Here is a 72,089-nt window from a genome sequence, read left to right on the forward strand (position 1 = left end):
GAAAATATTCAAATTCATGAACTTATCAAGAGAACCTCCCTGGTCATCCTTCTGATCTGGTGGACTCACTAAACACATGCTTCCTTTGGAAATGGTGTCTGAGCTTTGGAGTGTGCCTCTTCTTCTATGAGGTTTAACGGCAGTTGGCATCCAATTTGTTGCATTACCGCCACCTACTAGACTGGAGAATGCCCATAAGCTTGGCATCTGTAACATCGTAACGTATTCGGCACATACGCTCCTACAGGATAACTAGCTTCACTTTGTCTGGCAAAAACTAAACTTCACAACTCAAAAGAACAGACAATGCCTCTTCTGTTTCCCCACCGTCTAACGACGAGCATCACATACACCGGGATTCTTTCCCCTCAGCTGGTCAACTTTTATATTTACTGCAACCCCAGTTATCACTCCTTTTCTTGAGAGCGAAACAACTTTTCTTGCCCCCATTTGTTTTACTCCGAGCGCCTTCTCCCTCTGACCAACACAAACAATTATCACTAGACCACTTCTGGTTACCCTCACCGATTCCACATTACCCAACTCTTTCACCCACCGCGAAATCACAAATGGATCAGCCAAAATGCAAGAGTCCACTTTTTCCATAAACTTCACTCCTGTCACTCATCTCTATCCTGACCCTCGGTGCATACCTCGATGTCCGATAACTTCACCCTCATTCACTTCCATTTACTCAAGTTGTATTTTAACGGGCGAATTTCACTTTTACTTTAGTCATTTTCTATTAAAGGGAGCTTTACTTTTACTCAAGCATGATAATTGTGTACTTCTTCCACCACTTGAGGAATGTCCACTGCTTGGTAGCCTTGCAACTCCCTGTCCGCGCCCCTGGTCACACACAAGTCAGTAAATGTGCGCATCATTTGCATCCGGGCATTCTGTCGAGATGGTCATGGCGGAGGGTACTGCAGTTCTGAGGAGGAATCGGCCTGGAACCAAGGCGAAGGTATGTTTCCACAAAGCGGAATACGATTGCATATGGTAAAGAGACCAACGGTGACCACGGTGGTCTTACAGGAACAGTGAATTTCATTCAGATTTGGTGTTTTGAGTCGTTTCTCTGAACGGTTAGTTCGTAGTTGTCTTTCCGGAAAATAGGAAGAGTCGGGCTTGCAACTGGGTAGCGTTAGCTAACTAGGCTAGCTAAAAACGACCACACAGAATTTGAGACTTGCTAGGTAGTTAGACTTTAAAACAATGACATAAACACCATCTGAAAACCACTTTACTGTTGATAGTTAGCGAACTAGTAGCTAACATAGTTTAAGTTAGCTAGATATCTAAGTTAGATAACAGCTGTAATTGTTGACATATTAGCTAGCTACCGTTTGTAACTGTTAGCGAGCTATTTTGACATGGCTAACTGTTCATGAGCTGTAGTCTTCAGCTACTGTACTTTAGCTAGCTGGCTAACGTTATATTATTTTCCATCAACTAGCTATCAAGCCAAGTAACGGTAATTATTTGTTTAATTATACGTGTCCCCAATGTAGCTAAATGTAGCTAGCTAAATACTGTATATTGTTTATTTATTAGGATCAACATTACTACTCTTCCTGAGGTCCAAACAGGATTAAAACAATTAGCTACATCACAACAAAACGCAACAGCCTACATAATAAATAAAACAATATATCATGCGATAAATTATTACTTTATTATGCAAATATACAATAGTGACGAGTCGGTGTCGTTTTAAGATTAGGGAGGATTTTTAAAATGTTTTATGAGCATGTCCTTATTTATATTACAACATATTGGATATTCATATTCCATTCACCCAGCTCAATGTAACCTCGATAGTTTTAGCTAGGTTACTACACATTATACTTCATGTTTCCCTATACCCATCATCATGTTTCTACAATCTAGACTGCGAATGAAAGTTTACAACAGGTGCACAGGTCAAGAGAAAAATTAAGAGTAATCAAGGTGGCAGTGACACATTTAATACGGCCTTGCGTGACACATTTAATACCTCCTTTGCAGACACTTGCCTGCATCTAGCTGATCTAGGGTGTAGTCATTAGTGTAAACGAGAGATTCTATTGGACAAATATATTTATCCCCGTTCTGTTTGCTTCCATTTAAGAAATGTTTTTCAACAGAATCTGCAGAATAAATACACCCCTGAACACACGCGAACACAGTTAACATTCATAGTAGCCACATACAAACGGCATGATTACTTTTCTAGTTGTATTCCTTCTCGAATCTACGTGCTCTCTTCCTCTCGCATTTTCCCTTCGCTTGTGGACTTCAGTGCACAACATATCAGCTCTGTGACCAGGCGAAAAAACCTTTCCAAACCAAACCTTCATATCATAATCGCTAACTGCTACACACAGCCTACATCGTTGGCACCATATTAGGTAATGTCATAGTCAACAAAACTCTACAACTAACACGTTAGTAAATCCGCTACAATCATGCAGTACAGTGTACAGTCAGCAGGCAGTTTAGCAGTTACACCGGCAGGCCCTGGTGTCAATTCATAAACCAAAAGCTTACCTTGACTTAGTTCCAGTTTTGGATAGCCATAGCATCCCTCTTTGTTTGAGTAGGCTAAACCTAGCTAAGAAAGCGGAAAAAAATACAAGAAATATAGCTAGCTCTCGCTTCTCCTTCATTTTTGAAGGAATTAATTTGTTTTAAAACTTCAACTATTGTCTTTCTCTCTTTGAGTCACATCTACTCACCACATTTTATACACTGCAGTGCTAGCTAACTAGCTTGTGTTTTCAGTAATAAAGTCATTCTCAGATCCTTTGATTGGGTGGACAACATGTCAGTTAATGCTGCAAGAGCTCTGATAGGTTGGAGGACGTCCTCCGGAAGGGGGTGAGAACCATGAGCTTCCTAGGTTTTGTATTGAAGTAAATGTACCCAGAGGAGGACAGAAACTAGCTGTCCTTGTCGTGGAAATATTCAGTCAATAATATTTCCCAAATACTGGAGCTTGTGAGATCAAATAGACTTTATTACAAAGTAACAAAAGCCGAGCTGGTGCATGAAGCAACTGCCTTTCCAGCCTCGGCACACACTTTTTATTCCGTTTTCATCCTTACGTTACACACGCAGTCACTCCTCTTTATGTTAATGATTCATCCCCTTGGGCATTTAGCCACCATTATCTTTTTGCCTTGAACTTATTTCAGCTTGGTTTCCATTTTCTTGTTGGCACAGAGCTTAGGGAATATATTCTATTGGTGGCGTAGCCATAGCAATGATACAAAAAGAAACAGACACGCATACTCCTAATGCAGGCACATGTCTAATGGTGCTTTTAGTAATACACACCTATGCTCCTAATGCACATCTAATGAACCTCATGGGACTGGGTAATGGCTTCCCTTATCCTAATGACCTATTGATTATTGGTTTCCCTTAGCCTTATGACCCAGACACACATGCCTTCCCTTAACCTAATGACCTATTGATTAATGGCTTCAGAGTGCACGTCTAATGGCCCAGACACGTATGGCTTGTGCTGATTCTGCTTACTACTCTGAGATGTATAATGTGCACATATGTACTGGAAAATTCCCAATATCATCCACCTACCCCATGGTGCTAACCTACAGAGTGTTGTTGAGGATACTGTAGACCTTCATAGCTTTAATAAATTATTTGGTGACGTGAATATATATGTTTCTCAAGTTTTAATGTCACAAGTACAGTGAAATGCCTTTCTTGCAACTATTTAGCATTGTTTTATCAAATGTATCACAAAAAAAATATGAAATTCCCCCTCCACTGATATAAAATTATTTTTTACAGTGTGTGTGTCTCTTCACAGTCCGCGTTGTGAGGTGTTGTTTTCATGTTTTTTTTACATCTGATTTTACTGCACGCTTCAGTTTCTTGATGTGGAAGAGTTCCGTGAAGTTATCTCTCTTTGTAGTCTGAATTTCCCAGAGTCTTTTTCTGGACTTGGGAACTGTGAAGAGACCATCTGTCTAGTTAGATGAAATATGAAAGGCTGAGAGGTGACACTATTTTGCCCTTTGAGCCATAGCCACACATGCACTGAATATGATTATGGCTCCCTCTCTCACTGCAGGATTTCTACAACTGGCCAGATGAATCCTTTGAAGAGATGGACAGCACGCTGGCTGTACAACAGGTGTGGTTGAGTTAGCTAGTGTCGCATGACTGTGGAGTCCATTTTGAGCTTCAAATTAGCCCTAAGTGTCATAATTGCAGAATGCTGTTCGTAGCTGTCAAGTGCCAAGCCTGATGCTGACATGGTGTGCTTTATTTTAAGATGGCTGCCTGCTTCCCTATATGATGCTTCGTAGGTTATTAATGGTTGATTATTGTGATCATTGTCACCCATGTCAGAACCTATTTATTTTAGCTAGCTAGGAGGATGATGGCAAGATGTTTTGATCACTAACCTCGGCACTTCCCATCCCTCGTTCAGTACATTCAGCAGAACATCCGGTCAGACTGCTCCGGTATCGATAAGATCCTGGAGCCACCAGAGGGACAGGACGAAGGGGTGTGGAAGTACGAGCACCTCCGGTACAGTAGCTGCACGACACACTGAGATCAAAAACCTTACTCCGTGCGGGTGTGTTGACCCACTGTGTCTACCTTTCTCCCATCTGATACAGGCAATTTTGTCTGGAGCTGAATGGACTCGCTGTGAAACTGCAGAGCGAGTGCCACCCAGACACCTGCACCCAGATGACAGCCACAGAACAGTGGATATTCCTGTGTGCTGCACACAAGACCCCCAAAGAGGTGAGTGTTACTAAAATCAGGATGAAGAATGATTGTCCATGTACTCTTATAATCTCCACCCCTCAGAGCCTGGTTTCTCTCTAGGTTTCTTCCTAGAGAGGAGCCTTTCTAGGGAGTTTTTCCTACCCACTGTGCTTCTGCATTGCTTGCTCTTTGGGATTTTAGGCTGGTTTCTGTATAAGCACTTTAGGACAACTGCTGATGTAAAAAGAGCTTTATAAAATACATTTGATTTAATTCACTCAGGATTACATTTTTCAGCTCAGCCTGCAATGCACTATTCTGTATTTAGGATGCATGTACATTGCCTGTGCTTGGGTCCACAGTGCCCTGCCATTGACTACACCAGGCACACGCTGGACGGAGCTGCCTGCCTTCTCAACAGCAACAAGTATTTCCCCAGCCGGTGAGCACACACACACACACACACACACTCACTATGTAAAGGAGTGCTTTGGTTCCCCACTCATACGCTTTCAATCTCCCCTCCCCAGTGTGAGCATCAAGGAGTCCTCAGTGGCCAAGCTGGGCTCTGTGTGTCGCCGGATCTACAGGATATTCTCCCATGCTTACTTCCACCATCGGCAGATATTTGACAAGTATGAGGTAAGTTGAAGGTTCACACTTCCCAAATAGACTTGGCAGTGAAGTATGATTTGGGCTCTTCACACCAATTGAAAATGACAGTAAAGCTTCATTGGGACATTCATTACTTGTTTGAATTAGAACATATAATGCACTTATCCACACCATATGTGCAACCGATTGAGCAGGAAATGAGTGATTACCAACTCCTTTATTCTCCGTATGTGGCCAACCAGCTATGAACATATTCCATCTTGTAGTAGTCCCATGTTAAGCCAACAGGTGGCACTACAGACTTAGACAATAGGGAAACACTGGACTGATACTGTCTACCGGAGCTGAATAGAGTCTGGGACCTGTGCATGTCCATAATGGCCACTTCATGGTCTACTGTACTCATGCCCTGTGGAGTTCAGCCATGTAATAACTCCAAGCAGACCAAAGCTATGGCTCTACATACAAGTTCTGATTCTGGATGCTGATTAGCTGCGTTCCAGACATGATTTACTTCATGACAAATCACGACTGTGACAGTATGGCTTCATACTAAATGGTCAGTCAGCCTCTAAACTAGTGCATCAGACCTCAGATCGCATCAAGTCATCCTCTTGTTTAGGGGTTGAGGCTGTTTCTGGACAGGGCCCAACTCTCATCCTCTTTCCTTCCCTGTAGAACGAGACGTTTCTGTGCCATCGGTTCACACGCTTCGTGATGAAGTACAACCTGATGTCCAAGGACAACCTGATTGTTCCTATCCTGGAGGAGGAGGTCCAGAACACCTCAGCTGGGGAGAGCGAGGCCTGAGAGGAGAGCTGCACACAGGAGACCAGATGTGAGTTCAAATACTAGTATTCAAATACTGCTTGATTGAGCTTGCCTGTTGCAATGAAACCAATGAGAGTCCCACAAGGCAAATTCCACCCACCTGGTACTCCAGGCAGGCTAAAGCAAACACTCAAAGTATTTGAGATAGTATTTTAACCCAGGTCTGATGCAGCTACACACTAGCCAGACTCACTACTCTGTGGGGAATGTTACTTTAACCTATTGAGCAGCTAGATTTACAAAACCTACATTTAACCATAATGTGTTGATGGCAAAGGCACACCCTTATGGGCTCCCTGTATATAACCCCTGCTGCCCCCCCCCTCCTATCATGTGTTTGCTGGTGCTTTGCTTTCTCCGCGTTACTTTTGTTCTCTCTCATTGAATTCCAAATAGACTCCTTGCCACTCCTGTAGATCTGAGGCTTGGATAGCTGGAAGAATATGCAGACATTTCCAGGAAACCCATTTGGAGGCAAGATGAAGCTATGACCATAATGCTTCTCTGTATCCAATCTTCTCTAGTTTACAGGTGTACCTAGGGTTCAGAGGCTAGGGGTCCATTTGTGGTTCAGAAGCCCTCTATGCTTGTGTTGCTCTGAGTACACACCGCTCTCATCATTAAGTTATTTTGTGGGAGGAGTCTTGTCTATCCGCCCCACTTTTTATTTTCCTTTAAAATAATTACATTGTTACTGTCGACATTTGTCTTAATAAAAAAATACTATTACCCTGTTGTTGACTCCCAAAAAAATCAATTTATGTATAATTTGGCCCCATCTGTTATGACTTTATTTTTAAACGTCATGGGAACATTTGAGGTGTACACCTCAACACCTGGATGAAGGCAGATGTGAGTGTGGGGCCACTGCTGGAACCGTCAAGAATTAACTTGTCCTGTCCATGGCCTCTCCTATTTAGCCCAGTGCTTTAAAAGTAAATAATTGGTCAGTAAATGTGAGAATCATGGGCATGTGTTTTTCTAAAGTGGACACAGCTGAATAAGGAGAAATAAACACTGATGACAAAAGGAAGCAAAATATAAAAAATTCTCGTAACTGATTTGTTTCACCATCCCCAAAACAAGGGGGCTCATAAACCTGTGTTGTATAACTACAAATGTCCATCATTGTGGTCTCTTATACAAATGCCATCTCCCTTTAACACAATAGGGCCTTTGTCTGAAGAACTGAGGAAAGGAATCATCACCGGGCAGAATGAAAACAATTATGGTACTGGTTATCAGGCCTCAAAATAATAACTACCAGCTATTTCTAATGACAATGGGTGCAGGAATAGAATCTGATGCCAATGAATAAAAATGATGACATCCTGAACAGATCAGTGAACAATCAGACAACACATGTATAGCCCTAATGTACATATCTAGAGAAGGTTCTGTATGTTATCAATTCATTCCCAGGCAACCCTGTGGCTTGGCAGTCTGGTATGTGGAAATAAAACTCACCCATGCAATTACTGTACAAATAATCTTCTCCAGGCCTGAACTCAAACACCCCTAGTTTGACAACTATCACAGGAAGATGTCTGTTTGAATAATATTGCTAAATGCTGCAAGGCCCTAGACAGTAGCACCAACACACAGCGAGCGTGTGTTTGTCCGCCTGGTACGTTTCCATCCAGCTGGGTGTGTTTGAGACAACAGGGGAGAGGAGCTGGTGGCAGGAAAGGGAATACCTAGTCAGCTGCACTACAATGTATTCAACCCAATGGAGCTGTGCTTCTGGCCCGTGTCACCATGTGCCAGAGTAGGTGTGATGTTACACGTCAGAGGATGAGATAAAGTTGTATTGAACGGGGGTGTTGGCAGTTCTGGGGGAGGGGGTCCCAAAACATGGGGACACGTTCCAACAACCAGGTGTGTAGTTGGTCAGAGTTCAATCCAGGGGTCTGTATGGAAGCTTCTTCCTGGTTCCCCCGGTCATTGTGGAGATGTCCTGTGCTTTCTGCTGGTCACAGTTGTGTGAATGTGTGCGTGTTCTTTCTCATCATATGAAAAGGGTGCTGTGTGAATCTGGACTGTGTGAGGGTACGAACAAAGGTGTCTCGACAGCCTGCTTTTCCCAACAAAATGTATAAAAATAACACTTCAGAATTTAAAAAACACAGTGCCAAGTTTAGCTTTTCTAGTATTCTTGGTTAGGGAAGCGATTAGAGGAATAGATGGGGGGGTGTATATATGTGTCCATTTCAGGGGTCACATGCAGGTCACCTCTGCCGCCCCGTCATCATGCTCCAAGCCCCCCTCTAGGTGGGACAGGGTGCTGGGGTACCCCCCTCCGAAGACGGGGAACCCCCCGATACCCCCAGCGGTGGGGGACAACTCCACATTGGGGGGTGTTAGGGGGCTGTCCACACCTCGACTCACAGAGCGAGTGGACACGTCGCGCTGAATGGACCCGGCCTTGGAGAGGACAGAATAAGAGGAAGAGTCTTTCATGTGTCTGGTGGTGACATTACGCAAATAAGTCACCGGTCATTCAAATATCTAGTAAAAGCAACATGCAGATGTGTGTAACGGCAACTAGCTTTCAGTCTCACTTCAGAATTAGACATTTCCAAGTTGAGTGTTTAAGGTTAAATTCAGGCATTATAGTGTAGCAATTTAAAACCTCTTAAGGATCTCTACAGATCGGTGTCCCACCCTCGGGACGGTTGAGCTAAAGTGCGTTTATATGAATAGCATGACGTAAGTAACCAGGACATAAACTAATTAACTGCACTTTCCAATTTACAGTAGCTATTAGTGAAAGAATACCATGCTATTATTTGAGGAGAGTGCACAGTTATGAACTTAAGTTATTAATAAACCAATTAGGAACATTTGGGCAGTCTTGATACATTTTGAACAGAAATGCAATGGTTCATTGGATCAGTATGTTACTGGGTATGTTATTTTAGGCAAAAATTGAATAAAAAAGGGTCAGATCCTTATTAATACAATTAATTGATTTGTATGATACTGCTACATCTCACTTTGCTTTCATTTTCCACTTCCCTTTATCATATTAAAAAATCCACAGTGTTTTTGTTCTACAACAGGAAAGCTGCTAACTGAAACCAAGCCCTCACATGGTTCCTCTGTGGTATTGAAGAGGTCTTGATTGGTCTCTGTAGGAACACCACATGCTTGGTTGCCAGGTTACCATCACTAGACAAAACACACAACATTACAAACGTTTATGAAGGAAAACAGTCAAATTTGGCGTGATGACCCGGGCTACAAAATTGACGTGTTTGTTCTGGACCATCAGGCAGTGGTGTAAATTAAGTGAAAATATTTAAAGTACTACTGAAGTAGATTTCTGGGGAATCTGTACTTTACTATTTATATTTGACAACTTTTACTTCACTACATTCCTTAAGAAAATTACATACATTTTCCTTGACACCCAAATGTACTCGTTACATTTTGAATGCTTAGCAGGACAATTTTTTAAATAAAATTCACACACTTATCAAGAGAACATCCCTGGATCTCCCTACTGCCTCTGAAGGACTCACTAAACACATGCTAAGTTTGTAAATTATGTCGGAGTGTTGGAGTGTGCCTCTGGCTATCCCTAAATTAAAATAAACAAGACAATTATGCTGTCTGATTTGCTTAATATAAGGAATTTGAAATGATTTAGTATATTTCAAACCCAATACTTGTAGACTTTTACTCAAGTTCTATTTTACTGGGTGACTTACTTGAGTCATTTTCTATTAAGGTATCTTTACTTTTACTCAAGAATGAAAATTGTGTACTTTTCCCTCCACTGCCATCAGGCAACACACAAAACATTTAAGTGCAATGTCAGGTTCATCACTTGAGTACAGAGACTTGAGCCAAGACTGGTCCAACAACATTAATATCAAAATGTCCATCAATTATGTGTGTTACCTGTCATGGCGGATGATATGTGTGGGCAGGACACAGGTGAGCAGCCAGCCGAACTCAGCCAGTGTGTGAAGGAGTGGCCCGTAATCTGTCTTCACATCAGAACCCTACACAGCACAACAATGTTGTCAAACACTGGATAAAGGTAATTGTTGAATGTTTTCTACACTTGTTTATCCATCTTCTTGTGTTACCATTAGGGTTGCTGACACACAAACAATCTCCACCCCCCACAGACATGATGCTAATCTCCCCCAACACAGACACAAGCTAATCACCCCCCCCCCCCCCCACACACACACAGTGCTAATCTCTTCCTCCCACACACACACAATGCTAACCTCTCTCTCCCTACAGGATCTTCCCTAGGGAATACCTACTGCAACACATTCACCTGTCCTCACTGACTGACCCGCGCATGCACGCACACACACACACACACGGCCCTCTGACCTCGATGACGATCCACTGCTCCACTACGATAGTGTCATTGGCAGGAGGGGCAGTGCTTCTCTCCTCATAGACAAACAGCCCCTCTAGTGACCTGGGCACAGGCTCACCTGACAACAACACACACACACACACACACACACAGTAAACTATACTGAACAAAAATATAAACGCAACATGCAACAATTTCCAAGATTTTACCGAGTTACAGTTCATATAAGGAAATCAGTCAGGTTAAATAAATAAATCAATCTATGGATATCACATTACTGGGAATACAGATATACATCTGTTGCTCACAGATACCTTAAACAAAATAATTGTAGGGGTGTGGATCATAAAACCAGTCAGTATCTGGTGTGACTACCATTTGCCTCATGCAGCGCGACATCTCTTTCGCATAGAGTTGATCAGGCTGATGATTGTGTCATACACATCAATCAAGAGCATCACAAATATGCTCAAAGAGTGACATGTCTAGTTAGAATGCAGGCCATGGAAGAACTGGGTCATTTTCAGCTTCCAGGAATTGTTTACAGATCCTTGCGATATGGGGCTCTGCATTATGCTGAAACATGAAGTGATGACGCCGGATGAATGGCACGACAGGATCTCATCACGGTATCATTAAAATTTCCACCGATAAAATGCAATTTTGTTCGTTGTCCGTAGCTTATGCCTGCCCATACCATAACCCCACCATGGGGGCACTGTGTTCACAACGTTGACATCAGCAAACCGCTTGCCCAGACAACACCATTACAAGTGGTCTGCGGATGTGAAGCCGGTTGGACGTACTGCCAAATTCTCTAAAACGACGTTGGAGACGGCTTATGGTAGAGAAATTAACATGACATTTTCTGGCAACAGCTCTGGTGGACATTCGCACATTCAGATCAAATAAAAATGTTATTTGTCACATGCGCCGAATACAACAACCGTGAAATGCTTACTTTACACGCCCTTAACCAACAATGATGTTAAAAATATTTACTCAAATTAAAGTACAAAATAAAAATGAAAAGTAACACAATAAAATAACAATACCAAGGCTATATACAGGGGGTACCATTACCGAGTAGCCATTTGATTAATTGTTCATTGCCATTTGTCTTATGGCTTAGGGGTAGAAGCTGTTAAGGAGTCTTTTGGACAGATTTAGCGCTCTGGTACCATGCGGTAGCAGAGAGAACAGTCTTTGACTTGTGTGGCTGCAGTCTAACAATTTTTTGGGACTTCCTCTGACACGCCTAGTATAGAGGTCCTGGATGGCAGGAAGCACTACCCTCTGTAGCGCCTTATGGTCAGATGCTGAGTAGTTGCCATACCAGGCGGTGATGCAACCGGTCAGGATGCTCTCGATAGTGTAGCTGTAAAAACAATTGAGAATCTGGGACCCATGCCAAATCTTTTCATTCTCCTGAGGGGGAATAGGCATTGTCGTGCCCTCTTCATGACTGTATTAGTGTGTTTGGACCATGATAGTTTGTTGGTGTTGTGGACACCAAGGAACTTGAACCACCTGACCCGCTCCACAACAGCCCCATCAGGAAGTCCAGGCTCCAGTTGCATAGAGAGGTGTTTAGTCTCAGGGTCCTTAGCTTAGTGATGAGCTTTGTGGGCACTATGGTGTTGAACGCTGAGCTGTAGTCAATGAACAGCATTTTCACATAGGTGTTCCTTTTGTCCAGGTGGGAAAAGGCAGTGTGGAGTGCAATTGAGATTGCGTCATCTGTGGACTTGTTGGGGCGGTATGCGAATTGAAGTGGGTCTATGGTTTCCGGGATGATGGTGTTGATGTGAGCCATGACCAGCCTTTCAAAGCACTTCATGGCGGTAGTCATTTAAGCAGGTTACCTTGGCATTCTTGGGCTCAGAAATTACGGTGGTCTGCTTGAAATATATAGGTATTCCAGACTCGGTCAGGGAGAGGTTTAAAATGTCAGTGAAGACACTTGGTCCACGCATGCTTGGAGTACACGGCCTGGTAATCCGTCAGGCCCTGCGAATGTTGACCTGTTTAAAGGTCTAGCTCACATCGTCGACGGAGAGCGTGATCACACAGTAGTTCGGAACAGCTGGCGCTCTCATGCATGCTTCAGTGTTGCTCGCCTCGAAGCAAGCATAAAAGGCATTTGGCCAATCTGGTAGGCTCGTGTCTCTAGGCAGCTCGCGGCTGGGTTTCCCTTTTACAGACTACAGAGTTTGTAAGCCCTGCCACATCCGACGAGCCTCAGAGCCAGTGTAGTAGGATTCAATCTTAGTCCTGTATTAACGCTTTGCCTGTTTGATGGTTCGTCTGAGGGCATAGTGGAATTTCTGCCAATTGCACACTCCCTCAAAACTTGAGACATCTGTGGCATTGTGTTGTGTGACAAAACTGCACATTTTAGAGTGGGCTTTTATTGTCCTCAGCACAAGATGCAGCTGTGTAATGATCATGCTGTTTAATCAGCTTCTTGATATGCCACTCCTGTCACGTGGATGGATTATCTTGGCAAAGCAGAAATGCTCACTAACAGGGATGTAAACAAATTTGGGCACAAAATTTGAGCTAAATAAGCTTTTTGTGTGTATGAAACATGTCTGGGATCTTTTATTTCAGCTCATGAAACATGGGACCAACACTTTACATGTTGTGTTAATATTTTTGTTCAGTGTATCAACACACAACGCATATCAACCAGAAAACATAAAACTCATACATAAATCTGAGTTACATGAATGCAATCGGGGGACAGATGTGCGTCACCAGATACCTTGTGCGATGTATTGTTGTCTCTACCTTCTTGCCCTTTGTGCTGTTGTCTGTGCCCAATAATGTTTATACCATGTTTTGTGCTGCTACCATGTTGTCTTAGGTCTCTCTTTATGTAGTGTTGTGTTGTCTCGTTGTGATGCGTTTGGTCCTATATTTATATTGTATTTATTTAAATTTTTTAAATCCCAGGCCCCCGTCCCCACAGGAGGCCTTTTGATACGCCGTCATTGTAAATAAGAATTTGTTCTTAACTGACTTGCCTAGTTAAATAAAGGTTAAATAAAATACCTTAACAGTAGCTGTTGAACTGCAACGTGAACAATGCTCTGCGAGGCAGTGAATTCTAGTCAGTACTGAAAGTATGTCATTGGCATGACAATGAGCTAGTTAAAGACACGAAGAAGTAGGCTGTATGTGAGCGAGAGTCCCCCGTGTGCTATACTCTCAGGCCCCAGATGTCTACAAATGATGTGGATTTTATGCTGCCAGTCTATGGTGCAACAAGAAGCCAGGTTGGGAAGAGAGGTCCAAATATAGCCACAGTGGAAGAAGAGGGAGGGAGAGGGAGGGGAAAAGAGGAGGAGGGAGAGAGAAGGGAGTGAGGAGGAGAGAGCAGGAGGTGGAAAGGTGGGAGAGAGGAGGAGGAGGAGGGATAGAAGGGGGAGGAGAAGGAAGGAGGAGAGAGCAGGAAGAGCAAGAAGGAGGAGGGATAGAAGGGGAGGAGAAGGAAGGAGGAGAGAGCAGGAAGAGCAAGAAGGAGGAGGGATAGAAGGGGAGGAGAAGGAAGGAGGAGAGAGCAGGAAGAGCAAGAAGGAGGATAGAGCAGGAGGTGGAAAGGTGGGAGAGAGGAGGAGGAGGAGGGATAGAAGGGGGAGGAGAATGAAGGAGGAGAGAGCAGGAAGAGCAAGAAGGAGGATAGAGCAGGAGGAGGGATAGAAGGGTGGGGACAAGGGAGAGAAGGAGCAGGGACTGGGAAACAGAAAGTGACTGATCCGTGGGATGAAGGAAGCAGGGAGACAAAACACAACAGATTTCTGAAAAGACAATGGATAGAGTAGCAGAATGAGAGAAGGATGATTGAGAAAGATGTGGATTCACGAGAGATGGATGAGGACAAAGTGTTCTTAATTTCTCTTTAATCCCATCCTCTCTTCCAGAGAAGTAAACTGTAATAGGATGTTGGCCTATCATTGCTGGAGACCTTACAACTCCTAGGCAAGATGTCACAGCATCCATGTTGTTTTTGCTTTCTAAGCCTGATGTGGCTGTCACTACAGAAGAGTTATACATGCCACTACTACACAGTAATTCCTAGGCTCGTTTTCTCAGAGTACGATTGCTGATCTAAGTTTAGTTGTATGTTGTGAATCATAATGAATAAGATCACGTGTATGAGGGGGGCACAGATGTACATGCATCTTACATTCACCTTAGAAGTCTCTCTATATCTTAGTATTTGATAGTACCTTTGGGTGTGTCCCAGTACACAAACGAGTCCACCAATGACCAGCCTTTGCGGTAGTAGGCTGCAGTCAGCTCCAGCCAATCGGCCTCCAGCGAGCTCACCATCTGACCCTTCCTGGACACGCGCATGGACAGCGCCCCCTGGTGGTACTGGCAGGCCAGAGCTTCCAGAGGAGCACAGCCTGGTGCCCACGAGTGGAAAAACACCAGCAACCTCAGGTCTGAGAGATGGGGAGGAGGTAAGGATAGAGAGAGAGATGCTCAACATGCTCGGTGATGGTCCAGGCCTAAACCACACAAAAACAACACTAGACAATATGGAATACAAAGCTTTTACTATCTCATCCTGGAATATTCAAGGCCTGAGGTCATCTGCCTTTGACCTAAAGAGCAGGAACCAGACTTAATCAAATAAATTGGAAATACAGACATTGTCATACTACATGAAACATGGTATAAAGGAGACGGACCCACTGGTTGCCCTCTAGGTTACAGAGAGCTGGTAGTCCCATCCACCAAACTACCAGGTGTGGAACAGGGAAGAGACCCAGGGGGTATGCTAACGAGGTAAGAGCAGACCTAACCCACTCTATTAAATTAGTCAACACAGGAACGTTTTACATCTGTCGAGAAATGAAAAGGGAAATAATCTCAACAGAGAAAAATGTCCTCCTGTGTGCTACCTATATCCCCCCAATAGAATCCCCATACGTTATTGATGACAGCTTCTCCATCCTGGAGGTGGAGATCAACCATTTCCAGGCCCAGGAACATGTACTAGTCTGTGGTGACCTAAATGCCAGAACTGGACAAGAACCTGACACCCTCAGCACACAGTGGGACAAACACCTACCTGGAGGTGGCAGCATTCCCTCCCCCATATGCCCCCCTAGGACACAACTACAACAACATAATCAACAAAAATGGGTCACAACTCCTGCAGCTCTGTCAGACGTTTGGTATGTACATAGTCAATGGTAGGCATCGAGGAGACTCCTATGGTGGGTACACCTATAGCTCATCTCTTGGCAGTAGTACTGTAGAAAAGGCCCATGGAGTTGGTGGAATACTCCTTTAATTCATTGCCACTTACTCAGCTGGGCCAGGGGCGCTTTAATTAGGTCAGGTGGAAATGTCAGACAGATCTCAACTCCATAAAAGGAGGAAATTGCCATCGCCTGAGCTCACTGCTTTCTCTTCCTTAACTCCGTCTGATCCAGACGTTCTGTGCGTCCATGAATCCACGTAAGTCCACCGACCCTTACCTTTTCATCTGAATTATCTGTGGCGATCGGGGGAGTGGGCCATCAGTTATTGTTTATAGTTATTACCGCGGAGCGCGGCTTGGGGCGCACGCTTCAAACATATTGTGTAATGTGAATTGTCAATGATCACGGCCCTACGGATCCTCAGAGGCCAATTATGCAATCCATATGGTTAATACAGTGGGGCAAAAAAGTATTTAGTCAGCCACCAATTGTGCAAGTTCTCCCACTTAAAAAGATGAGAGAGGCCTGTAATTTTCATCATAGGTACACTTCAACTATGACAGACAAAATGAGAAAAAAAATTCCAGAAAATCACACATTGTGATTTTTTATGAATTTATTTGAAAATGATGGTGGAAAATAAGTATTTGGTCACCTACAAACAAGCAAGATATCTGTCTCTCACAGACCTCTTTAAGAGGCTCCTCTGTCCTCCACTCGTTACCTGTATTAATGGTGACTTACAAGACCACTGATAATCTCCCTCGATCTGGGGCTCCACGCAAGATCTCACCCCGTGGGGTCAAAATGATCACAAGAACGGTGAGCAAAAATCCCAGAACCACACGGGGGGACCTAGTGAATGACCTGCAGAGAGCTGGGACCAAAGTAACAAAGCCTACCATCAGTAACACACTACGCCGCCAGGAACTCAAATCCTGCAGTGCCAGACGTGTCCCCCTGCTTAAGCCAGTACATGTCCAGGCCCGTCTGAAGTTTGCTAGAGAACATTTGGATGATCTAGAAGAAGATTGAGAAATGTCATATGGTCAGATAAAACCAAAATATAACTTTTTGGTAAAAACTCAACTCGTCGTGTTTGGAGGACAAAGAATGCTGAGTTGCATCCAAAGAACACCATACCTACTGTGAAGCATGGGGGTGGAAACATCATGCTTTGGGGCTGTTTTTCTGCAAAGGGACCAGGAGGACTGATCCGTGTAAAGGAATGAATGTATGGGGCCATGTATTGTGAGATTTTGAGTGAAAACCTTCTTCCATCAGCAAGGGCATTGAAGATGAAACGTGGCTGTGTCTTTCAGCATGACAATAATCCCAAACACACCGCCCGGGCAACGAAGGAGTGGCCTAGCCAGTCTCCAGATCTCAACCCCATAGAAAATCTTTGGAGGGAGTTGAAAGTCCGTGTTGCCCAGCAACAGCCCCAAAACATCACTGCTCTAGAGGAGATCTGCATGGAGGAATGGGCCAAAATACCAGCATCAGTGTGTGAAAACCTTGTGAAGACTTACAGAAAACGTTTGACCTCTGTCATTGCCAACAAAGGGTATATAACAAAGTATTGAGATAAACTTTTGTTATTGACCAAATACTTATTTTCCAACATAATTTGCAAATAAATTCATTAAAAATCATACAATGTGATTTTCTGGATTTTTTTTCTCATTTTGTCTATCATAGTTGAAGTGTACCTATGATAAATTACAAGCCTCTCTCATATTTTTAAGTGGGAGAACTGCACAATTGGTGGCTGACTAAATACTTTTTCGCCCCACTGTATGTATGTGTATGTACACACGTACGTACGTACGTACGTACGTACATACATACATACATACATACACACACACACTGGGTGAAATACCATAGTGTGCAATCACAACAGCAAGATTTGTGACCTGTTACCACAAGAAAAGGTCAAACACCACTGTAAATACAACCCATATTTATGTTTATTTATTCGCACCTCATTACAACACTGTATTAAAGATATGACATTTGAAATGTCTTTATTCACTTGGAACTTTTGTGAGTGTAATGTTTACTGTAGATTTTGTATTGTTTATGATCTATTTCACTTGTTTGTCAAGGTAAACATATGTTTCCTATGCCAATAAAGCCCCTGAAATTGAATTGAAAAGTTGAATTTAGAGGGTGCAGGGAGGAGAGAGAGGCAGGGAGGGAGGGAGGAGAGAGAGGCAGGGAGGGAGGGAGAAGAGAGAGGCAGGGAGAAGAGAGAGGCAGGGAGAAGAGAGAGGCAGGGAGAAGAGAGAGGCATGGAAGGAGAAGAGAGAGGCATGGAGGGAGTCAGAAGAGAGAGGCAGGGAGGGAGTCAGAAGAGAGAGGCAGGGAGGGAGTCAGAAGAGAGAGGCAGGGAGGGAGGGAGGGAGAAGAGAGGCAGGGAGGGAGGCAGGGAGAAGAGAGAGGCAGGGAGAAGAGAGAGGGTAAAGGGAAAAGAGGATAGAGAGACAAAAGCGAGTCAGATCAATCTGCCAGTTCAAGCCATCACTGAGGAGAACAAGAAGGCTAGATAAAACACAGTCAATGAGGTTATGGGAATTATAATGTGAACTCCACTCGCTCTGCTAAGGACATGTCAATCTGTATGGTTGTCTCTGTGGTGAGGAGTTGTGCCCTGCTTGGTGGGTAAGAGTTGGTGCTGACTGATAGTCCTGGGGCAGGAAAGGCCACACAACACAGAGTTAAACTGAACTACACTGACAGACTGGAGGAGAGGGGGATAACAGGAAGATGAGTAGAGTGTTGAAGGGAGAAAATATCCAGGACTCCACAGTGTGGCTGATGTGTTCAGCATGTTGAGGGTTTGTGGAGAGCTGATATAACCAACATGTCAACATTGTTCAGGGGAGGAGACAGATGAGAGAACTAGTCTCGCAGTGCCATCCTTTCAACTCATGAGAAAGAGAGAAATAGAAAAGATTAGGAAAGGAAAGGAAAGACGAGAAGAGAAGACGAGACCCGGGACGAAAAGAGACAAGAAAAACAGAATCTCACCTGGGCTGTAGGTAGGGCTGTGCTCCTCCAGGTCTGTGTCTCCATCACCAGGAGGGGTACATGGAGGAGTGCGTGGGAGTGATCGGCAGCCCCTCCTGGGGCTAGGCATCCTATCGTTACTGGCCCCTCCTCCAGCCGGCTGGAGCACCGAGCCCACAAACCTCACGCCCCCCCGGGCACGACTGTTCACCCTGTCAATCAGTGCTCTAACACTGTCACCCGTCAGAGACTGTCCTGTGATAGGCCACTCCTCCACCCTCAACACCGGAACACTGTGACACATGGACACCGCCTGCTTGCTAGGAGACAGAAGAGAGAACATCAAATAAAATACATTTAAAAAGAGATTTCAGACCGGTTTAAACTGTGAATCACTAATTATCACAAGCAGAATACAGGTCATTCAATCCTTCCAAGTGACACCTTGGTATCGGCAGCAGCAGGCTCGTAAGCATTCATTCAAACAGCACTTTCCTGCGTTTTGCCAGCAGCTCTGCGGTTTATGAATACAAGCCTATCAACTCCCGAGATTAGGCTGGTGTAAACGATGTGAAATGGCTAGCTAGTTAGCGGGGTGCGCGCTAATAGCGTTTCAAACGTCACTCGCTCTGAGACTTGGAGTAGTTGTTCCCCTTGCTCTGCATGGGTAACGCTGCTTCGAGGGTGGCTGTTGTCGTTGTGTTGCTGGTTCGAGCCCAGGTAGGGGCGAGGAGAGGGACGGAAGCTATACTGTTACACTGGCAATACTAAAGTGCCTATAAGAACATCCAAGAGTCAAAGGTATATGAAATACAAATGGTATAGAGATAAATAGTCCTATAATTCCTATAATAACTACAACCTAAAACTTCTGACTTGGGAATATTGAAGACTCATGTTAAAAGGAACCACCAGCTTTCATATGTTCTCATGTTCTGAGCAAGGAACTTAAACGTTAGCTTTCTTACATGGCACATATTGCACTTTTACTTTCTTCTCCAACACTTTGTTTTTGCATTATTTAAACCAAATTGAACACGTTTCATTTATTTGAGGCTAAATATATTTTATTTATGTATTATATTAAGTTACAACAATACTGAATGAACACTTATTTTAATTGTCATCATTACAAATAAACAAAATTAAAAAATGAATTAATGTAAAAAAAAGTTATTTTTCATTTTAAAATAGTCAGATTAATCTGTATCGTTTTTTTTTTTGGTCCTCCAATCGGTATCGGCGTTGAAAAATCATAATCGGTCGACCTCTAGTTGTTACCCGTGGTCTGCCACTGAGGACAATCAGCTGTCCGTCCTGTCTCCCTGTAGCGCTTTCTTAGGCGTCTCACAGTACGGACATTGTAATTTATTTCCCTGGCCACATCTGCAGTCCTCATGCCTCCTTGCAGCATGCCTAAGGCACGTTCACGTAGATGAGCAGGGACCCTGGACATCTTTCTTTTGGTGATTTTCAGAATCAGTAGAAGGCCTCTTTAATGTCCTAAGTTTTCATAACTGTGACAATTGCCTACTGTCTGTAAGCTGTTAGTGGGAAACAGTGTTTAAACCCTTTAAAATGAAGATCTGAAGTTATTTGGATTTTTACGAATTACCTTTCAAAGACAGGGTCCTGAAAAACATTTATTTTTTTTGCTGAGTTTATTTCCCAGGTTGGTTGGGTGGCATGTTTAATACTGAACTCAGATACATTAAGGGTTGGGTGGGGGGGTTAAGGCATCAGCGTGCTTCAGTTCAGCTGGCACCTAGCCCAACTCGTCGAGCTGAACCGAACAAGTGTGCTCGTATTTTCCCTTAAAAGACTTCCGCTTGAAAAACGAGAAAAAACCGGCAATAGTACTGTTTGTCCATTTTGAGACCCCGTAACCAGTATACACTTCCTCAAAATAGTCCAAATTAAATAGGAGATAACTCAAGAAATCTGTCATACATTTTTGCGCTTTTGCCAAGATCTTAGTCATGCAATTTGACATTAACTAAGATGTTTGGTGCAGTATTTCTCAATGAAATAGTTTGCATGAAAACGAGTCGTTTATCACTGAATGACAACAGAATCCCTACTGTTGACCAATCACAGACGATGGGGCGTAGACTTCAGCTCCGAACATCAGCTTGTCTCCAGAAAAAAAAAAATGTGTGGGCCCGAACAGCTGAAAAACCCCTCACCAAAGTCCAAAACTAACAAAAATATGTCACAAAATGTTTCCATAATATATGCACCAACTCTTCTGAACTGTTTCAACCCCTTTAGGGGTTGTTATGACGGCTTAGGCATCGACTCAGATTTCAGGTCAGTTTGTGTGGGGCAATTTTCTACCATGAAAAGGCAGCCCTTGCGTGTGTATGTGTCTGGTACCTGGGTCGTGGGCGGGTGAGGATGGCTCGGTAGAGCAGGCTGAAGGGCAGGGAGCGTGTGCGTCCAACAGAGAGGATAATGGGATGCAGGGTGGTGAGGACATAGCCCTGGATGTAGTAGGGCTGCAGGGCCTGTGGCAGCTCACACAGAGAGGACATATACTGCACAGTGGGGCGACTACCTGGAGAGGAGAGAGATGAACAGAAATGATGACAAGTGGCAAGGAGAGGAGTAAAGAAGAAAGAGAAGGAGAAACAGAGAAGGAAAGAGAGAAGGAGAAAGAAGGAAAGAAGAAGAAACAGAGAAGGAAAGAGAAGGAGAAACAGAAGGAAAGAGAGAATGAGAAAAAGAAGGACAGAGAAGGAGAAACAGAGAAGGAAAGAGAGAAGGAGAAACAGAGGAGGAAAGAGAAGGAGAAACAGAGAAGGAAAGAGAAGGAGAAACAGAGGAGGAAAGAGAGAAGGAGAAACAGAGGAGGAAAGAGAAGGAGAAACAGAGGAGGAAAGAGAAGGAGAAACAGAGAAGGAAAGAGAGAAGGAGAAACAGAGGAGGAAAGAGAAAGCAGAACAGAGGAGAAACAGAGGAGGAAAGAGAAGGAGAAACAGAGGAGGAAAGAGAAGGAGAAACAGAGGAGGAAAGAGAAAGCGGAACAGAGGAGAAACAGAGGAGGAAAGAGAAGGAGAAACAGAGGAGGAAAGAGAAGGAGAAACAGAGGAGGAGGAAAGAGGAACAGAGTGAGTCAATAAAATGACAAGCAACAGAAACTAGAGGAAGGAGGAGTAGAGGTTAGCAGCATGACATCCTTTTTTGTCTGTCTGAAGATTAACACCAGGAGTCCCAGTCCCAAAATGACCTCACCACCAATCAGATCTTCTCCTATGTCAGTCTGTCTGTTTATCTCTTTAGCAGACCTACTGCGTTCCCTAGTCACTCCCAGCGGAGACCAGTCTGGAGACTCTGGACTGTCCAATAAGCATGCAGATGTTAATGGATAGAAATGGTTTACTGTATCAGACAGACACTTGTGCAGAGCGACTGAAATAATGCTGCCAGCAGCTATGTTTCCATCCAATTTGCAAAAGATTTTCATGCAAATATTCTCAAATCTGCATAAAACAATATGAGCATTTTCCCACCAGAGATGTATTTCCAGCAAATGGACTTTTTGCAAATAAAAGCCTGTGCGTGATGACATAGTGCACATAAAAATAACTTTTGCCATAAAATTCCCATGTACCGAGTGAAAAATACAAGTTAAATGGATTTCCATAGTATTTTCAACTCTTCTGATACCTTCGTCACAAAAAATGTTGCGTTATAAAGCAAATGTGCTCTAGCCAACAGCTCGCAGATACAATGTGGGTAGGCTACCTACATTATGAGGTTATTATGGATAACAGCGATATGATTTGTATTTGTCAAACGGCAGCCAAGCAACGATCATCATGTCACCAGAATAAGACCCTTGATATTTATTGGAAAGGAGGATCAAGCACATTCATCATCATAATTGATTTAATCTGCGTGCTGTCCTGAGTCATAGTGTGAGGACCACACAACATACCATCGCGTGACTCCAAGTTTACTTCAATAAGATGGTTATAGAAATATTTGCGCATAAAAGGCATTTCCACCGCCATTTTATCATTTTACAAACACAAAAAGATCCCACCATGTCTTACAAACAAATTGTCTGTCGGCATTTAGAAATTTGTACCAGCATTTCATGTTTCTATCAACCAGGTCGGGACTTTTTTAGTCAGGTAATTAAATCGGCATGAAATGGTTGGATGGAAATGTGGTTAGTCTCACACTTCTGCAACAAAACACATCACCAACTTCTCTCAGTTTATGGTTCCAAAACAAGACACATTCCCAGCTCTTCCTCTTGCTATACTGATCAGACAGAGAGACATCTGTTCCTCCAGTGCATTCCCTTCCACCTCTAACCCAGGGCAAGCCCCACCACCACGGAACCACCACACTATAAATACTGCATCTTACCAGCTCCTGTTCCAGCTGTGGTAGTGTGTTCAATGTGGTGGTGCTTCACTTACAGTTGAAGTCGGGAAGTTTACATACACTTAGGTTGGAGTCATTCAAACTTGTTGTTCAACCACTCCACAAAGTTATTGTTAACAAACTATAGTTTTGGTTAGTCGGTTAGGACATCTACTTTGTGCATGACACAAGTCATTTTTCCAACAATTGTTTGCAGACAGATTATTTCACTTAATCACAATTCCAGTGGGTCAGAAGTTTACATACACTAAGTTGACTGTGCCTTTAAACAGCTTAGAAAATTCCAGAAAATTAGGCTAATTGACATCATTTGAGTCAATTGGAGATGTACCTGTGGATGTATTTCAAGGCCTACATTCAAACTCAGTGCCTCTTTGCTTGACATCATGGGAAAATCCAAAGAAATCAGCCAAGACCTCAGAAGAAAATGTAGACCTCCACAAGTCTGGTTCATCCTTGGTAGCAATTTCCAAATGCCTGAAGGTACCACGTTCACCTGTACAAAAAATAGTACACAAGTATAAACACCATGGGACCACGCAGCCGTCATACTGCTCAGGAAGGAGACACGTTCTGTCTCCTAGAGATGAATGTACTTTGGTGTGAAAAGTGCAAATCAATCCCAGAACAACAGCAAAGAACCTTGTGAAGATACTGGAGGGAACAGGTACAAAAGTATCTAAATCCACAGTAAAACAAGTCCTGTATCGACATAACCTGAAAGGCCGCTCAGCAAGGAAGAAGCCACTGCTCCAAAACCAACATAAAAAAGCCAGACTACGGTTTGCAACTGCACATGGGGACAAAGATCGTACTTTTTGGAGAAATGTCCTCTGGTCTGATGAAACAAAAATAGAACTGTTTGGCCATAATGACCATTGTTATGTTTGGAGGAAAAAGGGGGATGCTTGAAGGCCGAAGAACACCATCCCAACTGTGAAGCACGGGGATGGCAGCATCATGTTGTGGGGTGCTTTGCTGCAGGAGGGACTGGTCCACTTCACAAAATAGATGGCATCATGAGGATGGAGAATTATGTGAAAATATTGAAGCAACATCTCAAGACATCAGTTAAAGCTTGGTTGCAAATGGGTCTTCCAAATGGACAATGACCCCAAGCATACTTCCAAAGTTGTGGCAAAATGGCTTAAGGACAACAAAGTTAAGGTATTGGAGTGGCCATCACAAAGCCCTGACCTCAATCCCATAGAAAATTTGTGGGCAGAACTGAAAAAGCGTATGCGAGCAAGGAGGCCTACAAACCTGACTCAGTTACACCTGCTCTGTCAGGAGGAATGGGCCAAAATTCACCCAACTTATTCTGGGAAGATCGTGGAAGGCTAACCGAAACATTTGACCCAAGTTAAACAATTTCAAGCAATGCTACCAAATACTAATTGAGTGTATGTAAACTTCTGACCCACTGGGAATGTGATGAAAGAAATACAAGCTGAAATAAATCACTCTTAATTCTGACATTTCACATTCTTAAAATAAAGTGGTGATCCTAACTGAGCTAAGACAGGGAATTGTTATTAGGATTAAATGTCAGAAATTGCAAAAAACTGACTTCAACTGTACATAGTTTTTTGAACAGCCATGTGTTGCTGATAAGCTAAGGCTGGCATGGCGCTTTGTTTTGATTGGTTTGCAGTGTTGTGGGGGAGTTGCATTGAGTTTGTCTCTTGCATTGATACTTTAGTGCTGGTTGTTTGTGCTGCTGGATTGTTGTTTATGTTGTTGTTGTTTAGAAGTTGGTTCTTGTCTGTGTTGAGGGGGCGTTGTGTTGGTAATATGTAAGGTGTAATCTAGTGGAGTCTCTGGAGAGTTATAGCACCCCCATCACTATACTTCTTGTGTCCACAAAGAAGGGCTGTTCACAGGGGCTGGCGCTGTGCCACACACACACACAATCACAGTCAAGCATGCATGCAAGCGCACAAAAACACAACACCAAATCAGACGGCCCATTCTTGGACATAAAAACACGCTCAACACATTCCAACAGACTGAACAAACACACAAAACACTCTCACTCAAAAACGCACACTCACACACTCCCACACAAACACCTCAGACTGAGATAAGAGCTTGTTACTGACATTTCTCCATGTGAATTTTGCAGGGCCTGGCTGAATTTGGCCATGGTTGAAACAGAAAGATCCTGGCAAGTCCAGATCACAGTGAAATCTCTAGACGAGTGGGTGGCCAGGGAAGCAGTGAAAGGGAAGCTTTTGACCTGGCAGTGTTTCTGTCATCTCACCGTGTGTGATGGGTCCCACCTGAGCTCTAGAGCAAGGAGAGTGACACACTTCGACCAATTGCTCCCTAGTGGAGCTCAATGCCGGGCTATTCATCCAGTCTCCAGTGTCACACACACACACGTATGTCTCTCTGGCCGGGTTGCTGTCGTCGCTCTCCATCTCCCTTCTTAAAGCCCCCTCACACCCACTCCCGTCCCTACAGCTCACCCCTGTCAACACACACACTGAGCCCTCTGTTCTCCCCATGTGTGAGAAAAAGCGTGGAGAGAAGAGGGGGAGCACAGGAGGGGGGGGAAGAGGGGGTGACTGAGGAAAGAAGGAGACAAGAAAATAGGGTGAAATGAGAGGGGGAAGGAGATGGACAGATACCAAGTGTGGAGCAAAAAAAGGTGGGTTTACAGAAAGATTTTATGAGCCAGAAAGCTGGTCTGTGAAAGGGAGAGCTTGTGTAAAAGTGAGAAAGAGGGAGAAGAAAGCTGGCAAAAGTAGAAGAGAAGGAATGAGGATAAACGGACACACCAACTGGCAAGTGTCTTCACTGACATTTTCAACATGTCCTTGATTGAGTCTGTAATACCAACATGTTTCAAGCAGACCACCATAGTCCCTGTGCCCAAGAACACAAAGGCAACCTGCCTAAATGACTACAGACCCGTAGCACTCATGTCCGTAGACGTGAAGTGCTTTGAAAGGCTGGTAATGGCTCACATTAACACCATTATCCCAAAATAAACCCACTCCAATTTGCATACCGCTCAAACAGATGATGCACTCTCTATTGCACTCCACACTGCCCTTTCCCACCTGGACAGAAGGAACACCTACGTGAGAATGCTATTCATTGACTACAGCTCAGCGTTTAACACCATAGTGCCCTCAAAGATCATCACTAAGCTAAGGACCCTGGGACTAAACACCTCCCTCTGCAACTGGATACTGAACTTCCTGAAAGGCCGCCCCCAGGTGGTGAGGCTAGGTAGCAACACATCTGCCACGCTGATCCTCAACACTGGAGCCCCTCAGGGGTGCGTGCTCAGTCCCCTCCTGTACTCCATGTTCACTCACAACTGTATGGCCAGGCATGACTCCAACACCATCATTAAGTTTGCAGACAACAACAGTGGTAGGCCTGATCCCCGATGAGACAGCATATAGGGAGGAGGTCAGAGACCTGGCCGGGTAGTGCCAGAATAACAACCTATCCCTCAACGTGAGCAAGACAAAAGGAGAGGATTGTGGACGACAGGAAAAGGATGACAGAGCGCGCCCTCATTCTCATCAACAGGGCTGTAGTAGAACAGGTTGAGAGCTTCAAGTTCCTTGGTGTCCACATCACCAACAAACTAGAATGGTCCAAACACACCAAGACAGTCGTGAAGAGGGCCCGACAAAACCTATTCCCCATCAGGAGACTGAAACGATTTGGCATGGGTCTTCAGATCCTCAAAAGGTTCTACAGCTGCAACATCAAGAGCATCCTGACTGGTTACATCACTGCCTGGTACGGAAATGGCTCGGCCTCCGACCGCAAGGCACTATAGAGCGTAGTGTGTGCGGCCCAGTACATCACTGGGGCTAAGCTGCCTGCCATTCAGGACCTCTACAGCAGGCGGTGTCAGAGGAAGGCCCTAAAAATTGTCAAAGACTCCAGCCACCCGAGTCATAGACTGTTCTTTCTGCTACCACGGCAAGCAGCACCGGAGCACCAAGTCTAGGACCATAAGGCAACCCCCGCCAACCCCTCTTTTACGCTGCTGATACTTTCTGTTTATCATCTATGCATAGTCACTTTAACTATACCTCCATCTACATATTACCTCAAATAGCCCAACTAACCAGTGCCCCCGTACATTGACTCTGTATCGGTACCACCTGTATTTAGCCTCGCTACTGTTATTTTCACTGTCATTTTACTGTTTTTTAAAATATTTTTTCCCCCCCTTCTCTATTGTTAACCGAATACCTATTTTTTACTTAAAAATTGCACTGAGAAAGTGATGCTCGATTGATTCCATATATACAGTGCCCTCGGAAGGTATTCACACCCCTGGACTTTTTCCATATTTTCCATTTTTTGGTCAATGATCTACACAAAATACTCTAATGTCAAAGTATAATATCATGAAAAAAAACAAATGTATTACAATACTTATGTAAATTAGATATTTCTGTATTTCATTTTCCAAAAATGTGCTAACATTTCTTAAAACATGTTTTCACTTTGTCATTGTGGGGTATTGTGTGTAGATGGGTGAGAAAATTCAGGTTGTAACAAAAGAAAATATGGAATAAGTCAAGGGTACTTTCTGAAGGCTCTGTAGCTGCATTGTTGCTTAAATGTGATTGGCTGTGGTCTTGGCGGTGGAATACAGCCTGGGAGACAGGGCTGCCTGTTAGGCATCGTTCAGGGCTGCCTGTTAGGCATCGTTCAGGGCTGACAGTGCCTTGCAAAAGTATTCATCCATCTTGGTGTTTTTCCTATTTTTTTTGCATTACAACCTGTAATTTAAATGCATTTTTATTTGGATTTCATGTAATGGACATACACAAAATATTCCAAATTGGTGAAGTGAAATGAAAAAAAAAAACTTTTCAAAAAATTCTATAAAATTAAAAACTGAAAAGTGGTGTGTGCATATGTATTCACCCCCTTTGCTATGAAGCTCATAAATAAGATCTGGTGCAACCAATTACCTTCAGAAGTCACATAATTAGTTAAATAAAGTACACCTGTGTGCAATCTAAGTGCCACGATCTCAGTATATATACAGTGGGGCAAAAAAGTATTTAGTCAGCCACCAATTGTGCAAGTTCTCCACAGAGCTGGGCTTTACGAAAGAGTGTCCAGAAAAAAAGCCATAGCTTAAAGAAAAAAATAAGCAAACACATTTGGTGCTCGCCAAAAGGCATGTGACAGACTCCCCAAACATATGGAAGAAGGTACTCTGGTCAGATGATACTAAAATGTAGCTTTTTGGCCATCAAACGCTATGTCTGGCGCGAACCCAACACCTCGCATCACCCCGAGAACACCATCCCCACAGTGAAGCGCGGTGGTGGCAGCATCATGCTGTGTGGATGTTTTCCATCGGCAGGGACTGGGAAACTGGTCAGAATTGAAGGAATGATGGATGGCGCTAAATACAAGGAAATTCGAGGGAAACCTGTTTCAGTCTTCCAGAGATTTGAGACTGGGGCGGAGGTTCACCTTCCAGCAGGATAATGACCCTAAGTATATTGCTAAAGCAACACTCATGGTTTAAGGGGAAACATTTAAATGTCTTGGAATTGGAATGGCCTAGTCAAAGCCCAGACCTCAATCCAATTGAGAATCTGTTGTAGCACTTAAAGACTGTTGTTCACCAGCGGAACCTGTCCAACTTGAAGGAGCTGGAGCAGTTTTGCCTTGAAGAATGGGCAAAATCCCAGTGGCTAGATGTGCCAAGCTTATAGAGACATACCCAAAGAGACTTGCAGCTGTAATTCCTGCAAAAGGTGGCTCTACAAAGTATTGACTTTGGGTGGGTGAATAGTTATGCATGCTCAAGTTCTCTGTTTTTGTCTTGTTTCTTGTTAGTTTCACAATAAAAAATATTTTGCATCTTCAAAGTGGTAGGCATGTTGCGTAAATCAAATTATACAAACCCCCCAAAAATCTATTTTAATTCCAAGTTGTAAGGCAACAAAATATGAAAAATGGCAAGTGGGGTGAATACTTTCGCAAGCCACTGTAAATACCCTACGAGGGCTTAGATGCCCCAAGAGCACTTAGCACAAGGGACATTTAGCTTTCTATCATTCTATTATAAACTGATAATGAGCTCCAAACAAATGAAAGCATAATGTTAGCATTAAAATGTACCATCCCTTAATGTAGCAATCAACAAAAACATATGTGCTGATCCACTGTGGGCTCTGCCGCCTCAGCCACACTGTCAATCTATCATCAATGCATCCACTCCTATTTATAGAGTTTCTTGTGGTCTCGGCTAAACAACTTTTGTAATGTCGTGATCATGAGATAAATAAGTTCTGATCGACTTAACAAGGGATTTCATATGTCATCTCTGGACTTCCATATGATGCAGCCACCACCATGCTTGAAAATATGGAGAGTGGTACTCAATAATGTGTCATGTTTGGAACAAATCCAATACAACACTTTGTATTCAGGACAATAAGTGAATTGCTTTGCCAAATCTTTTGCAGTATTACTTTAGTGCCTTGTTGCAAACAGGATGCATGTTTTGGAATATTTTTGTTATGTACAGGCTTCCTTCTTTTCACTCTGTCATTTAGGTTAGTATTGTGGAGTAACTACAATGTTGTTGATCCATCCTCAGTTTTTTCTTATCACAGCCAATAAACTCTGTTTTAATGTCACCATTGGCCTCATGGTGAAATCCCTGAGAGGTTTCCTTCCTCTCCGGCAACTGAGTTAGGAAGGATGCCTGTATCTGTAACAAAGGTAAATCAAGTTACTATTTAATCTCTTTCTCTGACTATCACTGAAGCGTACAAATTCCTCTTCTTCCTTGCTTAAGCAAGTTCTGTCTGACGCTGGCATCATAACTGAGAAGAATCAGAGAAGTGATGCTTTTAATCAAAATGTTATCTCGGCAGGCTTTTTATTTGAGAGAAACAGTGGTTTAAATTGACCCTGTGTATCGGTACACCATCCAAAGTGTAGTAAATAACTTCACCATACTCAAAAGGGATATTCAATCTGTTTTTTCTTTTTTCTTTACCCTTCATAAATCCACTTTTACATTATGGGGTATTGTGTGTAGGTCAGTGACAAAAAAAACTACAGTTAATCAATTTTAAATTCAAAAAAATCAAGAGGTGTGAATATTTTGAGAGCACTGTACTACAGGAGTTCAGGAGATAAACATGAAAGCGGAGAGCGAGTGTGATACTGTCGATCTCATAGCAAAGAGGAAAGGATCATCTTAATGTGATTATCAAGGCACTTAGCCTACTAATGTATCCATCTCTGCTAGCAGGTCATTACATTAGCTAAACAGTACACCGTTCTGCCAATCAGGGTCCCTCGAGTTCACTGGAAACTCAATTGAGCTGAGCAGAATTGATTCTTCACTGTGTGTTGAACCATATCACAACACCAGCCAGGTCGGCTGGTACCACTGACCTTGTAGTCTCTTCCAAATTTAAAGAGCAACTGCCCCTAAAAAAAACAACTTCTTGTTTAGAAAACAGCCTATGTGGCATCGATACGAGTCATTCTACTGTCAAAATTTACTACAAAGTGTAAATAGAATAATTTTGGTCGTAAAGTTAGTTTTGTCTAAAACTTTGTTTAGTGAGACTTGTAGTCGTGACTACATCACAACGTAAATTAAGGTTGGGTTTGTTTCAATCCTGCCAACAGCTGGCAGCACACAAATAATCAATTTGGAGTGCAGGTTCATGCGACCCAATCGTAATAGCCGTGGTAAAGTTGGGTTGACTTTGGATATCCCAATGGAACTCGTTAGGGACCATTGGTAAATTACACAATGTACATGTGACAATGTTACAATTCTAATAGCTCCAAATTTCAATGATTTAAAACCCTCCAACTATAAATTCATATACAAATATTGAAAGCATTTAATGCAAACTAAGAGGTATGCAACATGATTAGTCCCAATTAGATTGTATAATTTATTGATGGTCTCTAACTAGCCCCAGAGAGAGCCTATTCGAAGTCAAACCAACTTTGCCACTGTCACATACCAGCCGACTGAAGCTAAATAATGTGTGTAACTCATCCTACCTGTAAAAACACACACACACACACACTTGGGAAAAATGCAGTGTCTTAGACCGCTGCACCACTCGGGAGGCCCATCTTTCTCTTCCTCAACTCAACCAGCTCTTTCTGACACCAACCAATGAGCCCCCTCTCTTTGCATTTACTGTAGCCAGCATCCTCACCCACTGAGCACCGACAGACACCGGACAGCCATGGACGTTGGGTCAGTCCACCCTGGCCTTGATGTTAACGTCCGCAGACGGACCGGACCAAATCTGAACCTATTATAGATGTATGTTTGGATATCACAGTACAGTAGTGAGTAGGGCACAGTACAATACTGAGTACAGTACAGTATACTGTACCCTCTGTTGTATTGTACTGCACTGTGATGTCCAAACTTGTGAAACATGAGGAGAATGACATTCACATTTATAATGATTCATTTCCGTGTAGTACAGATTAGGAACCCATGATTTAATTCCGTTACTGGGTGTAAATCCACTTCAATCACCATGTCATAGCTGACACCCCATTCTTTCTGCAGACATCTTTGAATCTTGCATAAAAACCTGAGCAAGAACACCGTAATTACGTTATCAAAGTTGGCATCTGCGCAGTTCATTTTTTTAAATGTGTGGAAATTGGTAAAAGTCGCCCTTGTGCAAACCTTGAAATCAATGTTTTTTGTTTGGCATACATTTTAAAGTGAAAAAACTGAGCCAAAGCGTAATTCGGTGACAGTGGAATTGCCCATAGGTTATTGGTAATCCTAGATCTATTTGTACTGTCTTGCCAACTCATATGGTAATTTTCACACCAATTGTATTTACATTTTATCAAGGAGTCATACTGAGACCATGGTCTCCTTTACATATGAACCCTGAATTGCAGAAATACATACATCATAATACAAAATGGAAGCAGAATGAAAAACGCAGTCATAAAAAACAAACACATTGATCAGGAATAAGGTCCTCAATCAGCTTTCTGAATGGACCTAGAGGCACCAGAACATCACATTCATCAGTAATAAGGTCCTCAATCAGCTTTCTGAATGGACCTAGAGGCACCAGAACATCACATTCATCAGGAATAAGGTCCTCAATCAGCTTTCTGAATGTACCTAGAGGCACCAGAACATCACATTCATCAGTAATAAGGTCCTCGATCAGCTTTCTGAATGGACCTAGAGGCACCAGAACATCACATTCATCAGTAATAAGGTCCTCGATCAGCTTTCTGAATGGACCTAGAGGCACCAGAACATCACATTCATCAGTAATAAGGTCCTCGATCAGCTTTCTGAATGGACCTAGAGGCACCAGAACATCACATTCATCAGGAATAAGGTCCTCAATCAGCTTTCTGAATGGACCTAGAGGCACCAGAACATCACATTCATCAGGAATAAGGTCCTCAATCAGCTTTCTGAATGGACCTAGAGGCACCAGAACATCACATTCATCAGGAATAAGGTCCTCAATCAGCTTTCTGAATGGACCTAGAGGCACCAGAACATCACATTCATCAGGAATAAGGTCCTCAATCAGCTTTCTGAATGGACCTAGAGGCACCAGAACATCACATTCATCAGGAATAAGGTCCTCAATCAGCTTTCTGAATGGACCTAGAGGCACCAGAACATCACATTCATCAGTAATAAGGTCCTCAATCAGCTTTTTGAATGGACCTAGAGGCACCAGAACATCACATTCATCAGTAATAAGGTCCTCAATCAGCTTTCTGAATGGACCTAGAGGCACCAAAACATCACATTCATCAGGAATAAGGTCCTCAATCAGCTTTCTGAATGGACCTAGAGGCACCAGAACATCACATTCATCAGTAATAAGGTCCTCAATCAGCTTTCTGAATGGACCTAGAGGCACCAGAACATCACATTTAATAACATTTTGAAGATTGTTCTACAAATAAGGTGTAAGAAAATAAAAAAGATGACTTCTCTGACTCATTAAAGACCAAATACATTTCCAGAGCTAGCCATTCCTGAGACTGGGTGTGGTAAATCATACAGTGCCGTCTGAAAGTTTTCAGACCCCTTGACTTTTTACACATTGTTACGTTACAGCCTTATTCTAAAATGGATTAAATTAAAAAAAAACGCAATCTACACACAATAACCCATAATGAAAAAGCGAAAACAGGTTTAAAAATGTTTGCAAATGTATTATAAAAAATATATTTTTAAATTATGAGATGGGAGAATCTTCCAGAAGGACAACCATCTCTGCAGCACTCCACCAAATCAGGCCTTTATGGTAAAGTGGCCAGACGGAAGCCACTCCTCAGTAAAAAGCACAAGACAGCCCGCTTGGAGTTTGCCAAAAGCCATCTAAAGGACTCTCAGACCATGATGAAACCAAGATTGAACTCTTCGGCCTGAATGCCAAGTGTCATGTCTGGAGGAAACCTGGCACCATCCCTACGGTGAAGTATGGTGGTGGCAGCATCATGCTGTGGGGATGTTTTGTCATTATGGGGTATTGTGTGTAGATTGAGGGAAAAAACAATTGAATCCATTTTAGAATAAGGCAAAATGTGGACAAAGAGGTCTGAAAACTTTCAGAATGATCTGTATTTGCCCATTGTAGAAGTGCTCAGAAAGTTACTTTTTTAAACATTAATGACAAAACATTCAAGCAATAAACATGCTCAAAATTGACCCATTTTGCATACCCCACCATACCATGAGACATCCATGTCCGTCACTGGAAAACATAAACGGTTGAGATTGATATCATTGAAAAACTTACAAAACAGTTTTTATAAAACATACCTTAAAAACGTCAATGATCAAAAAAGGCATAAACTCCAATTGTCCCGTGTTTTGGTGTGCCCACCATCGGTTCAGACACAAATGCTCTTGAATAAAGGGTGCGTTTCATATTTTTGTTGATACAGTACATGTACTAAAATTGGAATACAATTGAAATAGTGACTATTCCACAAAGATGGTTGGAGGTCCACACAGAGAATGTTGACCTGAATGGGAATATCTGTCGTTTTAAATTATGCAGTCAATTCTCCCTAGGAAACCTTTTGAAATCATAGAAATATAGATAATAGAATAGACTCTGTCCGTTGAAGTTGACATTTGACGGTGGCAGCCATCTTTGTGTTAGTAAAAATGTAAATTCAATTTAAAACATCAATGGTGTAACAACTAAATTGCAGTGGTCTGAAGGATAGGTCCATTCTATAAATTATATTTCTATGATTGAAATGACACCCACCCTGTATTCAAGAGCATGTATCTCAGCTGATAGCGAGCACAAAAACAAAATACTGTGAAAATAGGGTCTAAGCTACAATATATGCAAATATGAAAAAAAAATGAGTTTACGCGTTTTTAGATATTTGATTTTAAAAAAGGTAAAGAAATATCAATTTCTATTCAAATATTTTTTCTAGAAATTATAAAATTGTTTGACAACCCTGTTTTTGATTGAATTCAAATGGATTTACTCTCCTATGAACTTCACGTTGGTGCTCATGAGTCCTTTTACACGGAAATCCAGGTTCAGCAGTCTGAGGTAACCAACCTCAGACAGACTACTTTAGTCATACTATTTTAGGATAACAGGGTGGGTGGATACACTCATTCTCAAATCCTTTCATGTGTCCTTCAATCCCATCAAACTGCAATATTTAATGAATACATCTGTCCATACACCTTCATCAACAAATCCTTCCCTGTGCATTTATCCATCTATCCATCCATCCAGCCATCCATCCAACCAGCTCCTTTCCATCCCCTTCCTTGTATTCCTTCATCCCCCACTCAGCCCAGTAGAGTCCCACTGGATCAGCAGTGTAATGCCCACTCTTCCCCTCTATGCTGCTGTCCAGCCTCTGTCCTGGGTCCAGCGGAGTGCTCCAGCTCTCCCCCATCCCTCCCTCCTTCCATCCACACTGACTGCAGGGCTGAACTAAATCAGCTTGTGAGGCTTTAGCCATTAGCCACTTTGATGTGCTGCCCCAGGCCTCTGCTTCCACCACAGGCAGGAGTAATGGAGCTTTAAAAGGAGGCCAAACTACTGGGGTGCAACTGGGCTGGGCTGCTGCTGGAGTGGACTGGAACTGGGCGGGGCTGAGCTGCTATGTCAATATAGGACTAATTTTACTGTGGATATAGATACTTTTGTACCTGTTTACTCCAGCATCTTCACAAGGTCCTTTGCTGTTGTTCTGGGATTGATTTGCACTTTTCACACCATAGTACGTTAATCTCTAGGAGACAGAACATGTCTCATTCCTAGTACTTGCATACTATTGTTTCTACAGATGAATGTGGTACCTCCAGACATTTGGAAATTGGACCTAAGGATGAACCAGACTTGTGGAGGTCTACAATTTGTTTTCTGAAGTCTTGGCTGATTTATTTTGATTTTCCCTTCATGTCAAGCAAAGAGGCACTGAGTTTGAAGGTCGGCCTTGAAATACATCCACAGGTACCCCTCCAATTGACTTAAATGATGTCAATTAGCCTATCAGAAGCTTCTAAAGCCATTACATAATTTTCTGGAATTTTCCAAGCTATTTAAAGTCACAGTCAACTTAGTGTATGCAAACTTCTGACCCACTGGAATTGTGATACAGTGAATTATAAGTGAAATAATCTGTCTGTAAACAATTGTTGGAAAAATGACTTGTGCCATGCACAAAGTAGATGTCCTAACCGACTTGCCAAAACTATAGTTTGTTAACAAGAAATGTGTGAAGTGGTTGAAAAACTAGTTTTAATGACTACAACCTAAGTGAATGTAAACTTCTGACTTCAACTGTACATATGAGTAATGTAAGGTATGTAAACATTATATAACGTGGCATTGTTTAAAGTGACACATTTATTACATCCAGTTTATTATTATTAAAGTGGCTAGAGATTGAGTCAGTATGCTGGCAGCAGCCAATCAATGTTAGTGATGGCTGTTTAACAGTTTGATGGCCTTGAGATAGAAGCTGTTTTTCAGTCTCTCGGTCCTAGCTTTGATGCACCTGTACTGACCTCACCTTCTGGATCGTAGCGGGCTGAACAGGCAGTGGCTCAGGCGGTTGTTGTCCTTGATGATATTTTTGGCCTTCCTGTGACATCAGGTGGTGTAGGTGTGCTGGAGGGCAGGTAGTTTGCCCCTGGTGATGAGTTGTGCAGACCTCACTAGCCTCTGTAGAGCCTTACGGTTGTGGGCGGAGCAGTTGCCGTACCAGGCAGTGATACAGCCCAACAGGATGCTCTCAATTGTGCATCTGTAAAGGTTTGTGAGTGTTTTCGGTGACAAGACAAATTTCTTCAGCCTCCTCAGGTTGAAGAGGCGCTGTTGCGCCTTCTTCACCACGCTGTCTGTGTGGGTGGACCATTTCAGTTTGTCTGTGATGTGTACGCCGAGGAACTTAAAAAACTTTCCACCTTCTCCACTACTGTCCCGTCGATGTGGATAGGGGGGTGCTCCCTCTGCTGTTTCCTGAAGTGCACGATCATCTCCTTTGTTTTGTTGACGTTGAGTGAGTTTTTTTTCCTGACACCACATTCCGAGAGCCCTCACCTCCTACCTGTAGGCCGTCTTGTCGTTGTTGGTAATCAAGCCTACCACTGTAGTGTCGTCTGCAAACTTGATGATTGAGTTGGAGGCGTGCATGGCCACTCAGTCATGGGTGAACAGGGAGAACAAGAGAGGGCTGAGAACGCACCCTTGTGGTGCCACAGTTTTGAGGATCAGCGAGGTGGAGATGTTGTTTCTTACCCTCACCACCTGGGGGTGGCCCGTCAGCAAGTCCAGGACCCAGTTGCACAGGGCGGGGTCGAGACCCAGGGTCTCAAGCTTAATGACAAGTTTGGTGGGGTACTATGGTGTTAAATGCTGAGCTGTAATCAATGAACAGCATTCTTACATAGGTATTCCTCTTGTCCAGATGGGATAGGGCAGTGTGCAGTGTGATTACAATTGGGGCAGTAAGCAAATTGGAGTGGGCCAATTGGAGTGGGTGTCTAGGGTGTCAGGTAGGGTGGAGGTGATATGATCCTTGACTATTCTCTCAAAGCACTTCATGATGACGGAAGTGAGTGCTACGGGGCGATAGTCAATTAGCTCAGTTACCTTAGCTTTCTTGGGAACAGGAACAATGGTGGCCCTCTTGAAGCATGTGGGAACAGCAGACTGTGATAGGGATTGATTGAATATATCCGTAAACACACCAGCCAGCTGGTCTGCACATGCTCTGAGGATGCGGCTAGGGATGGGAGCCTGGGCCGGCAGCCTTGCGAGGGTTAACACGTTTAAATGTTTTATTCACGTTGGCCGCAGTGAAGGAGAGCCCACAGGTTTTGTTAGCGGGCCATGTCAGTGGCCCTGTATTGTCCTCAAAACGAGCAAAGAAGTTTTTTAATTTGTCTGGGAGCAAGACGTTGGTATCCGTGACGGAGCTGGTTCTCTTTTTGTAATCCGTGATTGACTGTATTCCCTGCCACATACATCTCCTGTCTGAGCCGTTGAATTGTGACTCTACTTTGTCTCTATACTGACGCTTAGCTTGTTTGATTGCCTTGCGGAGGGAATAGTTACAATATTTGTATTTGGTCATGTTTCCGGTCGCCTTGTCATGATTAAAATCAGTTTTGCATGAATGCTGCCATCAATCCACGGTTTCTGGTTGGGGAAGGCTTTAATAGTCACCGTGGGTACAACATCACCGATGCACTTGCTAATAAACTCATTCACCGAATCAGCGTATACATCAATGTTGTTGTCTGAGGCTATCCGGAACATATCCCAGTCCAAGTGATTGAAGCAATCTTAAAGCGTGGAATCCGATTGTTCGGACCAGCGTTGAACAGACCTGAGCACCGGTGTTTCCTGTTTTAATTCATGTCTATAGGCTGGGAGCAACAAAATGGAGTCGTGGTCAGATTTGCCGAAAGGAGGGCGAGGGAGGACTTTGTATGCGTTGCGGAAGTGTAGCAATGATCCAGAATGCTGCCAGCCCAGGTCCATCATTCGATATGCTGATAAAATTTAGGAAGCCATGTTATCAGATTAGCTTTGTTAAAATCTCCAGCTACATTAAATGTAGCCTCAGGATGTATGGTTTCCAGTTTAATTAGAGTCCAATGAAGTTCTTTCAGGGCCCTCGAGGTGTCTGCTTGGGGGGGATATACACAGCTGTGATTATAATCGATGAGAATTCTCTTGGTAAATAATGTGGTTGGCATTTGATTGTAAGAAATTCTAGGTCAGGTGAACAAAAGGACTTGAGATCCTGTATGTTGTTATGATCACACCACAACTCGTTAATCATAAGGCATACAACCCCGCCCTTCTTCTTACCAGAGAGATATCTGTTTCTGTCGGCGCGATGCGTGAAGAAACCGAGTGGCTGTACCGACTCTGATAACATATCCCGAGTGAGCCATGTTTCCGTGAAACAGAGAATGTTACAATCTCTGATGTCTCTCTGGAAGGCAACCCTTGCTCGAATTTCGTCTACCTTTGTTTCAAGAGACTGGACATTGGCGAGTAGTATACTCGGGAGCGGTGAGCAATGTGCCCGTCTAGGGAGCCTGACCAGAAGACCGCTCTGTCTGCCCCTTCTGTGGCGCCGTTGTTGTTTTGGGTTGCCTACCGGGATCCGATCCATTGTCCTGGGTGGTGGTCCAAACAGAGGACCCGCTTCGGGAAAGTCGTATTCCTGGTTGTAATGTTGGTAAATTGACGTTGCTCTTATATCCAATAGTTCCTCCCGGCTGTATGTAATAAGACTTAAGATTTTTTTAGCTAACAATGTTAGAAATAATACATAAAAAAATAAAAAATACTGCAAAGTTTCCTAAGAACGTGAAACGAGGCGACCATCTCTGTCGGCGCCAAAAGCTTCCCTTTCTCTGCTTACGTGGCCACTCACTCATCTAGAGATTTCACAGTGATCTGGACTTGCCAGGGTCTTATTATCTGTTATCTCAGTCTAAGGTGTTTGTGTGCGTTTTGAGTGATAGTGTGTTTTGTGTGTGAATGTCTGTAAATATATGATATTTGTTCAGTCTGTTGGAATGTGGTGAGTGTGTTTTTATGTCAGCAAATTGGCCATCAGATTGAGCTTTTTTGTGCGTTTGCAAGCATGATTGACTGTGATGTTGTTTACTTGCACTTGTGTGTGTGTCAGAAATGTTTCTTTATTTCAAGGAGAACCGAGGGAGAGGAGAAGGAACGTGTTATGGGTTCTAACTAATCCCCAATCATCAGGCAGGTCCAGTGTTGATGTTAATACTAAAGCTAAAGCCCACAGATCATAGATGGGTGATTAAGGACATTAGTTCTAATCCTTAATAATCTGTTTAGCTCTACCTCACACTGAAACATCTTTCTCAGGGGCTCTGCAGCAGAGAGCATGGTAATCAGTCAGCCTGTCTATCTATCTATCTATCTATCTAGTGGAATGCACTGGTCCTGGAGGTTGTGGGAGTCACTTGGCCTGGTACTGGAGGTCGTGGGAGACACATGGCCTGATACTGGAGGTCGTGGGAGACACATGGCCTGATACTGGAGGTCGTGGGAGACACATGGCCTGATACTGGAGGTCGTAGGAGACACATGGCCTGATACTGGAGGTCGTGGGAGACACATGGCCTGATACTGGAGGTCGTGGGAGACACATGGCCTGATACTGGAGGTCGTGGGAGACACATGGCCTGATACTGGAGGTCGTGGGAGACACATGGCCTGGTACTGGAGGTTGTGGGAGACACATGGCTTGGTACTGGAGGTCGTGGGAGACACATGGCTTGGTACTGGAGGTCGTGGGAGACACATGGCTTGGTACTGGAGGTCGTGGGAGACACATGGCTTGGTACTGGAGGTCATGGGAGACACATGGCCTGGTACTGGAGGTTGTGGGAGACACATGGCCTGGTACTGGAGGTCGTGGGAGACACATGGCTTGGTACTGGAGGTTGTGGGAGAGACATGGCTTGGTACTGGAGGTCGTGGGAGACACATGGCTTGGTACTGGAGGTCGTGGGAGACACATGGCTTGGTACTGGAGGTCGTGGGAGAGACATGGCTTGGTACTGGAGGTTGTGGGAGGCACTTGGCCTGGTACTGGAGGTTGTGGGAGGCACTTGGCCTGGTACTGGAGGTTGTGGGAGACACTTGGCTTGGTACTGGAGGTTGTGGGAGACACTTGGCTTGGGAAAAAAAACAGTATCAACAGCAAGCATCAAATGTGGCTAAGATCCCCCACATAGAATAGAGATAACTCTGTGACACAGCCAGACAAGCAACACATAAAGGCATGAAAAGCAGTAGGCACTTCCTTTTAATTATTGACCAATGAGCATCAAATTAAAAACATATATTTGTTGTATTTCCAGACACTTTTTGGAGTATTCCTGTTATTCAACAGTGTGTGGATGTCTATCTATTCTACACAGGCCTAGAGCCAGACACGAGGCACTCTCACATAGCAGAGAGAGAGGTATTCCTGTGATGTCTCCGAGGCAAAGCAAAAAGCACATCTGCAGGCCAGGTGCTCCGCACTCGGGAATGGAGCTAAGTCACGTTCAGGGTTATGTACGCTCCAAAAAAAGACCCCGAGGACATCTATTATACAGCTTCTCTCTGTCTCCAGTCACCGCTCCTCATTTCAATAACATACTCAAGGTATTTAGGGTTGAACTTGACAACCTGTACCACAGTCTTATTATGTACATAGTAGTACTAGACATATCATTTGATATTTAAAATAAGTAGTACAGTATTTCAATAAGGTATACGAGGCCATGTTTTCTTCTTGACCAGGTTTCGGTTGGTATGGAAGTCACAACCAGCCTACACAGACTCCTATATCCAGTTGAACTGGTCTTGGTCATATTTGGCTGGTGTGGAGGAAACTCATGACTTTCTGCTGATCTCCCAAAAAAAGCAGTTTTGAACAAACACACACACACGCTTGTTGAGAATATACTCAAATGAATCCCGGCTATGTCCAGATACTAAATGGTCTGTGCTGTAGAATAAGAGTGACTGTATGAACTCTATCAACTAGTGGGCTTTAATCCTAACCCCTGTGCTGGGCGCCATGCCACTCTTTACTGTGTCAGCCCAAACCCAATAACCCATGCAGACCTATCTAATCACATCTAAAGATCATAGCCATGATGACACAGAGGTACCACAGTGAGCAAGAGAGTGGTGGCTCCCCAGGGAGTCCCAGTCTACAGACCAATATGTCATTTGTATTAGAGCAGGGTTTCCCAAACTGGGTCCCGGGGTGAGCGTTTAGGGGTTTTTGCACTAGCTCTACACAGCTGACCAACTCATCAAGCTTAGATCATTTGAATCAGATGTGTAGTGCTAGGGCAAAAAGACTAACCCCTGTATTAGGATGGCATTGATGACCATTATTTGATTTCAACACCATTGTTTCGATTCTACCAGACACTTTATAAACCAACACTCAATTCAAAAGGACACCAGCCACTGTTAACATGGCTTTACTTAATCATAATTTCCCTTCCAAATAGGCCACCATGGGTACAACATCAACCAGCCTGAGTCTCCAAAACTCTTCATGTCGGGATTACACTAAAAAAATATATTCTGTTTGACGAAGGCTGTTGTGGCAGTTCCAGATGATCATGAATCATATTCTAATGTGGTGGCAGGTGTCTGCAGTAGTAGGTAATGTATCGTTCATCCCACATGGATGCGCGCACGCACGCAAAAAAAAATCCTGACCTATTTCTCTGGATAATAAAATGACAGCGGTTGCTAAGAGAACAGAGTAGCCAGAGCACAGGAATCAGGATACACACATGTAGTTCGTTCCAATTAGGATCAGCCCAAAGAAAGACGCTTGTATTTGAAAAACAAATCTTCAATTTGTAAGACAATGTTTGAAAACGAAAAGCCATACATTGTAAAATGGGACTTCGAAGTAGCCCAGGCTATTTCATAAGAAAGTAGTAATTTGTTTTCTTGCATTCAGTTAGTGTAGCAGAGTCAATGTCTAAAGAAACATTGTTTAGAATAAATCCAGAGTAGCCCGTTTTGTTTTATCAATGAATGTGAGATGATATCCTAACGCATAACGTTACCTTCCAAACTGAAGTCCAGTAGCACATACTCGTAAACGGTGTCTGTTATGGTCTCCACTTGCGGTCTCTTCAGAGTGGAGTATATCTTCCCGGGGCTACTGTCCTCTGGGTCTTCCAGTTTCCTCAACCCGCAGCCCATAGTGCCGTAGCGGGATATCCAGCTCACACTAACCGGGCACGATGACAGTTAGCCGACAAAAAGAGCTTTGCTATTGCTATAAAGTTAACCGGATTGCTCCATCCAGGGTGGGTTGACGCTATAAAGCCGTTTGACGTTGCCCCCGGATAATCACTGTCATAGGCAACCAAAGAACGCACAATAAAACACTTAAAAATATGCAATTTTATATTTTTCTGTAAATAGTTAAAAGCGTGAAGCTCTCGTTCTTTGGAGAAAAAACCCCATTAAAAAAACATAAAAAGTTACAATAATTGAGAACTCCACCACTGCGCGCGAGCGGCTACTTTGTTGCTAACGTCGACTTATTGGCAACAAATCCACTTTTAGTTTTCTTTTCGCCTATCAAATTATATTATTCGTATCATCCACTTAAAAAAACGAGAGTGATTTTAGTAAAGCCGAATAATACATGTGTGAGTGATTCATGAAAGCCAAAGCGTGGCTGCTCGCAGGAGGGAGAAAACATGGGAGGACCGAAGGCGAGGAGGTGATTTGTGCAGCATGATATGGCCTGTATTTTAATGGCTGCTTGGTTTATTTACTAAATATAAATATTTCTGTAGGCTATAGATGTAGCACACTGGGCACAGACGTCAGTTTGTCTATTTTTGATATTATTTTTGATTAAATGGCATTGAAGCTCATTTGGAGCTTAGTTAACAGTGTCCAAGGAAGGGCCAGAGGTATGCCAAATGGTGTCGTCTGCATAGAGGTGGATCAAAGAATCACCAGCAGCGAGAGCGACATCATTGATGTATGCAGAGAAGAGAGTCGGCCTGAGAATTGAACCCTGTGGCACCCCCATAGAGACTGCCAGAGGTCCGGACAACAGGCCTTCCGATTTGACATACTGAACTCTATTGGAGAAGTAGTTGGTGAACCAAGCGTGGCAATCATTTGAGAAACCAAGGCTGTTGAGTCTGCCAATAAGAATGTTGTGTTTGACAGAGTCGAACATCTTAGCCAGGTCAATGAATACGGCTGTACAGTAATGTCTCTTATCGATGGCGGTTATGATATCGTTTAGGACCTTGAGCGTGGCTGAGGTACACCCATGACCAGCTCTGAAACCAGATTGCATAGCGGAGAAGGTACGGTGAAATTCGATATGGTCGGTAATCTGTTTGTTAACTTGGCTTTCAAAGACCTTAAAAGGGCAGGGTAGAGTAGATATAGGTCTGTAGCAGTTTGGGTCAAGAGTGTCCCCCTTTGAAGAGGGGGATGACCGCGGCAGCTATCCAATCTATGGGAATCTCAGACGACACGAAAGAGAGTTTGAACAGGCTAGTAATAGGGGTTGCAGATAATTTTAGAAAGAGAGGGTCCAGATTGTCTAGCCCGGCTGATTTGTAGGGGTCCAGATTTTTTGCAGCTCTTTCAGATCATCAGATATCTGGATTTGGGTGAAGGAGAAGTGGGGGAGGTTTGTGCAAGTTGCTGTGGGGAGCGCAGGGCTGTTGACCGGGGTAGGGGTAGCTAGGTGGAAAGCATGGCCAGCCGTAGAAAAATTATTCTATTATTGTGGATTTATCGGTAGTGACAGTATTTCCTAGCCTCAGTGCAGTGGGCAGCTGGGAGGAGGTGCTCTTATTCTCCATGGACTTTACAGTGTCACAGAACTTTTTTGAGTTTGTACTACAGGATGCAAACTTCTGTTTGAAAAAGCTAGCCTTAGCTTTCCTAACTGCCTGTGTATTGGTTCCTAACTTCCCTAAAAAGTTGCATATCACTGGGGATATTCGACGCTAATGCAGAACGCCACAGGATGTTTTTGTGCTGGTCAAGGGCAGATAGGTCTGGAGTGAACTAAGGGCTATATCTATTCATAGTTCTACATTTTTTGAATGGAGCATGCTTATTTAAGATGGTGAGGAAGGCACTTTAAAAAAAATAACCAGGCATCCTCTACTGACGGGATGAGGACAATGTCATTCCAGGATACCCCGGCCAGGTCAATTAGAAAGGCCTGCTTGCAAAAGTGTTTTAGGGAGCGTTTGACAGTGATGAGGGGTGGTCTTTTGACCGCAGACCCATTATGGATGCAGGCAATGAGGCAGTGATCGCTGAGATCTTGGTTGAAAACAGCAGAGGTGTATTTGGAGGCCAAGTTAGTTAGGATGCGAGCTAAAGTTTAGCCGACTGATAGCTGGTAGCTAGTTAGCTTCAGTTGAGGTAATCCAGTTCGGAGGTAAATAGAAATACTTTAGAGAGAAAAAACAAATCCACACCACATTGGGTGAGGCGGGTTGCAGGAGAGTATTTTGAAGTTGAGGTTTAGGAAAAATATTAAAAAGAATGCGAAGAAAAATACATAAAAATATATATAGAGACATGACAAAGACGTCTGACTGCTACGCCATCTTGGACATGATGTTGACTGGTTCATACTGATCATACTCTGATCCAAATCAGTGCACTCCTGATTACAACATCTGCGTCGCTAGAATGAGCCTCCAGGATAGTAATGACTTTTTTCCTGTAATATCTTAACATAGACCTGGTCAATCTGTATGTGTCTTCTGATTTCATTGCAGTCATAGGCACAAAAATGGAAACATTGATTTTTTTTTATTTTACCTTTATTTAACTAGGCAAGTCAGTTAAGAACAAATTCTTATTTTCAATGACGGCCTAGGAACAGTGGGTTAACTGCCTGTTCAGGGGCAGAACAACAGATTTGTACCTTGTCAGCTCGGGGGTTTGAAATTGCAACCTTCCGGTTACTAGTCCAACGCTCTAACCACTAGGCTGCATATGGTTATTGTTTTGTAGTATATTGGGAGCTCTTGGTAAGACTTTGCTTTCGCTTGACTCTCAACACTGAAAACATGAAAGCATGTCACGGAGACCTTGATGGAGTGGAAGGTTATTCTCCTTTTACAAGCACGCTGTCAGAATTAACAGATGGCAGGAAAGAAAGAAAGGATGTTGCCAAACGGAGGTAATAAGAGGAGGAAAGCTAAGAAATAACAACACAAATTATTGAACAGTAAATGTATATCCCTTTGTCTGGAAACTGTCAGAAAGATGTCTAACCAAACACTGAGCTGGACCGACCAGAATGACAGGAAACTGTCAGAAAGATGTCTAACCAGACACTGAGCTGGACCGACCAGAACGACAGGAAACTGTCAGAAAGACGACTAACCAGACACTGAACTGGACCGACCAGAAGGACAGGAAACTGTCAGAAAGACGACTAACCAGACACTGAGCTGGACCGACCAGAACGACAGGAAACTGTCAGAAAGACGACTAACCAGACACTGAGCTGGACCGACCAGAACGACAGGAAACTGTCAGAAAGATGTCTAACCAGACACTGAGCTGGACCGACCAGAACGACAGGAAACTGTCAGAAAGTCGGCTAACCAGACACTGAGCTGGACCGACCAGAATGACAGGAAACTGTCAGAAAGACGACTAACCAGACACCGAGCTGGACCGACCAGAACAACGAAGAAGAAGAAGACGAGCCAGCAAACTGGCTGCTTATCTACAGAGTATCCAATGGTCTCTACTACACAGTTACAGCAGAGTTAAAACAGTCATGAACAGAACTATATACAGTACAGTTGGAAATTGTAGCTCTTATGTACTTACTGTATCCAATTAAGGCCATCACAGGAGACTGTACTGTATTTGTCCAGAGAACAGTAGCCATTGATTCCCTAACTGGGGTGCCAGTCTGGTTTTGTAACAGCTAGATGACAACCCGGATACTTGGACAGAAGCAGACCGTCACCCCGGCTAGCCAGTAGTCATTTTCATTTATGTCTCAGTCAAATGATTTGGACACCACATGCTACATCTCTTTGTGGTCTGGAGGAATGTTCAAAAATAACCTCAGTGGAGAAAGGCTGAAGACTGGATGGGCATCCCAAATAGCATCCTATTCCCTATGTAGTGCATTACTTTTGACCAGAGCCTTTTATGGGCCCTTTGTCAAAAGTCGTGCACTACAATAGGAAATAGGGTGTCATTTGGGAATCAGACTGGGACTTTCAGACAGGAAACCACTGTGATTCTAGAGTCTCACACAGGCCAGGCCAGAGCAGAGGACAGCAAGAAGGAAGCCAGGGCCTTCTTTAAACACAGTATACATCAGTACATTAAACACCCAGGACCTAAACAATACGTTCCTCTCTTCCCCTGCCAGGCTGAAGGGCTGGTCGCTGGCATACATCATATGCACATAGCTGAGTGAAAATAAACTCCTCTGCTCCAAATGTGTGTTCTCTTTCACACACACCATACCGTATGACCTATCAGAGTTGTCCCTGACCATATGACCTAAAACTCAAAGAAAACTATGGGCCCTAGTTATAGGCTCCATAGGTTTTGTGGTCAGGGACAACTCTGGGCCCTTAACTTACTGAATACACCAAGTCGAGAACCAACAGGACCCCGAACAGCTTCCACCACCAAGCCATAAGACTGCTAAACAAGACTGCTAAATAGCTAATCAAATGGCTACCCAGACTACCTGCATTGACCCTTTTTTGCACTAACTCTCTTTCACCGACTCTATGCAAACACACTGTAATCTACCCACACACTCACACATACTGACACCCAACACACACACACACACACACACTACATATGCCCAGACACACATAACATGCACACACATGCATACAGATGCCACACACTCACACACACACTTTCACACTCACCACATACAATACGCTGCTGCTACTGTCTATTATCTATACTAGTCATTTTACCTACAGTATACTGCTGTTACTGTCTAGTATCTATCCTGTTGTCTAGTCACTTTACTCCTACCTACAGTATACTGCTGTTACTGTCTAGTATTTATCCTGTTGTCTAGTCACTTTACCCCTACCTACAGTATACTGCTGCTACTGCCTATTATCTATCCTTTACCCCTACCTACAGTATACTGCTGCTACTGTCTATTATCTATCCTGTTGTCTAGTCACTTTACTCCTACCTACAGTATACTGCTGTTACTGTCTAGTATTTATCCTGTTGTCTAGTCACTTTACCCCTACCTACAGTATACTGCTGCTACTGCCTATTATCTATCCTTTACCCCTACCTACAGTATACTGCTGCTACTGTCTATTATCTATCCTGTTGTCTAGTCACTTTATCCCTACCTACAGTATACTGCTGCTACTGTCTATTATCTATCCTGTTGTCTAGTCACTTTACCCCTACCTACAGTATACTGCTGTTACTGTCTATTATCTATCCTGTTGTCTAGTCACTTTACCCCTACCTACAGTATACTGCTGCTACTGCCTATTATCTATCCTTTACCCCTACCTACAGTATACTGCTGCTACTGTCTATTATCTATCCTGTTGTCTAGTCACTTTACTCCTACCTACAGTATACTGCTGTTACTGTCTAGTATTTATCCTGTTGTCTAGTCACTTTACCCCTACCTACAGTATACTGCTGCTACTGCCTATTATCTATCCTTTACCCCTACCTACAGTATACTGCTGCTACTGTCTATTATCTATCCTGTTGTCTAGTCACTTTATCCCTACCTACAGTATACTGCTGCTACTGTCTATTATCTATCCTGTTGTCTAGTCACTTTACCCCTACCTACAGTATACTGCTGCAACTGTCTATTATCTATCCTGTTGTCTAGTCACTTTACCCCTACCTATATGTACATAGCTACCTAAATTACCTCGTACTCCTGCTCATTGACTCAGTACTGGTACTCCCTGTATATAGCCATGTTATTACCTCGTACCCCTGCTCATCAACTCAGTACTGGTACTCCCTGTATATAGCCATGTTATTACCTCGTACTCCTGCTCATTGACTCAGTACTGGTTCTCCCTGTATGTAGCCATGTTATTACCTCGTACCCCTGCTCATCGACTCAGTACTGGTACTCCCTGTATATAGCCATGTTATTACTTCGTACTCCTGCTCATTGACTCAGTACTGGTACTACCTGTATATAGCCATGTTATTACCTCGTACCCCTGCTCATTGACTAAGTACTGGTACTACCTGTATATAGCCATGTTATTACCTCGTACTCCTGCTCATCGACTCAGTACTGGTACTCCCTGTATATAGCCATGTTATTACCTCGTACTCCTGCTTATCGACTCAGTACTGGTACTCCCTGTATATAGCCATGTTATTACCTCGTACTCCTGCTCATTGACTCAGTACTGGTACTCCCTGTATATAGCCATGTTATTACCTCGTACTCCTGCTCATTGACTCAGTACTGGTACTCCCTGTATATAGCCATGTTATTACCTCGTACTCCTGCTCATTGACTCAGTACTGGTTCTCCCTGTATATAGCCATGTTATTACCTCGTACTCCTGCTCATCGACTCAGTACTGGTTCTCCCTGTATATAGCCATGTTATTACCTCGTACTCCTGCTTATCGACTCAGTACTGGTACTCCCTGTATATAGCCATGTTATTACCTCGTACTCCTGCTCATTGACTCAGTACTGGTACTCCCTGTATATAGCCATGTTATTACCTCGTACTCCTGCTCATTGACTCAGTACTGGTACTCCCTGTATATAGCCATGTTGATTTTGCTCGTTATTGTTATTCACTGTGTATTTATTCCTCATGTTACTCTTTTTATTTTTGTATCTTTAACTTTGCATTGTTGGAAAAGGACCAGTAAGTACGCATTTAACAAATAAAAATGTATTTGATTTATAATGTTGAGTCTGTGTTTTAATTTGGTGTTTGATTGTGTGTGTGCGTGCGTGTGCGAAAGCATTAGTCTGAACCTGCTGTCTACGAAGCATGTGACAAATACGATTTGATTTGTAATGTTGTGTCTGTGTGTTAATTTGGTGTTTGTGTGTGACAGAAGGACATGTATTTATTTATTTAACCAGGTAGGCAAGTTGAGAACAAGTTCTCATTTACAACTGCCACCTGGCCAAGATAAAGCAAAGCAGTTCGACACATACAACGACACAGAGTTACACATGGAGTAAAACAAACATACAGTCAATAATACAGTAGAAACATCTATATACAGCCAATAATACAGTATAAACAAGTCTATATACAATGTGAGCAAATTAGGTCAGATAAGGGAGGTAAAGGCAAAAAAAAGGCCATGGTGGCAAAGTAAATACAATATAGCAAGTAAAACACTGGAATGGTAGATTTGCAGTGGAAGAATGTGCAAAGTAGAAATAAAAATAATGGGGTGCAAAGGAGCAAAATAAATAAATAAATAAAATAAATACAGTAGGGAAAGAGGTAGTTGTTTGGGCTAAATTATAGGTGGGCTATGTACAGGTGCAGTAATCTGTGAGCTGCTCTGACAGTTGGTGCTTAAAGCTAGTGAGGGAGATAAGTGTTTCCAGTTTCAGAGATTTTTGTAGTTCATTCCAGTAATTGGCAGCAGAGAACTGGAAGGAGAGGCGGCCAAAGAAAGAATTGGTTTTGGGGGTGACTAGAGAGATATACCTGCTGGAGCGTGTGCTACAGGTGGGAGATGCTATGGTGACCAGCGAGCTGAGATAAGGGGGGACTTTACCTAGCAGGGTCTTGCATGCAGGTGTGTCGGTGTGTGTCTTTCAAGGGAAACATGGGTTACTTGTTTGATTAGTTGGATTATGTTGCCACCTAGTGTCCGACAATGTTATAACTCACAGTTTGAGGAAGTAGTCATGAATGCGATTTACGTACACTGAGTGTACAAAACATTATGAACACCTGCGTTTTCCATGACATAGACTGACCAGATGAATCCAGGGGAAAGATATGATCCCTTATTGATTTAACTTGTAAATCCACTTCAAGCAGTATAGATGAAGGGGAGGAGACAGGATAAATAAGTATTTTTAAACATTGAGACAATTGAGACATGGATTGTGTATGTGTGCCATACAGAGGGTGAATGGGCAAGACAAAAGACTGAAGTGCATTTGAACAGGGAATGGTAGTAGGTGCCAGGTGCACCGGTTTGTGTCAAGAACTGCTGGGTTTTTCACGCTGAACTGTTTCCCGTGTGTATCCAGAATGGTCGACTACCAAAAATGAAATCCAGCCAACTTGACACAACTGTTGGAAGCATTGGAGTCAACATGGGCCAGCATCTGGAATGCTTTTCGGGGGGGGGGGGGGGGGGGGGTGCAACTCAATATTAGGAAGGTGTTCCTAATGTCTGGTATACTCAGTGTACTTAACACTATGGTGGTTGATCACAAGTCCATGTTCCAAATTAAACTTCTATGTGATTGTATCAATAAAAATGTCAGGATCCCAGTGCTATGCACTCTAACCCCATCCCAAACCTTAACCTTAACCCCATCCCAAACCTTAACCCTATCCCAAACCTTAACCCCATCCCAAACCTTAACCCTATCCCAAACCTTAACCATATCCCAAACCTTAACCATAACCCCATCCCAAACATTAATCCCTATCCCAAACCTTAACCCCATCCCAAACCTTAACCGTATCCCAAACCTTAACCCCATCCCAAACCTTAACCCTATCCCAAACCTTAACCCCATCCCAAACCTTAACCCCATCCCAAACCTTAACCTTAACCCCATCCCAAACATTAACCCCATCCCAAACCTTAACCCCATCCCAAACCTTAACCTTAACCCCATCCCAAACCTTAACCCCATCCCAAACCTTAACCCCATCCCAAACCTTAACCCCATCCCAAACCTTATCCCCATCCAAAACCTTAACCCTATCCAAAACCTTAACCCCATCCCAAACCTTAACCCCATCCCAAACCTTAACCCCATCCCAAACCTTAGCCCCATCCCAAACCTTAACCCTATCCCAAACCTTATCCCCATCCCAAACATGAATCCCTATCCCAAACATTAACCCTATCCCAAACCTTAACCTTAACCCTATCCCAAACCTTAACCCCATCCCAAACCTTAACCCTATTCCAAACCTTAACCCCATCCCAAACCTTAACCCCATCCCAAACCTTAACCCCATCCCAAACCTTAACCCTAACCCTAACCTTAACCCCATCCCAAACCTTAACCCCATCCCAAACCTTATCCCCATCCAAAACCTTAACCCTATCCAAAACCTTAACCCCATCCCAAACCTTAACCCCATCCCAAACCTTAACCCCATCCCAAACCTTAGCCCCATCCCAAACCTTAACCCTATCCCAAACCTTATCCCCATCCCAAACATGAATCCCTATCCCAAACATTAACCCTATCCCAAACCTTAACCTTAACCCTATCCTAAACCTTAACCCTATCCCAAACCTTAACCATATCCCAAACCTTAACCTTAACCCCATCCCAAACATTAATCCCTATCCCAAACATTAACCCTATCCCAAACCTTAACCTTAACCCTATCCCAAACCTTAACCCCATCCTAAACCTTAACCCCATCCCAAACCTTAACCCTATCCCAAACCTTAACCCTATCCCAAACCTTAACCCCATCCCAAACCTTAACCCCATCCCAAACCTTAACCCTATCCCAAACCTTAACCCCATCCTAAACCTTAACCCTATCCCAAACCTTAACCATATCCCAAACCTTAACCTTAACCCCATCCCAAACATTAATTCCTATCCCAAACATTAACCCTATCCCAAACCTTAACCTTAACCCTATCCCAAACCTTAACCCCATCCCAAACCTTAACCCCATCCCAAACCTTAACCCTATCCCAAACCTTAACCCCATCCTAAACCTTAACCCTATCCCAAACCTTAACCATATCCCAAACATTAATTCCTATCCCAAACATTAACCCTATCCCAAACCTTAACCCCATCCCAAACCTTAACCTTAACCCCATCCCAAACATTAATTCCTATCCCAAACATTAACCCTATCCCAAACCTTAACCCCATCCCAAACATTAATTCCTATCCCAAACATTAACCCTATCCCAAACCTTAACCCCATCCCAAACCTTAACCCCATCCCAAACCTTATCCCCATCCAAAACCTTAACCCTATCCAAAACCTTAACCCCATCCCAAATATTAACCCCTTCCAAAACCTTAACCCCATCCCAAACCTTAGCCCCATCCCAAACCTTAACCCTATCCCAAACCTTAACCTTAACCCCATCCCAAACCTTAACCCTATCCCAAACCTTAACCCCATCCCAAACCTTAACCCCAAACCTTAACCCTTCCCTACTTTCACTAGGGTTAAGGTGATACCTCCGACAAATGTGGAATACTGAAGTGAGAACGTGAGATCTTGTTGCAGAGGAACAAAACATGAATCCTCCAAAATATAGGCCACATTAGGCCTAAAAATAATGTATATCTGTGGTTAAGAATGAATGGGGGAAAAAACTGAGGCTTTTGTGGGAGAAACACATTCTGTACTACATGCAGGCATTAGAGTATAGTGAGTGGTTTGGAGAGCAGGTCTTCACGCCCTAGCACAGAATGGGTCAGAGAGATAGAAAGCGAAAGAGACGAGAGGGAGATGGAGTGAATAACAGAGGGACATCTTTCCTCCACTCCCTATTACAGTAAGAGAGTAGGAGGAGGAGGATGGAAAGAGCTATGGGAGAAATATAACAAGGTGATAGAGATATAAGGCAGGAAGTAGAGAAACAGCAGTCATCAGTTATAGCCTCCTGCTTGCTATGGACCCAATGACCTTACACATTTCAACACCTGCAGTACAGCCAGAAACTCCGCAAGACACTGCAGTACAGCCATGCACACAGATCCACACACTCACTCACGCACCTGCCCTGTCTCATGCACATACACACACACATGCACATACATACACACATACACACATACGTGTGTGTGCACGCACATAAACAGAAATGCAATAGGGGTGAAGGAGAGGTCAATTTTTAGAGCAGTGAATTATTTTTTTTTTTACTGTCCTCCTGACATTGAAAGATTTATACTGTTTTGAACAAGCATCTGCTAATGCCTAAATAGAATCAGGTAGCAGAACGAAACTCTTTCAATTGTGATTAATAACCTGGTTAATCTGAATAATCTGGGTTTACAGTAACAATCCTTCAAACTGCTGATCCTCTTAAACACCAGTAGGATCTGTCTATCAATAAGTAGGATCTGTCTATCAATAGGTTTGCATCTCACTCTTTACTCCATCCATAGATTACTCACATGATATCAAAGCGCCACTGAGGAGCCATCAAATATACACAAAGCACACAATCATATTTGTTTGTTTGTTTTCCTTTCATGTGGTGACAATACCAAATGGCTTTGAGTTAAAAAAAAAAAGTTTTTTAAAAATCCAATAAAACATTCACAATCATCTCAATAACTAATATTCAGAAGTTATCAAGTTACAAAAAGTGTGTGTACGTGTTGTTTAGCATTTATAAATATACAGTACTGAAATATAATATTTGTTTAACATGTTTGTATAAAGCCATTTGAATTGGCACGTGTGATATTGAATATCCAACTCTGGAATTTGCCCTAGCAGTGACAGTGATGGAAAACACCAGGACTGGCCACCCAGAAGAGAATATTTTTTTGTTGGCTGTCTTTGCCAAAACTCTCCGTTGAGTGTTCTCAGTCCTCCAAAATTACTCATGGCAACAAGAGAATGTTAAATAAACGTTTCCAAAATGTGGCTCTAACAGAATTGTCTGATTAGAACAAAGGGCCTTGGCCCTTACCAAAAGGAGTGTACTACATAGATAACAGGGTATTATTTGGGATGCAGCCATAGTCTACTACAGAGAAGTTAAGAGTATGAATAAATGAGTGTGTTAACAATATGTGACTGTATCTACTCAAATCTAGGCCTAGGTGTTTTAGTTATAAAGTGTTTATGTTTGTCTAGAACAGTGTGCACATCTCTGTTGGAGTGAGACACATGTAAGTGTATATTAGTGGTGTGTGTATATTAGTGGTGTGTGTGGGTATATTAGTGGTGTGTGTGTGTGCATGTGTATTTACGTGGTGTATGTGTATATTAGTGGCGTGTGTGTGCGTGTGTGTGTCGTCAGTCATGGGGCAGAGTGTGTTCAGGGTGAACTGTTCCTTGGCACCAGGGGCGCAACTGTCACTGGGGACAGGGGACATGTCTCCCCACATTCTGAAATTGTATTTTTGCTCCCCCCCAGTTTTATCATTGGAATGTGATATAAAACGAGGCAACGGTGTGCTTTAGGACCATGCGGACGCCTCCGAGAGGGCATGTAGGCTGTTTGTATTTATGAGTATTTATCCGACTGGATACATTTTTTTATAATAATAATGATGCCCCCCCCACCCCCCCACCTCTAAAACCAAAGTTGCGCCCCTGCTTGGCACCAACAAGTCTTTTTCAAGGCCTGATGAGGGAGACAGCAGACCAATTCACAGGCCCAGGCTGGCCATCCACACACACACACACAACCACACCACTAATACACACACACACACACACACACACACACACACACACACACACACACACACACACACAGCACTGAGCCTCCAGAATACTCATCTCTATCTCTTCTTTAACACCAGCATGACACATTACATGAAGGCACCAGTTTCACCATGGCTAGGCTATACAGAGAGTTGAATGTCAGTTGGACTTCTCTCAGTGCCCTCTGAAGCAATTCAATCTCTCTAACTTCATGGTGTCATCGGTGCCTTAGGGACCTGTAATATAGGCAATGTAAAATTAATGGGATTAAGGTAACATATTATAAGAATATATATTAATATAAGCACTATTTGGTTTTTCACACCGAAAAACATGTGCAATATCTTGTGTATATTGGTTTGACCCGTAAGGAGAGATGATAGACCTATGGAAAATAGTCCATATTTTTCCTCCAATGAATGGATTTCAGTCAAAAAGCCAACCACAACAAGAACGTCTATTTTCCAAGAATGGTCTCGTTCACTTGCAGTGTTTATGAAGCGTGGATATTAGCAGCGAGTTGCAAGGGGTGGACTCGAGCGCTAATTACCCGAACGGCCTTCATGCATGCCATAGCGCGCCCACGTGCCACATCTCAACTCCTGGCTAGACAATTTCAGTTGTTGCGAACACCTGCAATAAAGAATGAGAGGCAAGTGAGCTTTTAACGAACTCACACCTACCTGCAAACTATTCCACCTCAACGAAAGGGACACATGAACTTTTGTTCAAGTCAATAGGAGAGACCAATTGATGGGCATATACTTCTTCAATCTATGGAGGTGCTCAGTTCAATCATAACTCTCCATTTAAAATACAAAGACTACAAATATGCCTAAATGACTGTAGCCTATATACACTGAACAAAGATATAAACGCAACATGTAAAGTGTTTGTTTCTGATTCATGAGCTGAAATAAAAGATCCCAGAAATGTTCCATACTCACAAAAAGCTGATTTCTCTCAAATGTTTATGCACACATTTGTTTACATCCCTGTTAGTGAGCATTTTGTCCTTTGCCAAGATAATCCATCCACCTGACAGATGTGGCATATCAAGAAGCTGATTAAACAGCATGAGCATTACACAGGTGAACCTTGGTCTGGGGACAATTAAAGGCCACTCTAAAATGTGCAGTTTTGTCTTGTATTTGGTTATTATTGGTTGGCTTTAGGCTTATATATTTGACTTAGTTGAGATGGAAGTTAAAGGCCTACTGCTGCATTGGCCTATAAGCTATCTCTGAGTTCGATGCTCTCATTGCTTTAGCCGAAAATGGATCACAGTGTATCAATGTGTCCATATGGCAGAGGCTGGTGTTCTCCATTAGTTGAATTTAAATGTTTAGATTTGTTTTATTTTTATTCCGCTTTTTTTTAAATGATTAAGCAGGTGACATTGATTTTAAGAAACAAAAACGTTATTATTAAAATGAAACTGTTCCATGAAAATGCGCATTGGCTATGAAAATAATGATAACTGGCACTCAGATCGGTAGAAATGCTAGGATAAATTGTGAGCTTACCCAAACTTGAAACTCACCTGCTGCCTATGGTCAGCTCAGGGCCTGTTCTAGCCTTTTGGGGGCCCTTAGCAAGAGTTTTTCAGTTTTAAAGTTAATTTCCTGCAAGTCTAGGGGGCCCCTATTGATTTATGCCATGTTAATATGATATCTGAGTGAGAATGACTAACAAATCAATGGGGGCCCCCTGGAGGCCAGGGCCCCTGGGCACATGCCCTGTGTGCCTGATTGGTATTTGTCCATGATTGTTACAAGTTTAGATTGCTGTCTAGACTAACTACCAATCTAAAAATAGTTAGCTGAAATGGCTGATTAAGTGACTGTCAGTGACTGACATAACAAGAGAAAAACTCCTGATGCGCAACCATTTTGAAATTGCACCTGTATCCTATTCTTGCAGCTGTATCCTACTATTCTTACTCTCAATAGGTAGTTAAGACCTGACTGAGTTCCTTTTTTGGGGGGTCGGACCCCTTAGTGACCAGAGGGGCAGGAGCCCCTGGAAAAACCCTTAGCCCCCATTGGAATGAAAATCAAATGCCCATGCAACTGATTCGTTCTGGCGCCAGCCTGTGAATGTGTCCCTCTCTAGTGAGTCCCTCCTGCCTTTCCTTGGGGTCCGCTGACCCTAGCCCTCTCCTCGCGACCAGAACATGTGGTACGCTTCCAAAATGAGGCATTCCAGAGCCAGCGACATCTGACTCCACCCATCCAGCTTTGTTTTGTCAACTGCGTGCGTTTTGGAGCTACGAGTGCCAAATACCCATGTGTATTGGTTGCTTGGCGCGTCAATTATGATTTATAGAATAAGTGGGAGGAGCAACGCCAGAGAGAGGTGGGGAGGACTAGAGGCGGCGCAGCTGTCAGTTGTGTTCGTCCTTCTCGTCAAAATCTGTTGCAGACTCGACTAAAGTGTTTACCAGCTCAGTGTACTTTGAGAGCTTAACCAATGTACGGACCTATGGGAGATACATCTTGTTCTCCCCATAACAACATATCACAGCGTAAAGTTGACTGCCTTGCACTTTGGTAACTGTTGGATGGTAAGGTAGACTGAGTTGGCTTCTTTGAGCAGGAAGGTTAGGCTACCCTGGAAGACTACACCTAAATACGTGTGTTGTTTTAAGGATTTTTATGCGAAGTTTCTTCTTCCCAATGTTAATCTATCATTGAGTGTGAGGTAGCATCGCTGGAAGCATACAGGACTGCTGCCAATCTGTGAGGTTGGGACTTGTTGCGTGAAAAACACATCCCCCGGGAATAGTGTTTTCGGGTAAACCCCGTTTTTAAAACCAATTTGCATTCAAGTCGGTGCGTGTCCGTGGTGTTTTGATTTCACAACAGGGCAGATTTTCGAGTGTCTGTGGTGGGTGTTCCCCAATCCTCTAATTCTAGTCCTGACAGTATACAAGTCAGGTCGACTTTGTGGAGACTGGAGAGCGAACATGAGACTGGATGTGATGGACCTTAGGCGTGATTAAAGAAATTGAAGTAATTACCTAGGTCTACCCAACTGCCTGACCGGAGCGGCTCTAATGGTCTAACGGAACAGCCCTCGCCAGATGTGCGCTGGAGTCCAGTTCCGTGGTTCATATTTTTGGAAAGGCGCAGCAGACCCCTCCATAGCCTACCCGTGCACTTATATGTAAATAAATGGCACCCATAATACGTCGAATTTAGTAATTTCCTATAGCCTGTAACTGCTGAGAAGATGTCGGAGCAAGAGCGCTATGGGGACGGACTGTGCGACGATGGAGCTCCGGAGATCATCCCGCCGAGAGCGTCCAGGACGGGAAGGCGGAGCGGAGTCATCCTCCCTGGCCAGGACAACGATACCATCGTCCTGGAGGCAGTGAGGGCAGCCCCACGCAGGAGCAGCATCATCAAGGTAAGATATATGAGTTACTTAAAGGGATGGTTGAGGCTACATGTAATGATAACACTGGCAAAATCTATCTGAACGATTTAGGTTAACAGATCTGTTTCACACAATCACCTGCTTTTACCTGAGCCATTTATTTACCTTAGTTCACCCGCATAAAATAGCCAGGCTTCAAATTAAAAAGCCATCGGCTAACGCAGTAGTTCCCCACCTATTTTGGTTACTGTACACCAACTGAATTTCGTTCTGCCTGGAGTACCCCTGAAGTATCCCCTCGTGCATTTTACCAGTAGGCATATGGTCTCATGAGTCTTCTCAAGTATCCCCTGTGGATTGGCCAAGTACCCCCAGGGGTTATATTACTCCTGGTCGGGAACCACCGGGCTAATATAATAGCACTGGAGCTTTCCATTGCACTGTTCATAATGTGTATTCATCCACTTAAAATGTCTCTGCAACAGACACTAGACATGGAGCCGCCGGATAAAGGACGGTGGGTAATGAATAGAAGTAGGATAGGCTACAGTGGGTTGTGATTACATTAGCGTGTGAACATGAACAAGCACCAGACAAATGCCAATACTCTTTAGAGACTGTCTCAATTTGGGTCTCTGACATATTAATTCCTCACACTGCACAGCAAAATCAGTTGTGTACATTTAACTCTGAAAGTGTGTTTTCAGTGAACATATGAGTCCCACTGAACTGGTGATAAAATAACACTTTGGAGATTGTTAAAGATTTAACTCTGTTGCGGTGTTCCCCATTCAACATTTAAAGTGTTCAAATTAACTTAACTGTGGTGTTTGCCAGTGGTGTAAAAATATTTTAGTAGTAGTTTTTTGGGATATCTGTACTTCACTTTACTATTTATATTTTTGTCAACTTTTACTAAACTACATTCCTAAAGAAAATAATATACTTTTTACTCCATACATTTCCCTGACACCCAAAATACTTGTTACATTTTGACGGGAAAATGGTCCAATTCACACATTTATCAAGATAACATCCCTGGTCCTCCCTACTGCCTCTGATCTGAAGGACTCACTAAACACCTACTTCGTTTGTAAATTATGTCTGAGTGTTGGAGTATGTCTCTGGCTAGCTGGCAATTTAAAAATGCTTAATATAAGGAATTTGAAATGGTTTATATTGTTACTTTTGATACTTAAGTCAATTTGAGTAATTCCATTTACTTTTGATACTTAAGTATATTTAAAACCAAATACTTTTAGACTTTTACTCAAGTTGTTTGCTGGGTGACTTTTACTTGAGTCATTTTCTATTAAGGTATCTTTACTTTTACTCAAGTATGACACTTGAGTACTTTTTCCACCACTGCCGTTTGCATAGCCCTCCTGTAGATTAATATGCAATACCTATAGTGTAAAACATGATTTAGAGTAAACTGGACTATCTTTGCTCTATGACAATATTTCTATCATTAGGCCTTACTTTGATTGCCTAGTTTAATCTTAACACAGTGGTGTTAAACTCCTGGTTTACAGGCCACATCAGGCCTGCAAGTCACATTAAGATGGCTTGCAAAGTGATGTATAATTTCTTTTGGAATTCAGAGTTAGGATATCCAACAGTTGAAATTTTTGTTCACCAGCATTCAGAATGACTGTCAGCGTTAGGAAAGTTTATAAGAAGATTACCTAAACCAATTGAACTGGAACAACCATTTCAGTAACGGGTGCAAAAAATGTATTATATTTATCCTTGTGTAGCATAAGATTAATCAATCAATCAATGTACATGCAAAAACAGATATTAATTTTTTTTTTTTGTCATCTTTTTTTCTACAGTAGAGAATGCTGGGAAATATGATAAGGATGGGCATGGTTTTGATGGGACTGTTTTACACTCCAAAGTAAAACAGGCTTTTAACACCAAAACTGGGGGTTAATTTACACTCTTGCAGAGTGAATTTAACTCCTGAATCAACACTAGAAATGTTACACTGAAAAATCAACACTGGCCATTTTTCTGTGTGGATGACAATCTTATTGAAGACTTATAAGAACTGTTTCTCATTTTCGAGGAGAGAAACTTGCAGGGCGCCATGGTTAGGCTATAATGGTGTTCTGAAACTGAAATGATGTCAGCCTTTTGGTCTCAGTTCGTTTGGATATATACTGTAGGCAACAGCAGGTGCCACTCGTGGTATCGTTTTGATTTTAACTGTCACGCAATGCATTTTTTTCTGCAATGAATTTGCCAAAGAATGTAGGCTACACATTGAGTGAACAACCTGTGACGCCCGCCCGCACCTACTCCTGACAACAGCGCACATTCCACACGCCGAGTGATCTCAATTCAGGCCCACACAGAGCATCACACATGTGTATTCACATGCCAAACCTGTGCCTAACCTGTACCATTATGCTCACTTTATTTCCATTTCATAATGGAATTATGATTAACCTGAATATGCCAAAAACACACCCTCTTAGAAGTTGTCTTCCAAAAGAAGCTCTCACCAGCACAGATTTAAATTCCAATATCTGATCATCAACAATGTTTGAATAGTTGTTGTCAACTTAGATAACCTGTTTATAAAACAATACCAATTCAGAGCATCCAATGAAGAATGATCCTGCCCTCTACAGTGAGGGGAAAAAAGTATTTGATCCCCTGCTGATTTTGTACGTTTGCACACTGACAAAGAAATGATCAGTCTATAATTTTAATGGTAGGTTTATTTGAACAGTGAGACAGAATAACAACAAAAACATCCAGAAAAATGCATGTCAAAAATGTTATAAATTGATTAGCATTTTAATGAGGGAAATAAGTAATTGACCCCTCTGCAAAACATGAATTAGTACTTGGTGGCAAAACCCACATTTCTTGTAGTTTGACACCAGGTTTGCACACATCTTAGGAGGGATTTTGTCCCACTCCTCTTTGCAGATCTTCTCCAAGTCATTAAGGTTTCGAGGCTGACGTTTGGCAACTCGAACCTTCAGCTCCCTCCACAGATTTTCTATGGGATTAAGGTCTGGAGACTGGTTAAGCTACTCCAGGACCTTAATGTGCTTCTTCTTGATCCACTCCTTTGTTGCCTTGGCCGTGTGTTTTGGGTCATTGTCATGCTGGAATACCCATCCACGACCCATTTTCAATGCCCTGGCTGAGGGAAGGAGGTTCTCACCCAAGATTTGACGGTACATCGCCCCGTCCATCGTCCCTTTGATGCGGTGAAGTTGTCCTATCCCCTTAGCAGAAAAACACCCCCAAAGCATAATGTTTCCAGCTCCATGTTTGACGTTGGGGATGGTGTTCTTGGGGTCATAGGCAGCATTGCTCCTCTTCCAAACATGGCGAGTTGAGTTGATGCCAAAGAGCTCCATTTTGGTGTCATCTGACCACAACAGTTTCACCCAGTTGTCCTTTGAATCATTCATATGTTCATTGGCAAACTTAAGACGGGCATGTATTTGTACTTTCTTGAGCAGGGGGACCTTGCGGGTGCTGCAGGATTTCAGTCCTTCACGGCGTAGTGTGTTACCAATTGTTTTCTTGGTGACTACGGTCCCAGCTGCCTTGAGATCATTGACAAGATCCTCCCGTGCAGTTCTGGGGTGATTCCTCACCGTTCTCATGATCATTGCAACTCCACGAGGTGAGATCTTGCATGAAGCCCCAGGCCGAGGGAGATTGACAGTTCTTTTGTGCTTCTTCCATTTGTGAATAATCGCACCAACTGTTGTCACCTTCTCATCAAGCTGCTTGGCGATGGTCTTGTAGCCCATTCCAGCCTTGTGTAGGTCTACAATCTTGTCCCTGACATCCTTGGAGAGCTCTTTGGTCTTGGTCATGGTGGAGGGTTTGGAATCTGATTGATTGATTGCTTCTGTGGACAGGTGTCTTTTATACAGGTAACAAACTGAGATTAGGAGCACCCCCTTTAAGAGTGTGCTCCTAATCTCAGCTCGTTACCTGTATAAAAGACACCTGGGAGCCAGAAATCTTTCTGATTGAGAGGGGGTCAAATACTTGTTTCCCTCATTAAAATGCAAATAAATGTACAACACTTTTAACATGCGTTTTTCTGGATTTTTTAAATTGTTATTCTGTCTCACTGTTCAAATGAATTTACCATTCAAATTATAGACTGATCATTTCTTTGTCAGTGGGCAAACGTACAAAATCAGCAGGGGATCAAATACTTTATTCCCTCACTGTATCTATGAGCTCAGTTCGTGTCTGCATCCAGGATGGACTGTGGTCAAATATGGTCTACAGTATATACTGACAAGATACCTGGAGTCTTCACTATAAAAATGGAAGTAAAAGTTTGTCGGGAACATTCTAGCTGTCGGGAAAGTCTGGAACATTCTAGCTGAATAAGAGCGGGCAGATACGCATGTGAACAACAAAAAAATCAGCTTCCTCTGCTTCACGCTTTATTTTCAAGCTGACATATTTTGGGGCGGAGTCAGCCGTCTCGCTTTGCCTCTTCCTCTCTGTTGTGGTTGACCCTGTGGTTGACAACTGACCAGCAGCTACAAGCCAGTCTAGGGTGACATCATAGCTTTCCATGGTCGCTAGCGGTGATATGATGTCAGTTGACTTTACCAGAGGAGGATCATGTTATTGATAGATCACTGTTAAAGACGTCCTCCAGCGATACTATAAATTAGGTAAAAGACACAAACTGAAGGGTCAAAACGTGTGTGTGGAGCAAGATAGTGTTTTTTTTTTTTTTACTTCAAGGAGTTGGTCTGGTGGTCAGATGGGACGTCATCAGCCTTCCCCCTAGCTTGAGGAGCAATAGAGAACAGAAGGGGCAAGACCCCCTCCCACCACCCCACCCCTTGTGCCATGTTATGTCATACCGGGACCACCTATTGAGATGTGCCTTTTGTTAAATAAATCAGATGTTGAATGAGGTGACAAGGAGACTGGAGGAGGACTTTCAATAGATGTCCACCCTTAGAGGACATCTATGGAGGCTCCATACTCCTGTGTGTGTGTGTACTCCCAGCTGAGAGGCTCTGATGTGGTGATTGTGTTAACTGAGCCCTCTCTCTGTCCTAGTAGCAGGAAGTGTCACGGGTGATGCAAAGATAGAGGAATGTCAGTGACAGACACGGAGGGACGGGAACAGAGGGAGGGGAAGAGAGGGAGGGATGGAAGGGAGGGAGGATAGAGGGATGAATGCAGAGGAGCACAGAGGAAGGACAAGGATGGAGACTGAGGGAGAAAGAGATTAGACAGGGGGCTTGTGACTTGGCCCAGCCTCATGATGGCAGTGCTCATATTAGGTCCCATGTGTGAGTAACTGTGTCCTCCTCAACCAAAGATGCCCAGACACAGAAACCCTGATAGGAACCTGGCTAGTCAACAGGACTTTGTTGTTAAGGGAAACCGATGGAGACCCACCCCTCAGAAATGAAGGGAAAGACGAGGTTGGCGGTGCCCATCTCTGAACATCCCCCTCTGGCTCTGAACAACACTGATTGATGCATCGCCTCTGCTTGTCAAGTCTGTACATAGGAAGTTTTTTTTGAGTCATTGTCTCACTGTAAATTATAAAAAGAACAACAAGTCATTCAGTCACACGATCAGACATTAGATGCCCAGACCAGAAAGTTACACGGGTCACCCGGTGTCTCTGTCTGCCATTCCACTAATACCCATTAAAGTCCATGGGCCAGACCCTGAAATTCAGGCTCACTTGGGTGACGATGTCTCATAGTGATTTTCTTGAAGGTTTATGTTCCCAGAGTTGGAAAATGTGTGATATCAGTGCAGCAATGGGAGATTCCTCTACATTATTACTCTTTATTTCATCCCTCCATCACATCCATTTTACCCATAGGGATTTTACCTTTATAGAATAAAATAAAACTTTATCGTCCATCTAGGATGGACATTTTTCTTTGGCATCAGCTTAAATTAAAAATGATCGCACACACTCACATTCTCACATCAGATTTAAACCATCATCCATCATACTGCATACGCTATCAACATAGAGGACATCAATACATTCACTCACAACCGGCCGCTGTCCCAACTGCACTGGATAGATACGTACATATACTTATACAATTTACTTTGCATTTAGTAGACCAACAGCACAAGCAACAAATTTAATGTTTGAAAACGTTCTTCTTGGCCTTGGGCATTCTGAAGCGCCGGCCAGAGGGAAGCCTCTCCAATTGAGGGTGTAGATGGTGGGAGGGGTCTCCAACTGAGGGTGTAGAGAGTGGGAGGGGTCGCCAACAACAGCAAGTGCCTTCTATTTGGTTGCCTTGTGGAACAGACTGGGCAAATGTGCCTGCGGTCGACCAATTACTTTCCTGGCTATGTTTACTATTCTGTTCAGTTTGCTTTTGCGCCTCACGCTCAGATTACCAGACGGTCATATTGAACGTGAGGATGCTCTCCACCAAGCTGCTGTACACCCTCTCCAGAACACCCTGGCTGACCCCAAACCCCTTCAATTTCCTCATTAAAAACAGGCGTTGGCTTGCTTTAAAAAAAATACATTCTTCATTCTCTGTAAAACTCAGTTTGTTATCAATTTGTGTGCCTAGGTATTTGAAACACTTGACCGGCACCATTCTTGAAGGTTGTTTAAAATATCTGTCCCCATCTGACGTAGAATCTTTTTTTTTTAAAGACTCCCACCAGAACCATGTCTTCAGCGGACGTGAAAAGGCTCACATTGTTTCCTTGGATCTTCATCTTGTTAGTGTAGATGGAGAACAACAACAGTGAAAGGACACACCCCTGGGGTGCCCCTGTGTTCAGGGCCAGTTCATCAGAGAGGGCCCCATTCACGAGGACCCTCTGTGGGCAGTCAGTTAATAATAAGTCCTTGATCCAACCTGCCAGGCCTCCGTTGACGTTCAGGTCCAGTAGTTTCAGCAGTAAGTGTATTTGCATTGTATTGAAAGATGAACTAAAGTAAAATAAATGAAAGGTGTGCATATGATTTAGCATGTTGAAGGGGACTAGCCACCATGTTCATCAAGATCAGGGTAGCATCCTCAATCCCTCTCTGTGCCTTATAGGCAAACTGGAATGGGTCCAGTTGATCTGCTATGGACAGTTCTTCAGTACTTTGCTCCGTACTCCGTCTGGGCACGGCACTTTGTGTGGCTTAATATGTGACCAGCATGAGACCACCTCGTTATCTGGACAGGAGAGGATTTGGGTCAAATCTTCCATAAAAACAGTTAAGGTCGTTTACAAAGGATGAACAGTCTGCAATTTTATTGTTCTCTTTTCTCTTCCCATCATTCATTGCATTAAGCCCTTCCCATGTTTGTCTTGGATTGGCTGGACAGAACCTCTGCTCCACTTTATCCTTTCAGTCCTTTTTATCTTTCCACATTTTTGACCTGAATTCATTTTCTTGCTCCTTTACAGCACCAGCATCTCCTTTACAGCTTCAGCATCTCCTTTACAGCTTCAGCATCTCCTTTACAGCACCAGCATCTCCTTTACAGCTTCAGCATCTCCTTTACAGCTTCTGTATCTCCTTTACCGCACCAGCATCTCCTTTACAGCACCAGCATCTCCTTTACAGCACCAGCATCTCTTTCACAGCACCAGCATCTCCTTTACAGCACCAGCATCTCCTTTACAGCTTCAGCATCTCCTTTACAGCACCAGCATCTCCTTTACAGCACCAGCATCTCCTTTACAACACCAGCATCTCCTTTACAGCACCAGCATCTCCTTTACAGCACCAGCATCTCCTATACAGCAACAGCATCTCATTTACAGCTTCAGCATCTCCTTTACAGCTTCAGCATCTCCTTTCAGCAATGCAAACTTCTTTAAGTGAGGCACATTTTCAATGCCTTAGACACCCAGGGCTTGTTGTTGGGAAATACTCTGACAATTTCTGTGTTAATGACAGTATACTCACAAAACTGGATGTATGATGTAATGCTGTCTGTAAACTCTTGGGGATCCCTGCACAAGTCGAAGTACACCTCCCAGTCTGTGATGTCAAAGCAGTCCTTGAGCTCCTCCCTACTCTCCTCTGTCCGTACCTGAATGGATTTCTCTGCAGGTTTTCTGCATTTCACCTGCTGCTTGTATCTCGGGTAGGAGATGGATAACGTTACGATCTGATTTCCCGATGGGTGCTCCGGACACTGCCGTGTATGCGTCATCTCCGTTGCCATAACACTGGTCCAGGATGCGAGTTGGACAGGTGACGTACTGTTTGGATCAGCTGATCGGGAAAGCCAAGAGTGGGGTGGTGCTCGGAGAGGGAGAGCGCATTAAAATCCCCAAGAAAAAATACTGTCTGGTCAGTTGATCGTGAAAGCGCAGCATTGAAACAGTCTATAATCCTGTCAGCAGCTTCCTTATTGTTAGGTCCAGGCACATAGACCAGAATAATGCTAATCTGTCCAAACTCACTTGGTAGATTGAATGGCCTGAATGATACAATGAGAGTCTCATAGTCTCTGGTGCACATTTGTTCTATCACATTACACTGCGTGGCCAAAGTATTATCTACGAAGATACATAGCCCCTCGTCTATTGATTTATGTAATGTTGTTTAGTCTCCGTCTGCTCTAATAACAGTGTATCCATCAATGTCCACATCAATAACAGTGTATCAATCAATATCCTGTAATGTAATCCCAGCCCTCGTTCCCGCAGAAGGCCTTTTGCCTTCTGGTAGGCCGTCATTGTAAATAAGAATTTGTTCTTAACTGACTTGCCTAGTTAAAAATAAAGGTCAAATAAATACTGTCCTGCTTGAGCCACGTTTCTGTAAAGCAGATTGAATTACTTCTACTGTGAAAAACAATGTCAGTATACAAAGTTATTGCTCACATATACCTTTTAATCATATATCACTGGAATGCTTACCTTCACAGCTATCCATCAGACACATTTTTGGAATGTTCAGATCAAGAGAACTTTGACCTTTTGACCTCTAGGGTACATTTCAGAATTACTTGTATAAATTGCAAAAAATACAAAAGGAAACCCGTATACAGTTTCAACTTTGTTAGACAAGTGGTTCTGAAAGGTCATGAAATTATCTTTCAAATGTATATACTATAACCAACTTTGAAAGCACCACCTACAACCATTGTTTCAAAATAGCACATATTGTGCAACTGTTGGAAGCTTAGCCATTGATTCCCATGTAGTGGGACACCTATGTGTTTGGATTGTAACTTCGGTGATGATGCGTCAAATTGCACACACACTGCTAGAACAGGGTTTTAAAAAGATTTGTAGATACAGGGCATTCACAGGATTCACACACTAACCCCACAGAAGTATTTTTCCAATATGGCCACCAAACAACTCAGTGGGATCTAATTGGATCAATTTTGCATGATCATACCTGTATGAAATATAATTGTAGTATTCCCAGTAATATCTTAAAATGTTCATGGTGATGTAGAATACACAACCACATGAGCCAGGTGTGCCAGATATATATACATTATTCACAGAATTGTTGTAAGAATGTGCCCAAAAACTTTCCCTAATGAAAAATATATGAACCCCTACAAAAAAATTGCCATTAATTATAATCCACATAATAATTCACATTTCCTGTTGCTACAGGATTATATTCCTGCTGTAGCAAACTGGCTAAAATGAAGATCCTACATCTGTAGGATAACATGGAAAAAAAATATCCATGTTAAGTGTTTGAAGATGAAATATTACAATTAAGGATTGAAACATTTTCATAAACAATGATTCAGACAGTTTTTCCAACAATTCTGTGAAAAAATGTATATATCTGGCACACCTGGCTCATGTTTGTGTATTCTACATCACCATGAACATGTTAAGATAATATTGGGCACACTACAATTTCATACAGGTATGGTCATGCAAAATTTATCCATTAAGACCCCCACTGAGTTGGCTGGTGGCCATATTGGAAAAAGGATTCTGTGGGGTTTCATGCTTCTATCACAGAAGTTACAATCCCAAAACATAGCTGTCCCACTACATGGAAATCAATGGCTAAGCTTCCAACAGTTTAATGTCAGTTGCACAATATGGGCTATTTTGAAACAATAGTTGTAGGTGGTGCTTTTAAAGTTGGTTTAACTAAACTCAGGAAAAAAAAGAAACGTCCCTTTTTCAGGACCCCATCATCGGACTGAGCTTGTTGTCATTGCAGGCCATCTCAATGATGTGCGTTACAGGGAAGACATCCTCCTCCCTCATGTGATACCCTTCCTGCAGGCTCAGGAAGGGTATCACATACTGCTTGCAGGCCATACTGCTCGTTCTGTGCATGATTTCCTGCAAGACAGGAATGTAAGTTTTTCTGCCATGGCCAGCGAAGAGCCCGGATCTCAATCCCATTGAGCACATTTGGGACTTGTTGGATCGGAGGGTGAGGGCTAGGGCCTTTCCTCCCAGAAATGTCCAGGAACATGCAGGTGCCTTTGTGGAAGAGTCGGGTAACATCTCACAGCAAGAACTGGCAAATCTGGTGCAGTCCATGAGGAGGAGATGCACTGCAGTACTTAATGCAGCTGGTGGCCACACCAGATACTGAGTGTTACTTTTGCCCCCCCTCCTCCCTTTGTTCAGGGACACATTATTCAATTTCTGTTAGTCACATGTCTGGGGAACTTGTTTAGTTTATGTCTCAGTTGTTGAATCTTGTTATGTTCATACAAATATTTACACATGTTAAGTTGACTGAAAATAGGGTGGCGCAGTGGTTAAGGGCACCTGTGCCACCAGAGACTCTGGGTTCGCGCCCAGGCTCTGTCGCAACCGGCCGCGACCGGGAGGTTAGCAGTGCATGCTAACCAAGGTTGCCAGGTGCATGGTGTTTCCTCCGACACATTGGTGCGGCTGGCTTCCGGGTTGGATGCGCGCTGTGTTAAGAAGCAGTGCGGCTTGGTTGGGTTGTGTATCGGAGGACGCATGACTTTCGACCTTCGTCTCTCCCGAGCCCGTATGGGAGTTGTAGCGATGAGACAAGATGGTAGCTACTAACAATTGGATACCATGAAATGTTGGAGAAAAAGGGGGTAAAAATTAAAATAACATTTTTTTAAATATTTTTTTTACTGAAAATAAACGCAGCTGACAGTGAGAGAATGTTTCTTTTTTGCTGAGTTTATATATAATTTGAAAGGTAATTTCATGACCTTTCAGAGTCTTACAAAGCTGAGAACATATCAGGCTTTTCCTTTTTTAAGCAATGTATACAGGTCAATCTGATATGTACCCTAGAGGTCAAAGTTCTGTTGACCTGAACATTCTGAGAATGTGTCTGACAACGATGAGACAGAATATAGGGAAGAGGTCAGAGAACTGGACAACAACCTCTCCCTCAATGTGAGCAAGATAAAGGAGCTGATCGTGGACTACAGGAAAAGGCGGGCCGAACAGGTCCCCATTGACATCATCGGGGCTGTAGTGGAGAGGGTCGAGAGTTTCAAGTTCCACATCACCGACTATCTATCATGGTCCAAACACACAAAGACAGTTGTGAACACTCAGATCCTAAAAAAGTTTTACAGCTGCACCATCAAGAGCATCCTGCATAACCGCCTGGTATGGCAATTGCTCGGCGTCTGACCACAAGGTGCTACAGAGGGTAGTGCGTACGGCCCAGTACATCACTGGGACCAAGCTTCCTGCCATCCAGGACCTACAGTTGAAGTCGGAAGTTTACATACACTTAGGTTGGAGTCATTAAAACTTGTTGTTCAACCACTTCACAAATGTATTTTTAACAAACTATAGTTTTGGCAAGTCTGTTAGGACATCTGCTTTGTGCATGACACAAGATTATTTTACTTCATCACAATTCCAGTGGGTCAGAAGTTTAAATACACTAAGTTGACTGTGCCTTTAAACAGTTTGGAAAATACCATTAAATTATGTCATGGCTAAAAAAAAATAGATGGCATCAAAATTATGTGGATATATTGAAGTAATATCTCAAGACATCATTCAGGAAGTTAAAGCTTGGTCGCAAATGGGTCTTCCAAATGGACAATGACCCCAAGCATACTTCCAAAGTTGTGGCAAAATGGCTTAAGGACAACAAAGTCAAGGTATTGGAGTGGCCATCACAAAGCTCTGTCCTCAATCCTATAGAACATTTGTGGGCTGAACTGAAAAAGCGTGTGCGAGCAAGGAGGCCTGAAAACCGGACTCAGTCACACCAGCTCTGTCAGGATGAGTGGGCCAAAATTCACCCAACTTATTGTGGGAAGCTTGTGGAAGGCTACCTGAAAACGTTTGACCCAAGTTAAACAATTTAAAGGCAATGCTACCAAATACTAATTGTGTGTATGTAAACTTCTTACCCACTGGGAATGTGATGAAAGAAATAAAAGCTGAAATATATCATTCTCTCTACTATTATTCTGACATTTCACATTCTTAAAATGAAGTGGTGATCCTAACTGACCTAAAACAGAGAATTGTTAATTGGATTTAAATGTCAGGAATTGTGAAAAACTGAGTTTAAATATTTTTGACTAATGTGTATGTAAACTTTCGACTTCAACTGTATATAATAGGCGGTGTCAGAGGAAAGCCCATAAAATTGTCAGAGACCAAGTCACCCAAGTCATGTTTTCTCTGCTACCGCACGGCAAGCGGTACCGGAGCGCCAAGTCTTGGACCAAAAGGCACCTTAACAGCTTCTACCCCCAAGCCATAAGACTGCTGAACAATTAGTCAAATGGCCACCGGACTATTTACATTGACTCCCTCCCCTCCATTTGTTTTGTACACTGCTGCTACTTGCTGTTTATTATCTATGCATAGTCACTTCACCCCTACCTACATTTTCCAATGACCTCTAACCTGTACTCCCGCACACTGACTCGGTACCGGTACCCCCTGTATATAGCCTCCACACTGACTCGGTACCGGTACCCCCTGTATATAGCCTCCACACTGACTCGTACCGGTACCCCCTGTATATAGTCTCCACACTGACACGGTACCCCCTGTATATAGCCTCCACACTGACTCGGTAACCCCTGTATATAGCCTCCACACTGACTCGGTAACCCCTGTATATAGCCTCCACACTGACTCGTACCGGTACCCCCTGTATATAGTCTCCACACTGACACGGTACCCCCTGTATATAGCCTCCACACTGACTCGGTAACCCCTGTATATAGCCTCCACACTGACTCGGTAACCCCTGTATATAGTCTCCACACTGACACGGTACCCCCTGTATATAGCCTCCACACTGACTCGGTACCCCCTGTATATAGCCTCCACACTGACTCGGTAACCCCTGTATATAGCCTCCACACTGACTCGGTAACCCCTGTATATAGTCTCCACACTGACACGGTACCCCCTGTATATAGCCTCCACACTGACTCGGTACCCCCTGTATATAGCCTCCACACTGACTCGGTAACCCCTGTATATAGCCTCCACACTGACTCGGTAACCCCTGTATATAGCCTCCACACTGACTCGGTACCGGTACCCCCTGTATATAGCCTCCACACTGACTCGTACCGGTACCCCCTGTATATAGTCTCCACACTGACACGGTACCCCCTGTATATAGCCTCCACACTGACTCGGTAACCCCTGTATATAGCCTCCACACTGACTCGGTAACCCCTGTATATAGCCTCCACACTGACTCGTACCGGTACCCCCTGTATATAGTCTCCACACTGACACGGTACCCCCTGTATATAGCCTCCACACTGACTCGGTAACCCCTGTATATAGCCTCCACACTGACTCGGTAACCCCTGTATATAGTCTCCACACTGACACGGTACCCCCTGTATATAGCCTCCACACTGACTCGGTACCCCCTGTATATAGCCTCCACACTGACTCGGTAACCC

The 72,089-nt window shown here is 43.3% G+C and overlaps 3 protein-coding genes across 5 annotated transcripts in view; 2 read left to right on the forward strand and 1 right to left on the reverse strand.

The window, feature by feature from the left end:
• The first annotated feature begins 688 nt into the window (after positions 1 to 688).
• Positions 689 to 6,914, forward strand: mob3 (Preimplantation protein 3). Of its 2 annotated transcripts, NM_001160540.2 has the most exon segments (8): positions 893 to 967; positions 4,085 to 4,147; positions 4,448 to 4,548; positions 4,641 to 4,770; positions 5,097 to 5,176; positions 5,265 to 5,376; positions 6,028 to 6,187; positions 6,597 to 6,910. In NM_001160540.2, coding segments are annotated over 7 exon segments (678 nt in total). In that variant the 5' UTR covers positions 893 to 907; the 3' UTR covers positions 6,160 to 6,187; positions 6,597 to 6,910.
• Positions 5,548 to 42,971, reverse strand: LOC110501839 (raftlin-2). Of its 2 annotated transcripts, XM_036959265.2 has the most exons (8): positions 42,293 to 42,971; positions 21,139 to 21,319; positions 18,784 to 19,082; positions 14,761 to 14,979; positions 10,537 to 10,643; positions 10,087 to 10,190; positions 9,273 to 9,351; positions 5,548 to 8,604 (listed from the first exon to the last, which is right to left on the reverse strand). In XM_036959265.2, exons 1-8 carry the CDS (start codon positions 42,429 to 42,431, stop codon positions 8,398 to 8,400), a joined length of 1,335 nt encoding a protein of 444 aa, XP_036815160.2. In that variant the 5' UTR covers positions 42,432 to 42,971; the 3' UTR covers positions 5,548 to 8,397. The 2 variants fall into 2 exon arrangements, with proteins under 2 accessions (XP_036815160.2, XP_036815161.2); XM_036959266.2 differs by lacking the exon at positions 9,273 to 9,351 and having other exon boundaries at positions 6,947 to 8,604; positions 42,293 to 42,945.
• A 14,235-nt stretch (positions 42,972 to 57,206) lies between these two features.
• Positions 57,207 to 72,089, forward strand: part of LOC110501842 (inactive phospholipase C-like protein 1) — a 162,187-nt gene continuing 147,304 nt past the window's right edge. The window contains exon 1 of the mRNA XM_036959268.2: positions 57,207 to 58,260. Within this exon, the coding sequence (XP_036815163.2) occupies positions 58,084 to 58,260 (177 nt within the window). The 5' untranslated portion in view covers positions 57,207 to 58,083. The remainder of the gene's footprint in view (positions 58,261 to 72,089) is intronic.

This window comes from Oncorhynchus mykiss, chromosome 22, assembly GCF_057628025.1.
Source record: "Oncorhynchus mykiss isolate SJ-2025 chromosome 22, ASM5762802v1, whole genome shotgun sequence".
NCBI classification, from domain to species: Eukaryota; Metazoa; Chordata; class Actinopteri; order Salmoniformes; family Salmonidae; genus Oncorhynchus; species Oncorhynchus mykiss.

What these genes read in the sequence shown, in the direction of transcription:
- mob3 (XM_021578579.3), top strand. Translation starts at nt 872, where the DNA reads ATGTGCGCATCATTTGCATCCGGGCATTCTGTCGAGATGGTCATGGCG. An exon ending in GGCCTGGAACCAAGGCGAAG is followed by an intron (nt 968 to 4,084) that starts GTATGTTTCCAC and finishes CTCTCACTGCAG; the next exon opens with GATTTCTACAACTGGCCAGA. An exon ending in AACAAGTATTTCCCCAGCCG is followed by an intron (nt 5,177 to 5,264) that starts GTGAGCACACAC and finishes TCCCCTCCCCAG; the next exon opens with TGTGAGCATCAAGGAGTCCT.
- LOC110501839 (XM_036959265.2), bottom strand. Translation starts at nt 42,431, where the DNA reads ATGGGCTGCGGGTTGAGGAAACTGGAAGACCCAGAGGACAGTAGCCCC. An exon ending in GTACTGGGACACACCCAAAG is followed by an intron (nt 10,644 to 14,760) that starts GTACTATCAAAT and finishes TGTTGTTGTCAG; the next exon opens with GTGAGCCTGTGCCCAGGTCA. An exon ending in CATATCATCCGCCATGACAG is followed by an intron (nt 9,352 to 10,086) that starts GTAACACACATA and finishes TGTTTTGTCTAG; the next exon opens with TGATGGTAACCTGGCAACCA.